The sequence below is a fragment of the Miniopterus natalensis genome, chromosome 3, assembly GCF_054644295.1.
Source record: "Miniopterus natalensis isolate mMinNat1 chromosome 3, mMinNat1.hap1, whole genome shotgun sequence".
NCBI classification, from domain to species: Eukaryota; Metazoa; Chordata; class Mammalia; order Chiroptera; family Miniopteridae; genus Miniopterus; species Miniopterus natalensis.
In genome coordinates, this window is record NC_142083.1 from 568558 (window position 1) to 640646 (window position 72089).

The 72089-nt window shown below is 43.7% G+C and overlaps 1 protein-coding gene across 3 annotated transcripts; it reads right to left on the minus strand.

Annotated features, from left to right (window-relative positions):
• Window positions 1–12223: 12223 nt before the first annotated feature.
• GPBP1 (GC-rich promoter binding protein 1) lies at window positions 12224–59369 on the minus strand. 3 transcript variants are annotated; one of them, XM_087815238.1, is made up of 13 exons: window positions 59282–59369; window positions 57566–58534; window positions 38022–38141; window positions 30565–30688; window positions 30211–30434; window positions 27695–27761; window positions 26592–26651; window positions 21487–21671; window positions 20728–20868; window positions 18981–19148; window positions 18416–18603; window positions 14864–14966; window positions 12224–12698 (listed from the first exon to the last, which is right to left on the minus strand). In XM_087815238.1, exons 3-13 carry the CDS (start codon window positions 38082–38084, stop codon window positions 12540–12542), a joined length of 1482 nt encoding a protein of 493 aa, XP_087671364.1. In that variant the 5' UTR covers window positions 38085–38141; window positions 57566–58534; window positions 59282–59369; the 3' UTR covers window positions 12224–12539. The 3 variants fall into 3 exon arrangements, with proteins under 3 accessions (XP_087671364.1, XP_087671363.1, XP_087671365.1); XM_087815237.1 differs by having other exon boundaries at window positions 57580–58534; window positions 59282–59365; XM_087815239.1 differs by lacking the exon at window positions 26592–26651 and having other exon boundaries at window positions 57580–58534; window positions 59282–59365.
• Window positions 59370–72089: the final 12720 nt, after the last annotated feature.

Genomic DNA, 72089 nt, shown 5'->3' on the forward strand with positions numbered 1-72089 from the left:
GGGCCCGAAAGGCACAGGGGTGAAAGGGGTCCTTGCTGCTTTTAGGTTTTGACAAAACAGTTTATTTTTACATCTAAACATTCCCCTGCTGTACTGTGAGCCTAACATTTTTGTATATTTTCACTAGAAAGAGAAACTAACCAGAAATAAAAATAATAAAGGGGTTGGCTTAATAGAGTCTCATTTTCCAAGGAAAACTACAGGCAAACTGCAGAAAAACAAAAACACAAGGCTGAAGCGTTGGCGGTTCCAACAGCTCTCACTCCGGAGTCCGGCAGGAGAGGCTGGTGCCGAGCGGGCCCAGCACCAGGCAGGGGCTCACGTCCTGCCCCTCCCCCGCTCGGCCACTGTCCAGCGGCCCCAACAGCCGCCAGCGAGGTCTCAGGTCCCTCACCAGGTGCCCGGGAAAAGCAGCCCAGGCAGCGGCCGCCTCCGAGCCGGGGCTGGGAGGACACTCCCACGGCACCTGCTTCACGGAGTAGGTGACGCCAGTAACGGCTGTACCGTTGGGAAGGCGGCGGCTTTTATAACATACCGGGCGCCCTGCACACGTGGTCTCATGGGCCCCTAACCTTCGCCCGGGCAGCAAACGGCAGAGGTCTGACAGGCCCCTGTGGAAGTCCCAGCAGCGAAGAGGAGGAACCTCGGGACACTGCCCGGATCCCACGGCCAGGGGTGGCCTCGGGCACTGCGGACCTCGGGTCCCCTTTATGCGGCTACTTGATGGATGCCACTCGATTCTGGGGCCCTGGGTCCCCGGGGGCTTCATTTTTGTCAACTACTATCAAGTTGCTGAGATTTGGAAAATAAATAATGATATCAGTGGGCCTAACCGAGTGCCCACCCACCGCTGCACAAATATCAGACCAGTGTGTGTCATTGTCCATAATCCTCTTGGCGGTTTTTACTGGACCTGAAATCAACAGGGACCCATGAAGACCTTTCATCAGCATCTGCTAATTCTGGGTGACCGACTGAGCACCTGTCCGTCAGGGGAACACCCTCAACGCTCTAGCCTGGTGGTGACACCCTGGGGAGTGAGCCTGCAGTGAACGGAGCTCCCCTTGTCCCCACCCCCATGACCCAAATACGCACTCCAGGGGCCCAGTCCAGGGTGGGGCCTGGGGACCTTCTTTATTTTGCAAATGAGGTCACGTGACCTGCTTGAGGCCACACAGGTCGTGGGAGAGCAACACCACCACCCTCCTAGTACCAGAACGTCACACGCACCAAGGCCCCTAGGAGTCCTCGCTGGAAGCTCCACTCGCCACGTGGGCGATCGAAGCACAGCACGTGGGCGCGTGGACGGCCTCCGGAAGGTTCTAGCGAGGAAGCTGCCCTGGGTTAGCAGAGGAAACAGACCCGGGAGAGTTAGAGTAAAATCTCTAGCCAAGCGCCACCACCTACTGGCCACACAGAATGTCCCTCAGGACAGAGCAGGGCCTGGGGTCATCTGTGAACATGCACCTGGCTCCGTCTCCCAGGGTCCTGTCACCTTGTGGGGTTCGGAGGACCCCAGGAGACCTCCAGCCCCTCAGCCCTCAAGACGCAGGAAACGAACCCGTCCAGTCCCTTCTTCAGAGGCCAGGAGGCTTCAGGGGCGGGGTGTGGTCTGCGAATGAGCTTCCCGGGAGGTCTAGGGCCGCTGGGACAGCAGGGGACCCGGGGAAACCACATTGTCATTCAGGAGCAGAGGCCGCCCTTTAGAAGACGCTTAGCAGACCTCGGGCCCTAAGGAAACAAAGCGGAGGTGTCTGCAGACCCCTCGGGACAGTGCTTTGCTGCCCCCTGGTGTTCATTTTCTTTTATTTAAAAAGTTGAACAAACCCCTTCCTGGAGTCTTTCTCTTTCCCTCCCGCTCGGTCCCGAGAAAAGCGTCCCTGCAGCAGAGCCATGAAGCCACGGCCAAGTTCAACCGAAGGCAAGGGCCTTCTCGTCACATACTCGACAAGTTCTCAGGACAGAAACACGTCCCTCCTGCCCTCATGAAGGACCACAAACCGGAACCAGTCACTGCAGCAGGGTCTGTTTAAGGACCAGGTAATTCTCCACCGGAGCGAAGCCACTAGCAACCCCGTGACCCCCAAAACAGGCTGAGCTTCTGGGGAGCAGTGTTTAAAAGGCAGTCCTGGGCCCCCAGCTGACCCCACTCCACTGTCAGGTGTGAGAACCGCTGAGCAAGGGCTGGTGGAGACAGAACAGGCCTGGGAGAGAGGATTTTTAAAAGTCAAGTCTCAGTGGCAGAAAGGGCAAGGAAGCCTCTGCTGGGTTCGGGATTGGGGAGCGGTGGGGCTCATGCTGTCTGCCCCCCGCTGGGCCAGGCCCAGGCTGGCACCCCCTCCTCCCTGCCAGCCCTGGTCACTCCCGGACCTGTTCCTCCTCAGGTCTCCCAGCCACCAAGTCCTGTGCTATTTTCCTTGTCACTCTCTAAAATGTGAGCCTTCCGTGTCTGCAGCTCCGTTTAATTCTGGCATGGAGGCAGGAGCAAGGTCAACACAGATGGGGCCTTTCCCAAAACACCCCCTTACAAAGCCATTCGCCTAAGGACGTCTGCTGGCTCCGTTTGGGGGGTCAGAGGAGTCCTCCCGCAGGTTTGCACAGTAACCCTCCTGAGAGGGATGGATGGAGACGACGCTGTCCCACGGCCACCGACCGGGAGTGATCAGGGTCCCTCTGTGGACAGGACACCGGGACAGGGACAGACACATAGAAGCTGCTGGGCTGTAGCCTAGGAGGCTGCCTGTGGTCGGTCGCCCTTAGCATCTTGCTTTCCTAAGCTTCAGGCATTTACAGGCTTAGACTTGGGTTTGCTTATGTCGGCCACCAGGCATTGGAGCCGCGGTTGCCCGATGGCCTCCTCGTTTAATTAATTTGGCACATGGGACCCAGGCAGGAGGAGAGGCACCAGGTAAAAGGGAGAAGGCAAGTTGGACGGGAGAGGTCTGTGCAGGCTCCGGGCACAAGCAGACCCACTCACGGCAAGCAGGCGAAGGTGTGATACGTTTAGAAACTGGGAAAAGTCTTTGGCGTTTAACGAATCTGTTAATGTGCACGGCAAATGGGCGGCAAGTGCACAAAAAGTGAAGCCCTTGGAAGAGGGAGGCAGTTAACTCCAGGAAAACCAAACATTATATAAGAAAATTCCTCCGTATTTAGCTCAGCAGTGAAGAGCACTGTCTACAAAATGATGCCAATATCGTGATTATTTCAGGAGGTTGGCGTACAAGAGGCAAACCCTCACCTGCCCTGAGACGGAGCCCGTGGCTGGAGCCTCAGGCCCATCGATGGAGAAACGGGGCTGGGCTTGCTGCCCCTGAGAGACAGGCGGGCAGGCCTTGCTCCGGGTTCGAGTGAACGTCTTGCTTTTATGGAATGAGTATATTGTTAAAGGCGCGGGAAGCGGAATCTCTGGCAGGCTAGTCAGTGGGCTGCCTACAGTGGCCACCAGGGAAGGGAACGGAGACGGGAGGCAGGTGGGAGGAAATGTTTTTCACCAAACCCGTCCGTCCCTTTTACATCATAGTTTGTTGTCAAACAGACACGTGACCTTCTTTCCCAGGGCAAAAAACAGGAGTTGAAAAGGTTGCCCCTGGAGAGCGTGAAGGGGAGGGGACGGCAGGGAGCTTTGGTATCAGTTTTTATACACAAAAAGCTTTCTTGTATCAATTTTGGGTATTATATTTTCAACAACATGCATATGTCATCCTATATGTAAATTAAAATTTAAGGAAAGCCAGGGACCCCGAGTTTAAACACGGTGCACACCGCCCCACCTGGCGCTCTTTGGCGCCCTCTGCTGGTGAGGGGCAGACACCCGGTAAGTATTCAGGTCTTAGCCAAGACCCTCCCGGAAGCCAACAAATTCACCAGCTGAGAAGTTTAATTTATGGTAAAAATCCCACCAAGCTCTCTGAGTACATTCTCCATTCACTGGCCATGGTAGGCGAGGAAACGTTTGCGTTCCAGACGTTTCTGTGAAAGATAAGAGATAACCCCCCCGGTCTGTCTGGAGGGTATGGAGTCAGGGAGCTTGGACTTTATTTCCAACTTCCTGCGTAACGCATGCTTGCTGAAAAGTCAGACAATTGTTTTATTTTTTTAAACTGGCACAGTATCTTTTAAAGGAAATTCTACAGAATCTATTGTATATGTGTTTTTAATTTCATACCCTATGACCCAGGAGCCTTACTACTTGGTGATTCTCCTAGAGAAATGGGATTGCAAGAGGGGCCACCGTGGCACTGCTTATATTGGCTAAAAAACAGGGACACTCTGAATAGATGGTCAATTACTTATGCCAGTGATCCGTAAGAATGTTTAAAACATGCAATACCTGACTATTTAGTCAGGGGCACTGGCCTCTTTCCCCTTAGGTTGTCGAATAAAAAAATGACAACAGCCAACACAACAGTAGCCGTCCAGCATGAGTGAATCAAAATTATTCCCTTTTTTCTTTTGTCAGATCATCAAAAAATATAATATCTTTTTGGTGTGCTGTGGGATTTTAATAATTAGCTTATGTGACATGAGAGGAAAAAGTTGGAAACCACTGCTTTATGCTATGGCATCCTACTCAGCAATTTAAAAGTAGAAGGTAGCCCCGCCGGCGTGGCTCAGCGACTGAGCGTCGACCTAGGATGCAGAAGATCGCAGTTTGATTGCCGGTCGGGGCTCATGCCCAGTTGTGGGCTCCATCCCCAGTCGGGGGCGTGCAGGAGGCAGCCGATCAATGACCCTCTCATTGTTGATGTTTCTCTCTCCCCCTCTCCCTTCCTCTCTCTGAAATCAATAGAAACATAATACAATAGTAATAATAAAATAAAGTTAGAAGGTAGTTTACATGAGCTAACATGGATATATACCCAAAAAGTACAGAGACATAGAAGCATGGAACAGGCTGACGAGTCTCAGAGGGAAGGTGAGGGGGGGTGGGGTGGGGAGAGATTAACCAAAGAACTTATATGCATATGTGCATAATCCATGGACACAGCCAATGGTGTGGAGAAGGCCTGGGGGGTGGATGCCAGGTGGAGGGGATCAGTGGGGGGTAAAGGGGAACATCTGTAATACTTTCAACAATAAACTTTTTTTAAAAAAATACCATGGAGTGAAAGAGTATATTGTAGAAAGATCCACATGGCATGATACCATGTATTGTTGAAATACTATAAATCTCTCCGTGCACATATATAACCTTGTAAATAGACAGAGTATCAGGAAGGCCACGTACTCAACAGGTCGCAAGGGAAGTGTGTCAAAAGTGATGTTCAGATGGGCCAGTTTACAAACATCTGGATTCGTTAATTACTTGAGAAATTAAAACTTAATGTGAAGATAATCCTCTCTCCCGCACCGCCCGCCTCCCAGAAGTCATCAACCTGAGTCCTTCCATGACTTTCTCAGCTGACCCTCAATCATTTCTCAAAGCAGGGGTCAGAGTTTCACCTCTTCGCAGAGGACTGTCCGGCGTTGTTCACGCACCATGTGTCTGCCCCCTCCCTGGAGGCCGAGCTTCGGAAGGACGGGCTCCCCGTCCATGTCTGTCCCAGAACCCGGCACCAGGCCCACAGGATTAGGCTTGCAAATGCTCGTTGAACAAATGAGTGAAACAAAATGTGTAAATAAATGTCCTCTGTGGATGCCCCCACCCCAGACTTTTCCCAGGGAAAGGATTTTTCTTCCAAACTTTCCTCACGATCACTTTGGTGAATCACCACAAAACAGTCTCTCCAGGTTCTCCACGTGGTGTGAGCCTGAACGGCAGCCCCAGGGCCGGCACCTCGAGATCTGAAAGCCTCGTGACAATGTGGGAGGTAAAAGGACTCAACACACCGAAGGCCCATCGGCAGATTGTCCTGATTCCATGACAACTGGGAAGAGCGTCCACATTTCCGTTTATCTGGGTTCCCTGGGAATCTGTCACCCTCACTCTTCCAGCTAGAAGTTCGGGAATCTACAAATTCACATTAAAAAACCTCACCTAGAAGCATCTGCAGTCTAGCTCCTGGCCTATGTCATCAGTTTAGCTCAAAAGAACTCTTACGATTTTTTAAAAACTCACCTATTTTGGAAGAGGCACAAGAAGGAAAAAATTAAACTAAATTTAAGCACAAGAAAATGCAAATATATGAAATATATGTCTGCTCGCAAAGGAAATGCAGATCGAGGAGGCGAGTGGTGAAGACTTGGCCTGAGGGAGCCGAGGAACCGGCCTGAGAACCCTGACTGCGGGGTGAGGGCCGCTCCGCTGTCTCCACAGACTGGTCAGCTCAACAACCAGCATCCACCCCGTGTCCACAGGCACAGGACGTGGGGGTGGGACATACCCCAGTAACTGGCTGGGATTTGCAGGGAAATCTGGAGAGGGCGGGAAGTCTTGTTAATGCACAGAAGCAGCAACCTGAACCCAAACAGGGCTTGAGATTTCTAAGTAACACCTGCGGCTTTCTCCAAGGTGCTTTGCAATGTCAGGCCACCTGGGGGCACCAAAGACTTAAAAGTCTTTTCACAATAGTTTCCGCTGAAATAAAAAGTTCCCCCGGTTTTTTGAGTGAACATTTATTGAGCCTTGTTGTGTTTTCCGGACAAGGAGCTGTAGTAAGGGCGCACAGGTGAACGACCGTGATCGCTGCCCCGCGGGGACAGTGCATGTTTGAACGAATCCCCGGCATCGGGTGTGCGCACCGGGATCCGCCCCACGGTGGCTCTGTGAGGAGGCCCAGCCTCCTGAGTTCCTGTGTTCTCATTATAACGGTGTTTTGTCATTTCAGGTTCTCAGGCGTGTACAGTGGGGCTTTTCGGAGACTGGGTGACATGCGACGATGCTCTGCTGACACAATCTGTGCTTGTGGGTTGTGCTTTTTAAGAAATTTCCGAGGTGGTTGGTGGAGTATAAAACGTGTTTCCGAGGTTGGCTCAATGCATTCTCTGTGCTCCCCTTGGCTCTCCGGTCCCACGTGTTGTGATCTCCGCAGGCCCCACACCCAGGGAGCCCGCAGTGATAACGGTAATTTCATCGAAAAACTGGGTTGCAAACCTGAAGCCTGAGATAACAGCTCATCTTCAAAACTGTGCTTACCTCACAAGTGGCTGGACCTCTTGGTACGTTACCTGCTATCAGCACCAGTTAGTGACTGAGGAGTATCACCTTTCTACGCAGGCCGACAAACAGGTGCGCGGACAGTCCAGCCCTGAGAACCTTTCTGAACCGCAGGCTACACAGAACAATCGTGGGAACTTTTCCCCTACCTGCCCCTGTAGTTTTAAGCAGTCGTAGGTATGAACCCTGATGCTGAAGGGACATTATAATATTGCTAAAGAGAAGAAACACGAGTCCGGAGCTCCAGGTGTACTATCCTCAGTGGCTCCTGCTGCTTGCAGGTAAAATCTGCGTGGCCAGCAGGGTGGGCGCCGTGGCTCCTGCTGCCCCGCCAGCCTCGCCTCCGGCTCCTCCTCCTGTCCTTCCACCAAACACAGAAGTCGGCAGCTGGTTCCCTTCACCCATGTGCGTAGAAAATCATTCCTCATCCATTAAACTGAGCCCTCGCCGCCCCTCCCCAGACCGGGCACCACACATGGAGAACTCGCCGCAGCACGGTCACCCTGCGAGGCCGTCCGGTTCCAGCTCAGGGTGTGTGACCTTCGCTCTTCCTCCAGCACAGGGTGGGCTTTACCGACCTCACTACTTGCCTTGGGAAGCTGCAGATACAAGAAACATTGACCATTAAGCCACTGATCACATTCAAATGTAAACCATCGGACGCTTTTCATGGGCACACTCACCCCATCCTGGCCCAGACCCCGTCCAGGGGCTGGCGGGCTGCAGCTGTCTGGGCCTGACGGTTCAGCCTGCCTCCAGCAGGTCTGGTGGTCTCGGTCCTCCTGCTTTCCTGCAGATTCAAGCTCACGCCACACCTCGCAAGGGCTTCGTTACAGGGCAGTGAGGAGCTAGGGAAATTCCAGGGCACGTGGAAGAGGGAAACTGAGACAGGAAAGTTAAAACCAGGCCACACAGTGAGGCAATGAGGAGCCAGCCTACAAATAACAAGCCATTATCTTCCCAGCCAAGGGCACTTGAGAGCAAAGGGTTAAACCCCCCCCAAGGAGAGGGTGCGGGAAAGGAGGGGAAGAGGGAAGGAAACCAGGGCGGTTTCACTCCCTAAGCAGAGAAGCCAGCAGACTGGGGCTGGGAAAGATGCAACTGCCAGGCGCTTCTCGTGAGTTCTGGGAAGGCCAAAGTAAAAAGGGACCTTGAGAATTAATCTGAACCAAACTACTCAGCAGAGGATTTGAGGCCTGTAGACAGGAGGGTCTGTAACGCCCAGGACCCCACCCACCTCACTCTGTCTGTGCTTCCTAAGCCAGGTGTGTAGATGGGCTTGCTTTGCTTTTTTAGTAAAGGTGCTTGTCCTAACTGCTTTACTAAAATGGCTTTTCACAAGGCAACCAGGGTCTCTCGTATGAATACACTTACATGGGAAGACAAAGATAGAGGCGGGACAGCCCTCTCCCTCCAGTAACGCCTCTGGGGTGGGTGAGGTGCCCCTAACAGCTTACCTGGCTCTGCTGCAGCATCATTCCCTGGGGAAGGTGTTCTACCTCCAGCTCCTGGGCTCGGATTCAATACCCTGACTTGCCTCCTTCCCCCTCATCAAGCATCAGACCCTCCCCACCCCACCCCAGGGAGGGCTTCAGTGCAGTTCCGTTAGCCTGAAGCATCACTATCGAGGTTTAATTTCATCACCTGCTCCTGCTCCCCAAGACATTACCTGGGCCTAGCCCCTCAGCATCCACTTGACTTCAAAGGCAGGCCCCCAAATCCTGACAGGAGCCTGGTGCCTGCAACACACCTGCTACACCAGCCCTCGGCCCGGGTCCCTGGCTCCTGTCCCACCGCACCCTTTCTGGTGAAGGGGTGCTTCGGGTCCTCAGCTTAGTTCAGGACAGAGGGTAACACACTCTGCCAAAAGCTTCACACCAGGTGCTCCCGTGGTACTGCCCATCCTCACGCTCGCTCCACAGACAGGTAAGATCTGGAGGCTGCGTACCTGGATTGGGTCTCAGCTGGCAGGGGTGAGCCAGGCTTCAATCCACCTCCCTGCACGTCAACACATTAGAATCAGCAGCAGCCCCGAGGGCTCAGGTACCAAGGGCGGGGTGCACAGGCCACGGTGCATCTGTCCTTCCAGCAGACCTAAGGACTTCACACGATACACCCGCTCCCGACACCAGACTAGGTTTCTACAAAACAAGTGTTACACAGGCGTGAGAGCAGCATCCACGGGACGAATTACACATCAAGAAGGGATGACCTGCACATCTCCCAGGCCAATGAGAAAAACTCACAGCCACCAAACCTTTAGCCGGTAATTCTGGATCATACATCCCTAGCCCCTCACTACAAACAAACATTCCAGGCCCATGTGTCCGTCGTGCCCAATTATATTAAAACACTCTCAGCTCCTCAAGCAGCCCTGTCGCCTCCGAGCTCCGGCACGCAGCCCTGCTGGGCAAGGAAGCCACAGTTCAGAGAAGCAGTCCCACAGCACGGGGCTCCGGGGGCTCTGCTGCTGCCTGAAGGCCCTGCCCACCCCTCCCCAGCAGCCACGTAACCATCCTACAGCAGCCCCAAAACATACCTGTTCCAAAGAAAACTAAGTCCACCATGTGAGCCAAAATACAGATCTCACTTTAAAGAAAAGTCTTCACAAGTGTGGGCCTTCCCTAATCCAGGAATCTAAACTCTAACAAACGCACATTTTAATAAAACTCTTTATAAAGCTTTTGAGTAGGAGACGAGCATGGAGCAGAATCTGATCGTGAGGTTAAACTTAAGTACATGGGGGGGCAGACACAAGTGACTCAGGACACATCCCTCAGTGGGTTTAAACTGTTTAAATGACCATGTTCCAAGTCTAACAGTACATACATACGCCATCAAAAGGCACACAATGTATTTGTTAAGCTCCAGGCCCTTCAACACACAGAATAAATATAAAGCTGATGTCATCAAATCCATGTGATTTTTAAGTTAACACATACTTATCTCAACTTTAATAGAAAGGTATTTATGAAAATATTCTAATCTGTAAACTTTTAATATAAAGCAAATAAAATACAACAAAGAAAAAAATGCAGGGGGGGAGTGGTAGTGAGAGGGAAGGACTGCGGAGGGGGGGACACCAAGCACCTTTCTGGGGTGAGACACATTCACTACCTTGAGTGCAGTGACCTTTCACAACGCTCATCAAATCATATGCTTGAAATGTGTATTTTGTGTCAATTCATACCTCAATAGAGTGGTTTGTATTAAAAAAACACAAAACTAACTTGCCACAAAAAAACTTCATTTAAAGTAGCAATCACCATGGCTCAGCAGTTGCGTGTTGAGCATCGACCTAGGATCCAAATCACGGTTTGATTGCCAGGCACATGCCAGGGTTGCAGGCTCAATCTCATCATTGATGTTTCTCTCTCCCCGCTCTTTGAAATCAATAAAGTTTTGTTTTTTAAGTAGCGATTACTTCCCCCCACATCTCCATGGCCTGTTTCTGAGTCTGTTTCCACGCCAGATGTGCAATTCAACCAGTTTCTGTGCTTGTGGGCTTCGTCTCCAACACGTGGCCTTTACAGCTGCCCACTACGCAGAAGGCAGGTCAGTCATGGTGAAGCTTTAGCGGATCCATCAGCACACCTGCCCCGCTCGCCCCCAGGAGCTGCCCTTGCTGCCGTCCTCCAACACGGAGGGTCACCAACCACTGCACTCACCACGCTGTGAACTCCAACCACGTCCCACAGCACCAGGCACAGCACACACCACTGGCCAGCTGAGAAGCGGGGAGGAAGGCAAGCAATTATCTGAATAAAAGGCAGAGGGCGCCATAAGTAAAATAAAAAATCGCAAAATCTTTTCTGAAAGCTATTTAGAAAACACAATAGGTAGATTTTAAACATAAGCCGCATCTCTCGGGTCCCTTCTGTGTTAGCAAATAGTCTGCATCTGGTAGGTTTCACCGATCTATTAGCCCAATCGTGCGTTCGAGCCACAGGCACGCGGTGCTCACCGATGCTGGCAAAGCCCCAGAGCCTGGCCAGCGCTACATTTAAGTTAGGTGACGGGACTGGCTGGTGGCACGTTACATAATACAGGCCTATTTCTAAATGAAAGCTTTAAGGTGTATCTCATACTTTGTTACCACTCTAACTCATAAATTCTGCAGGATGAAACTGTCATTTTTGTTTTAATTTCCCCACCACCGCCGCTCAGTGTGAACAAATAAATCTGGCTTCTGGTAAAAACTAGGGAGTCTAGGCAGGATACTGAGGTGAAAACAGCAAAAGCACAAAAGTCTTCTGAGAACACAATTTAAAAAAAAAAAACTCTGAGGATTAGCTCAATCTGACGAAACCTTGAGCATCTTCGCTGTAAGACTATGCTCTTTACAACTAAAATATATATAAACACAGGGGTGGGAAGAAAGGCAAATGCTAATGTGGGTCAACAAAACAGAAGAACCAAAATACAAAGGTACTCTTCCAGCCAGCAGCCAGAAACGATTCCAAAATTAACATGGAAATGAGAATAAAGTGGTTGTGTAACACTTATCCCATAACTGTGTTAGCTGTTGGTGGTGAAAGGCTCCTTTCCGGCCCTCTTTCCTCACCTCAGAAAGGGATCCCCACCAGCTTTAGCCAAGCGTAACTGTCTGGTAACTGAATAAAGCCGTGTGTGTGGAGACCGACACCGTGAACACTACGGAGAGCGACACGTTCTGAAAATCCAGTTTATTTCCATGTGTGGACAGAGCCAGTCAGTGTGATCAGTTTTCTGCACGTGTAATAATTTATCAAAATAGGTTTTCCCACAACAACTCTTTTCCATCAACTCTGAAAATCCTGGTCTGACAACATACCCAAATAAAGCTCTTGAAAATCACCTCGTAAAATTTGGAAGAAAGTGTGGCGAGTCTTTCCTGTAATAGTTACGGAACTACAAATGGCTAGAGAGCAAGTATGTTTTCAAAGGTGACTAGTACAACAGTTGAGCTCAGGAATTAATGTTTTAGTGCACTTTGCTCCAGTTTTAGCCGACATGCTACATTGTCCTTTGGGGGGCGGGGCGCAGAGTGGACGTGAGGGTTTCCACTGTACGAGAGAGAGGACTCTGCAAGCAAACAGTGTAAGCTGCCTTTTTCTTAAGACCTGGACATTTTAAGACAGAAGCTTTGCAAAACATTACACAATTTTTTATTATTAAATGAGAACATCTCATCTGTTACATCGTCACATTGCTAGTCAGAAATGCTGCAGTGATGGAGAGTCAATGCTGGGTCCACCAAAGTCCTCATTTCCACAACATCCATGACAAAGAAAATGTTCCACACAGCCCAACACAACATTCTTGGTTTTCTTCATATTGAAGTCCCCCCAAAAATCTTCTAATGGGGCCTTTTCCTACATAAATTACAGTTCTTCACCTGTACAGTCCACCCTGAACTGCGTGGGAGACGGGTCCCTAAGCCTCTGGCGCTGTCAGGACGTCACACGTCGTCATCGTCCGACGTGTCACTGCTGCTGGTCTCCGTGTCTTCGTTCTCGATCGTGGGTTGGAAAGTGCTGTTTTTCCAGGGTCCGAACTTGAAGTCACAGATCAGGCCGTTTTTCAAAACACCATTTTTCCTCAGACCATTCTTCTGCAGCTAAAAGGTCAAAAATAAGCAGTTAAATACTGGAATAAATTAGTTTCTATTTCTGAAAATGAGAAATTAGAACTAACAGGTTAATATGGTAGTAAGAATTGGGTCCAAAGGTCACCTGTGGAGGCAAGGGGTTGACCCAAATTAGAAACTACTTGAAGACATAAAGTTAAATTAATAATAATAATGTACATTCTACTAATTCCAGCCTTTCAAATTTCTTTCATAAAACTTTTGACATTCTGGTAATTTTCGTCAAACTCTCTAAACATTCTTTTACAAGACCAAATCCAGCTATATAAGAAGTTACTATCGGAAGTGCTGATGGGGGCCGTGCTCTAGAGGGTTTTGATGGTGACCAGGGTGAGAATCAAACCCAAGGAGCTGCTTCCATCACGGCAAATTCTGTTTCTCACAGACCCTGTGCACTAAAAATAAATTCTCTATTTTCTCCCATAGCAGATTTTCTTTCCTACCTAAATTACAAAATTTAAGCTACCTGCTTTCATTTTGAAAAAAACCTCACCGTCTTTATTGAGAAAAACAAAAGCCATGTAGCCACCTCTGGTGTCCTCCCTCAACCACTGTGATGCTTAAAAACACACCTTTGTCGCTCTTTTAAAGGTACATCTTTCCCATTCCCCAAAGTTCCCGTCCTGTTTCACGTGACCCACAGCCCAGCGCGACCTAATCTTTCCAAAGCTCGACATTTTGATAAAAATTCTGTGGAGGCAAGGGGTTGACCCAAATTAGAAACTACTTGAAGATATAAAGTTAAATTATAAAGATATAAAGTCTAAATTTTTATCTCTGATTTTTCTAGATGCCTGTATTATCCCCAAGAACTGGCCGTGATTTCTTGAATGACATCAACCGCACAGGCAACAGGAGAAAAATACACAAACTGGACTACAACAAAATTTAAAACTTCTTTGCATCCAAGGACACAACAGTGAAAAGGCAACCTACGCAATGGAGAAAATATTTACAAATCACTTATCTGATAAGAGATTAATATCCAGAATAGACAGAGATGTAACTCAACAAAAAAACATTAAAAAATGAGCAAAGGACGTGAATAGACACTTCTCCAAAGACGACACACAAATGGCCAAAAGGCACATGAAAAGATGCTCAACATCACTAACCAATGGGGAGATGGACAATGAACAGAAAACAGCAGCGAGATGCCATCTCATATCCGTCAGAACGTCCAAAAAGAGAAAACTCGAGCACCCACCACTGGTGGGAACGTGAACTGACACAGCTACTACAGAAAAACAGGATGGCGGTTCCTTGAAAAGTAAAAAACAGACGACCCTATGACCCAGCAACTCCACTTCCGGGGGTACCTCCAGAAGAACTGAAAACGGGCACTTGAGAGATCTGTAAACCCACATTCACAGCAGCATAACTCACAGCAGCCAGGCGGTGGAATAGGCCCCAGTGCGTCTGCCACAATAAACTGGATACACAAAATGTGGTATATGCACACAGCAGATTCTATTCAGCCTTAAAAGGAAAATCCCGGCGCATGCTCCATGGTGAACCTCGAGGGCACTTATGTTAAGTGGAATGAGCCCGTCACAGGAGGACATATACCACATGGTGCTACTCACATGAGGTGCCTAGAGCACTGAGAAAGTAGAGCACTGGGCTCCCAGGGTAGGGGAGCTGGGAATGAAAAGCTACGCTTCCATGAGGCGAGTGAGCTGGACGGTGGTGACGGCTACACAACATGAATGTACTTCATGCCGAGCTACACATTTAAAATGGCTAAATGGAAAACTTCACGTTACGTGCCACAAAATTTTTAAATGCTGTGAAAAAAATCAATATATTAAATTCAACCTTAAAATTTTTAAACTAGAATGCATCTGTAGAGAAAATCACTTCTGCATGACCATAACTATTAAAAACCATAATAAATTTGGAAAATCACTTCAACTTTCTGACACTGTCAAACATTTCCTGGTACTCTTTCAAAACGAAACTATGGAGACATGAAACAAAGGCAATACTGACCATAATGTGGTGTCCAATATGTTCCTAAATAAAACTGTGTAAGCCCCCCCCCCATTCCCCAAAAATGCTTTGTTTTAATCCACTGTTTTGACTGAGAAGGGACAGCTTACAGTGAACCTGCTGTGTGATTCGGGTCACCCTACCTGCTCACTAATAAGCTGGAATTCTCTCATCTCATCCTCTGTTAAGGGAGCACAGGTTTCATCATTTTCACTGTCTTCTTGCCAGCCCATCTCCTTTAACAATCTGGAAGAAAGGGAGGAAATTAATAAATTGAGAGCTGCACCCAAGTAGGATCATTCCACTTATGGTCAGTGCAAGGAAACATTGACCATTACGCAAAGCCCCCGGAACACAGACAAGGATTTGTGTTTATGCCGTGGGTGTCTTTCTGCAAATGAACAAACAGATAAGATTAAGCGCAATAAAACATCTTAGAGAGTAAGATGAGGGCAAACTGCTTCCTCGTTTTATTTCTGGGGTCAGAGGTTCTCCAGAGTGTAAACTTGCGGGCTAGAGACTTGCAATGCTACATTCGTGCACTGAAAGTAAAAGCAATGCCCCTTGGCTCTATTACTGTCACCACAATCCGTCCTACTCTACCTCACCATTAGGTTTCCTGCTTTGAAAAGAAAGGGTTGGGCTATCTCACCCTACTTTGCCATTTTATAATTTATTTATCCAGACACGGCCTCCTGTGCATGACAGTTGTCGTGTGAGTGGGCACTACGCTCCGTAACAACAAAGAAGACTGTTTTCAAAGCTCCCAACCGGATCTAAGCAAAACGACTGCTGTGGCTGTTCTCTTTCCCTCCCAGTTTTTAAAGAGAACACACCTCCTTCTCAAGCACCAGAGGGAGGAGGGCCAGCAGTGGCCCAGCCATTCTCTCCAGCTGCCAGCAGGAACCCCCGTCAGAGCCGCTGCATCTGACTCGGTGACGTCACCATTCCTTCTTCCATGTGAACAAATTTTATACTGATCTGACTACACTTTTTTAACTAGTATACACTGCGCCCGGCTGTCTCTGGGCCACAATGTCACAGCCGTAACTAACTACTGCTCCTCTTTCCTTTCCATCACTTCACATTTCTCTCCAGCGCACGGCACTGTCATCACTCTTGAACCCTGCCTCCCTGTGGCATGGTATTTCCATTCCCAATGCCATTCAGTTCAAAGTCTACAGGTTTAGAGTGGTAACTAATTGTTTCTGGAATAGCTGTCAAAACAGGCACTCTTGTGTAGTCTCCCTTTCCCCACAGTTAGGGATATATCTCAGCAGGGTCATCTCTAATTCCACTAAGGACTTCACACTCGTCAAGCTAGTCCATCCACTGCCCCTAAAATGAAGTATACGGTCAACTCTAAACACCCCTTCTTCCAAGTGACTGCCCAGCACCTTACCACACCAGTGCCTCACCCTCTAAGCACAGCTTCACAGAGCAGGCAGAAGAAGACTAGAACCGTAGCACCACTCATTCATTTAACAAATTTAAGCCCACAGTAAATGCCAGGTGCCAGACACAGTACTGAACAAAATGGACAAGATGTCTGTCCTCATGGAGCTTAGGTTCTTAATGAAAATAAAAGTGGAAGTAGGTATAACCCAGTTGCCTGCTGTCCTAGAATTCAATCACGTTGGAGGCGAACCGGCACTAAACCAAACAGAAAGTCAGGTCAATCCTCTGCTTTCACGAGTATCAACCCCACAATGAACCTGGTCCCCGGGGATGTAAGAATTTTTAGTGGAAAAACAATTCAGTTTATACAAAGCAATTATAGTTATGTAAATAGACAATATAAGTGCATAAGCTTTTAATTGGTTTAGTAGTTATATTTCTTCAGTTATTAAAAAGGAACTGAAACTAACAGATTTAAGAATTCTAATGTTGAAATAGTACACAGGTAGGTGTGTGTGGAGCAAAGCCTTTCAGAAATCAAAACTGTAGAAAACAAACAGAAATCTAAAGCAATCCTAGTAAGTGCAAAAGAGGAGGAAAGTTTGGTGCCATATTTCTCCCTCCGTGGTGGTATTTCTATACCACAATTTAGGCTTCAATAAAAGTTTGCTTAATTCAAAACAAACAAACAAGTAAAGCCAAAAGCCCTAAAATCCTTCCTGTAGTGATGCTGAACTATGTGGTTTATTTCAAGACCACAGGAAGGTAAACCATTTCTGCAAAATACCTGCTCTTAACTATAAAATCACAGGGGGAAAAACCACAGAAGTCTGCTCTACACTTGAACACACTTCAATTCTGAGACTAAGTCGCTTAAGAGTTCGCTATTTAAAAGATGTTTAAGATGATAGTATAGAAGCAGAAAGTGCTCTTGAAAGTTTACAATAAAAAATAAATTGCATCCTGGGACAACTGGGTGGATATCCACTGGAAAAGGGTGACTCTGGAACCTATCTCACCACACAGACGAAGCATCACACAGCAACAAGAATTATAAAATGACTTTGTGAAAATTAAGTTTTGTACTTCAAAAGGCACCATTTAGAAAGTGAAAAGACAACTCACAGAATAGGGGGAAAATCTGCAAGTTATATATATAAGATATATCCAAAATACATAAAGAACTCTTAGAGTCCAGTAAGACAAATAATGTGATTTTATTATTATTTTTCAAATATATCTTTATTGATTTCAGAGAGAGAAAGGGGGAGGGAGGGAGAGAGAAACATCAATGATGAGAGAGTCATTGAAAAGCTGCCTCCTGCACGCCCCTGACCAGGAACTGAACCATGATCTCCTGGATCCTAGGTCCACGTTCAACCACTGAGCCACACCCAGCCGAGCCAAATAATGTAATTTTAAAAAGGACAAAGAATTTCAACAGACATTTCTCCAAAGAAGATATACAAATGGCTAATAAATACACATGAAAAGATGCTCAACACTGTTGGCTATTATGCAAGGGCATATTAAAAACCACAAAAGAAACCATATCTATTAGGATGGCCACGCTGAGAGACACAGATGGTCACCAGTGTTTGCGAGTACCTGCAGAAACTGGTATCTTCCCACAGTGCCAATAAGAAAGTGAAGTATGCACACAAACGCGTAGAGTTTGGCAGTTTCTCAAAACGTAAGCCCGAGTCTCAGCAATTCCACTCCTAGGTATCTACCGAAAAATGTGCCGACACACAACATGCACACGAATGTTCACAGCAGCATTACCCACAGCATTCAAAAGTACCAACAGCCCAATACCCATGCGTTGGTGAACAGCAGAGCCACACATGCACAACAGGCAACAAAAAGGAACAAAGCAGTGAGTTTGCTGCGATGCCGACAGGCCTAGAAAATCCTGTGCGAAGAGAAAGCAGCCAGATGTAAAGGAAAAAATTCCACGACTCCACTTCCATGAAACACCAGGAAAAGCAGATCTATAGAGGGGGAGGTTGGGCTGCCTACAACACGGAGGAAAAATGAGGGCTGACTGCCAATGAGCAGGGGGTTTTCTTTGGGGTGCAATGGAACTGATCTGGAACTAGATTGTGATGACAGCTGCACAACTCTGAATATACTAAAAAAAAAAATCTGCGAACTGTACTTTTAAAATGTATGAAATTTATGGCCTATAAATTTTGTCAATAAAACTGTTAAAAAATAAATCACAGCCACAGCCATTTCTATCATATCAAAATCCTGGATACAAAAAATACAGGTAAGTAAGAACAAATACTAACCTGTGTTCTGCCTCAAGTGAACTTGAAAGAACGTCCGTTTGTGGGAAGGTTGAAGACCGAATGATCTGCTGGGAGATAACCGAGGCATTGCCGTTCTCTTGAGGAATTTCGTTTTCATCAAAGTTTCGGTTTATATCTCTGTCCTGGTGAGCACTATTGCTGTTATGCAAATTAAAGGAGTCGTCATCCTGGGTGTTGGGCAGTTAACAAAGAATGAGAGAAAACAGCAGTTACACACGCAGCAGATCCTGGTCAACTTCCACTGACAATATGTAACTGTGGTAATCATTAAATCTAGAGGCCATTCTCCCAAGATAAAATCTAAGCTTCGATGGACACACACAGCTTTCTAACTCTAGTCTTCACATCTACTCAACAAAGGCAAAACCCCCAAGGATGAAGGCGGGCGACTCAGAGAAAACAAGAACCATACAAACAGGATTTTTTCACGGGAACCACAGGATGAGGAAATGTCCTTGAGAGAGGAAGCCACTGAAGCTTATGCAAAGGTCCCAAGTGGTGTCTGCCCAGATCCTTCAATAACATGTCCCTCAAACCGAGTCACCTTCTCAGAGCCAGCTTGGCTTCCGTCCTCGTGCTCCTCCTCCACCCGGTCCCTCTTCAGGGCCTTCAGGAACTCGCTCTTCTTATCCGTGCGCATTCGCGTCAGCTTGGTTAGTCGGGGCTGCTGACTAAGTTTGTCAACAGGTGAAGAGGAATTCGAGCGGTTACACTAAGAAAAAAATTTAGAAATATTGATAAATATGTACACAGAGAACTAACGTCAACAGAAAGCTCATAACCACAACTTCCTTTCACCTTTATTCACAAAACAAACCTGGTTTTAAGGTCTATTTCAAAGACTACTTTCCTCTATCCTTTACGTCTTACCTGCCCCACTGGATGAATACACAAAAGAATTTTCTTACCCCAGAAACAATTACGGTCTGATAACACAAAGAACTAAGACTCTAAATTAGGAGTTTACTATTTTATAAAATAAATCCAGAAATTGGATTTATTTAAGCATTTCTAAATACATAGAAAAGCAGTGTTCTATTACCCTGTGCTCCACAGAGTTCTAAGGCTGGAGATCTAATAACAGCTTCAATGAGATCTATTTATATTTATTTACATGCAGGTACATATAGAGTTTATCAGGCAGGGTTTCACCAGGGAAAATGTTTGTGGAGGGGCAGGAGGGACAGGAAAAAGGATCATGTCCCGACACTTTTGTTTTCAGTGTTTTAATTTGACAGTGGGATACAGCAGGAAACAGAATGTGAGAACTCTGCATCAGAACTTTTTAACCATGGAAATAATGCTTAACTGTTGGAAATATGTCTGTAAGACTGTAATGAATCTAAGCCATAATTAACCAGCTAAGAATGCTGGTCCTCCCACCAGAGCTCTCAAGTTCTATGACTGAAAACTGGTATATGGGGACTCTGGTGTTCCCATACAGTGCCCAGAGCAATTTCAAGTATAATTACACAATCACAAGTGTCTTTTGACCCTGAACCTGTCAGAAAACCCCTGGTATCACAGGTCAGAAACCTGGTCAAATGACAGAGAAATGCTTGACTTACCAGGCATCTCAAGTAGGTACAATAATACACATATTTCCCTCTTCTTCCTCTCCATGTCCTCCCCTAAGTTATTAACACTAATAAAATTTCCATCAGCCCCTAAAGAAGATGGTATCATACAAATCCTCAATTTTAGCAAGGTTCAATCATATGCAAAGCATAACTCTAATCACAAATGTCAAAACTGTGGTTTTGCTAATTCTTTCCTTAAAAATTATTCTTCCTGGCCCGGCCAGCATGTCTCAGTGGTTGAGCATCGACCTAGGATCCAGGAGGTCGTGGTTCAATTCCTGGTCAGGGAACATGCCCGAGTTGCAGGCTCAAACCCCAGTCGGGGGTGTGCAGGAGGCAGCCGATCAATGACTCCCTCATCATTGATGTTTCCATCTCTCTCTCCCCCTCTCTCTTCTCTCTGAAATCAATATAGATGTATTTAAAAAATAAAAATTAAAATAAATTATTCCTTCTGGTCAGTGGGTATATGGTATTATCTTCTATACATTTTGAGATATTTGGAAATTTTCATTAAAATTTTTAAACCTTATTCCTACTTAATGTTCAAAAGTGTCGGCAAATAGAGGGGAAATATCTAAATAAAGTTTTGTAAAACAACTACAATGTCCCACACTTTAATGTCATTTAATGAATCTGTCTTCTGCTGTTAACAAAACCGTCATGACTACAACACGCTACATCCCTCAGGAATAGTTTTAAATGCCACACCTCTTTCACTGATGGTGTTGACGGACTGAAATTCTTGGTCGTTGATTTGAAAGTATTGAAGTTGCCAACACCGTATGCAGACTCATGAGAGAAAGAAGTCCCAACTTTATTTTCTTTAGTTTGGCTTTTCCATTGTGTAGGCTGAAGAAAAACACACAAACATTACTATGTATCAAAAACACAGACCACACTGAAGAGAGAAAAACAAAGGGGACAGTAGAGAACAAAGGTGCCTGCATGCAGCTCCTGAAAGCAATTCCTTTTGCGTCACATCTAACTGTCCCCAGGGCGCTCTTGCATCTTTTTCTACAAACAAAGTCAGAGCGTGGTCTTCAGAAAAATAATTCTGAGTGAATTATTTTTTCAAAATTTTATAAACTTAAAGTTAGATTTCTTTTACCTAATGTCAAGAAAACACTAGTGGGGGTTTCAAAAACCTAAACCAGTACACTGAGGAAACAGCACTATATATTATATATTACTATTACTAAGCAAGTATATCATAGATGTACCTAGAAAAACAGAAGTTTTACAGGTTTCACTTACTACTACTGAAACAAGAAAGCACACAGTGGACAAGCACACACGACATTAAAAGGGTAATTAAAATTAATGACACACAACAAGGCAGTCTTTCCACTCAGAAGTCTGCACCCCATAAAATAACCCAACAATTTGCTGTAAATTTTTTTAACACTCTTTTCCCAAAATAACTCCATTGACATCCACTTAAAACTTGAATTTTAATTCAGAACTTACTTTTGTGGGTGGAGCAGCAGGCTTAGGGACTAACCCTTTATAAACACTTGGACCAGTCCCGTTCTTAACTGGCTGTGACTGGAGAGCTCCACCTCCTGGGAACCCAGAGAGCTGCGGGTCTTTCGCGTTCCCTTTCTTAATGACCAGCATCCGTGGAGCTCTAGGGTTAGGGTTCGGAGGGTACTCTGCATAAATAGAGCGCGAGCAAGAGTTACACACAGTTTAACATAATATCAACCACCAGAAGAACAGTACACTCTACATCTTGACTGCACTTAAAAAATAACAGCTGCTCCCTGGGTAAAATAATTAAGCTAATTAAGTATGAGCTACACTCCTGCTTAAGAAATACAGCTAAAACATACCTAAACAGAACATAGGAAGAACTGAGCAACATCAAATAAAACAGATGAATTCAGCTAGACAGTGGCCCAGAGACGTTAACTCTGACCAAACCAAGATTAATCAGACTCTAACATAATCGTTAAATTTTTTTTAATTTCAATTTTCATCCTACGTACTCTTAACGCATTGTATACGGGAAACGTATTTATACGTTTTACATTGACTGGCAGTAGAGCGCGCAATAAAAACTACCCGCAAACAATGTGTTAAGCCTTGGAATATAAAGTATATTTTTCTCTTCTCCATTTTGAAAAGAGAATTTTCCTAATTCCTTTTCATTCTTTTTACTCTCGCTTATAAAGTTATTACCAATAAGCAAGGAACTACAGCCCCTCTATTTCTACTTCAGTTGACTAATGAAAGAAAGAGTTCTACTTTGATAATACCAATCAATTCATTCAAATATTTATTAATCATCTAACCTCACTGAAGGCATTTGTGAGTAGCAGGGTAACCAACTCAACCCTAGCTTCTGAAGGTAGTACTAGGAGTAACAGTTGCTAACTAAAAGCTTTTCTCAAGAGCACAGCAGTTGTTTAAACAGGAAAAACTCCTAGATTTTAATCCGTGCGTGTAATCAAACAAGTGTTGCATGCAAGCATGTTAGGCTTATGGCAATGAAAAATTCTGAAAGCATCGGTTTCCTAAAGAGTTCAGAACATCCCAGGAAATCTAAAGTTAGCTTTGCATATTAAACAAGACAGGACCCTGTGACACAGTAAGTTGCATAAAAGTGCTGTCAGGATGCTCTGCCTCAAACCAACCAAACCCAGCTTCCTACTGGGTCATCTGAGAAACTGCACTAAACAAGGACTCCTGGGGACACGGAAAGACTCGAAGTGCACCTGAGGCCTCAGATGCTGTCAAATACAGAGCTGGCACAGGGCTTCACTCAACCTGAAGGACAAAAGGACAAAAGGACAAGGACCTGGAGCAAACTAGGCGAAGGCTCATCTTTCCAAAAGTTTCACACACGTTATCTACAAGGGCAAACATTCCAACTTCTTGGCTGCCTAAAAAGGCCCAAGATAAAAATGCCAAGAAAGGCACCTTCGCACACACAACACAAAAATTTTATCGCCAGCCAGCATGGCTCAGCGGTTGGCTGAGCACCGACCTATGAACCAGGAGATCGTGGTTCGATTCCTGGTTGTGGCACATGCCCGGGGTGCGGTCTCGGTCCCCAGTGGGGGGCGTGCAGGAGGCAGCAACCAATTATGTCTCTCTCTCTCTCTCACACACATCGATGCCCAGCTCCCCTGTGCCTCTGTCTTCCCATCCCTCCTTTCCACTCTCTAAAAAGAATCAACAGGAAAAAATCCTCAGGTAAGGAATTAAAAAAATTCAAAAGTCAATGGTGAAGGGAGTGGCTCAACTCTTTGGAAGAAAAATGAAAATTAAAATACTGCCACGTGTAATAAATACAAAGTAAATGGGCCACATGCCTAATTCAGAGCTCACACTGCAATCTCTCAGCCCTTCTTTCACTATACTCTCTACAAAGCTGCCAGATTTTTTTCTGATTCAATCACTTACTACTTTATTCTTTGCTATATCACTTAGAACTTTTTTTCCTTTCAGCTTTTTGATAAATCTACTAGAATCTCCCTGGCTTATTGGATTTGAACAACATAACTAGGTAACACTTATTATTAAACACCTATAACATGACCAAAGATTTTGCATAGTAGACAAACATTAATAGTGCTTCTCTCACGAGGATGACTGTAATGATCCTCCTCTCACACACGAAATTCACTCCAAGAGAATAGTACAGCCTTCCCAAAGTCTAACCAACAAGACCTAAGTTAGGCCCCAGATCTTTCTGATCCCAAAGCCACTGTGTTACTACACATACAACTGAAGAACATGGAATTAAACTACTGCTAGCCAGATACTTTGAACTGTTCACCATTCCCAACTAAAAGTACTGAGTCTATTCCGAATGGTCAGAATACGGGGCTTATAAGTGTGCACTACCCAGTGACATCAGGGCCCACCTCTTCCTTCCCCATCATGCTGATGCAGTTTTAATTGAGTTTCCTCATTATCTTGACACAAGAAATAACTTTAACGTGGGAATGAAAACAAATAGCCAAGTGAAGGGTAAACAGTAATTGAATTAAGTTTTCACACTAATTTGGGGAGGAAACTTACACAAGACACAATATACCCATACTGAAAGAATCCGTACCATAGCAATTAAAACAAATTCCCACTGTTATACTATTTTTTAAAATCCTTACCCAAGGATATGCTTTTATTGATTTTTAGAGAGGGAGGGAGAAACATCAATTGGTTGTTTCCTATATGCACCCCAAAAGGGGATCCGCCTTGAAACCTAGAAATGTGCCGACAGGGAACTGAACCCGCAACCTGTATGGTTTATGGGACGACGCCCAACCGAGCCACCGGCCAGGGCACTGAGAACACTATTTTAACCAATAATCTGTTAAGATTATTTTTACATAGATTGATGCTATTTGAATTTTGTTGGGTTCTGAATTTTTTAATTTAATGTACAAATATTTTGTTTTCCAGTAGTATGAGTGTTAATCAAATGAGTTGCACGAACTTATAATTTATGCCATCAGCAGGGATATATTTTTCCTTTAACAAGGTCCCCTACATTACTCACAGGAAGGACAGGCTTAAAGAAATACACTTCTAAAATAAAAACAAATGATGAAAAGTAATACTTTTAACTCTGACCAAATAAAATTTATATGGGTTAAGTTGTCCAATCAAACCCCGTTATGTTCCCTTCTCAACCCTGATGATATGCTGTATGACCTTCTTCTTCCTTATGTAATAATTTTAACTGTTTCCATATAAAAAGGACATCAAAGAAAAGTGGGGTCATTTCAGTAACAACAATTTACTAACATAATGCTTTTACAAATAAATCTGATAAAGATCATTCCTGTCTCTTAACTCGACTTACAGAGCTCCTTTAAAAAAACCCAAAAACAGTAGTTTTCAACATGATCTAACTCATTTAATGAAACCATGTCTATATGCTTGTGGCTAATATCATTGGAATTCTCTAAAAAACAACCCATTGTTAAGAACTAGTCACAAACTTACTGTGATTGCGAAAGCTATGCAAACAAATTTCTTAAAAATGAACCTTGATGCTCTCAAGCAGTATATCAAGTATGAGCAAACATCAGAAAACTTCAAGTTAAAATGGAACAGACACAAATAGAAATACGGAGTTGAAACAAGACTAAGCTTTAAGTTCATTACTAATGACCGAAGTTCTCATGATTTAGTTTTTTAAGCACAACATGTTCATTAGGCTCTGCCAGTAATATACTGCTGGCATGTTGTGTCAACATACAAATAGCCAGTAGACTCCTGAAAACAAAAAAAGCAGTCGCTAATTATGTCTCAAATTGCAAACAAACACATAATATTAACACATATCATTTTATCTCTTCTTTCTCACCCCCCAAATCACAGAACTAAATTATTTTAAAATTCTCACAGGCACAATAAAGCACCCTGAATTTTGTTTTAGTTCCACATTATTAAGGACACAGAAATAAGATTAATTTAATAAGCATTAATCCTGTGCACCAAACAACAGTGGTCCTGGTTAAGATCACGGATACAAGCTGCACAAGGTGGTTTCCAGTAAATCTAATTTAGTTCTAAGTAGAAGTAAACTTATGTGACTATATGTAGCTTAATTACTTTCCCACAAGATATTTCTTAAATTGGTATATTATCTTTAGATTCTTGCAATTTCTGATCTATAGAAAAACAGTTTCAGGGGCAAACTGGTTTATTTTTAATACATATTACAATTCCATTATTAAATTTTTACTTACCTGGAAGGAAGTAGCACTAGAAAAGGCCTACTGAAGTTTTTCCTAAATTTCTCTCATGTCTTCCTCAGGAACCTAATAGCTATTTTAAATGTTGCAATGGGTAAAAAAAGCCCATGTGTGGTTCAGCAGTTGAGCATGGACCCAGGATCCAGGAGATCGAGGTTCGATTTCCGGTCAGGGCACATGCCCGGGTTTCGGGCTCAATCCTGTCAGGGGCGTGCAGGAGGCAGCCAATCAATGACTCTCATTATTGATGTTTTTCTCTCTCTCCCTTCCTCTCTCTGAAATCAATAAAGAGACATTAAAAAAGGTGGGGGAGGGGGGTAAAAAAAAAAATTTGGGAATCCAGGAGGGGGGAGTGAGAAAGGAATAATAAAGTGCAATACAATGAACGTTTCACTGTATTCCTATGGGAAGTACTGGGATTTACCGATTAACCAAGCCACAATTCACCATTTATCACCTAATGCAGACACACTTCTCAGTTTACCTAAGACACAGTAAAGAGTAAATCTTCCTTTTAAACATCTTTTCAACTAGTGCTCAAAATCCTTATTACACCAACCCTGAAACAGTAGAACCAAAAACCTTTATATTAATACACTGTATTCTCAATATTTTCAAAGATGTATTTGCCTTTAAGTAATTTCTAAAATTATTAACCAAGGATCAACACCAGTAATATCTATAGATAGTTTTATATGACAAATGCTCACTGACATTCTTGACTTTTTATTTACTTTCGTTCTAATCAAACTCAAATCATTCCTAATTTCTTAGAGATTCTATTTAACACCATACAGGTGGTTCTATATTCTATGCAATCAGCTGTTCCCAGAAAAACTGAATAATAAGGAAACATACCTAAGAGAGGAGCTTGGGAGATTTTTTTGGTTGGGTATGTGTGTGTCTGGGCGTGTAGGCCTGGGGAGAGTGGTAGAAATACTAATTTGCAATACAGAAAAAACAATGCCATTCACATGGTTCTAACAAGTGTCTGACCACCCCCCACCCCCGCCCTCAAAAAACCCTTAAATAAATCTGGAGATCAAACAAAAACAAAATAACTCCCCAGAGTATCGCCCCATAAATGCAATAAAGAACAGCACAGGAGGTGGCAAAGTTTAAAATAATGCCTTCGTGTCAGGACTAGTGCGCTGCCACAGCCACAATCCTGGTTTTGATACATTGTTGCTTTTCAATAGAAAATACAGATGAATGTGTACAAGTTCCAGAGTGAATACATCACCTTTGAATTTGGTATCAAATAATTAAATTTATTTTGCAGGTATCAAATCTTTGTATTACAAATTTTTTCCATTATTTTAAACTTCACTTGAATCTTTAAAAAGCTAATTTATACTAAGTGCAGTTTAATCTTTTGTAAGATGCTATCAAATTAAACTCTAAGCAGTTTTAAAGAAAAGGGAGTTATTTCCAGAAAAACTGTCATTAAGCTTGAAATCAAAAAGGCAAATAATTTCAAACACAGACTAGTTCCATAGGCAAATTTACACAATTATATGTAATACTCTCTATGTGTAACCATCTTTGTAGGTAAAACTATTAAACTTATGTCACACTATGATTAGAAGCACGTATCTTTCCAGTTAAGTTTTCAACTTTGAAAAACTAAAAATTAATTTAAAACTAAGTCTTTCCTTTAGATTATTGAACTGCTTTCAAAGGAATATCCATTCATTACATTAACTTACAACCGTTTTTTGAACATTCATGTGAGTACACTTAATGGCACAAACATGGGCAAATCAATTATTTCAACTCAATCTCTTCTTCTATCCCCAATATCTTGTTTTTAAAAGGTAAGTGCCACCTTTTTTGTAGCTTAGCACATCAAAACATATTTAAAAGATTTAATTCTAGCCTATTTATTTTTAAAAGCACAGAAAAGTGAAGCCTACAAACAAATCTTATTACCCATCAAAGATAGATCAAAAACTACTTACCCCATACACCTGCAGCTAAAGACTTATTCTGATTTGGTTCTCTCTCATATTCAGGATTTAAAGACGGCTGAAAGAAAATTGAAATAAAAACAATACAAAAAATGTTTAGACTGCTCACATTTTAAAAAAAGAAATCCTTTTAAAAGTAATCTCAAAATCACACTGAAAAACCTGATGACATAACTCAACAACTGAAGACTAATTTTAATCGTAACCCTAACTTTTTGCTCATCATTAAACCGGTTACTATCTATACTCGCTCCCAGTCGGACAAAACAAAGAAACTGTCTTCAAAGATCTTCCTCATCCCCAACTGCCTGAGGGGGAAGTGTCAAAAAAAACAAACAAAAAGAAACCCACAAGAGAATGTAGTCTTTGTATCAATCAGAGAAATGCCCTTTCTCAGCCTAAGATCTGAAGCAGGGAAGAGGGAAATCACAATGTCCCCTCACTGTTGTTTTCATCACTGGATGCTCTTTAACACAGTCACTCTTCAAAGCAAAGTGCAAATTCTTATTTTAACAAGTGATGCTCAGAATATTAAAAAGAAATGGAGTAGAAAACTGAACGTGTACTCTAAAGCTCATTTAGTAGATATGTTTACCCTCTAAATTCTTAATTGTCCATTAATTATATCAGATACGCTCCATGTTACCCAGTAACACAGCCTGGCACGTCATAAAGATGCTTAACGTGCTAAATAAAACGAATCCTCTACTGACATGACCAAAGAACCCACAGAGGGTGCAAACTAGAGGACTGAGAAGACTGTGGCGGAGGTTATCCGTGCTCTCTCAGAACTACACTAGGGTAAGACACTAGACTCCAGGGCTGTATGCCAGCTCTAGGACTGCAACAGCGGGTACTCGCCTCTAGGAAGTGGGGGTGGGGTATAATAATAATAGCAGCAACTAAGTTGTGTGTGTCAGGCACTGTTTTTTAAGTGATGGATTTATATCACTCATTTAACCCTCACAACACTATCAGAGCATACTATCATCATCTCTGCTTTGTTTATATTACAAAAATTCCATCTTATGGTAACTAGCAAGTAGAAACAGTGGGCTACAGGAATGGGAAGGCACAGTGATTCCAACGTTACCTGATTATAGGACCTAAGCTAATTCTTGGTCTTCTCTTTCCTTAACCCCTCGCCTGCCCTAAATCCAATCTGTCATATTCTTTCTCTCACTTCCACCCTCTAACCAACCTACCATCACACATCTCAAACCACACATCTTCACCTGCCACAGATCCTACTCAGTCAAGCATCGTTTTCTCCTGAACCATTGCTCTCCCTGCTCTCACTATGATCCATTCCAATTCTAACTACTGGAGTCGTCTTCAAAGAAACTAAAATCAACTCACATGACCTCTCCAGAGAGGCTTCCTGCTGCATTTGTAATTAAACTAAAATTCTTTACGTCACAAGTAAAAGTCCTCCTTAGTTAGAACCTTTCCTGCCTCTTTGACTTATGCTAATGCTATACTGCCTAATGCTACTTTTTACTTGCACTGGTCTGAATTGTTTTTTATCCCTTAAACAAGACAAGCTTGCTCCCATCTGAGGGCCATCCAACTAGCTCTTCCCCTTTCTCCCAGACTCTTAACAAAGCTCTCCTTAAAGTTCAGATTAAAAGACACTTCCCCAGAGAAGCCTCTCCTGCTCTGCCAAGCCAAAGTAGCCACTCAATCACTTCCTGTCTAAATTCTCTGCAAAATACTAATTATTTTTCCTTTTTATAGTACTAAAGTCCCCAACAGAATAGAAACTCAGTAACAGTAGGGACCTTGCCTGCCTCGTTCTCCTATGTATTCTGAGGCCAAGAACAGCTATCTCAGAGCCACTCAAATATATGCTGAATGAAGAATGAACATATACACAAAAATAAATCACCAGGAGTGAATCAATTTTTATAAAACTTGAGAAACATTGTGTTTAGATAAGCCAGCCACATGGTGAGATTTACCAAAAGGAAAAATTGAGAAAATTTTGTTTTTCATTAGTTCACACTTGTTTTTAGTGATGGAGTTACTATTCCTAATTGTATCTGACCCAGGCTAACAATTAGTTTGCCTTCCCTGACCACAAAGAAAATTCTGAATAGAGAAAGTAGCTCAAAGAAAGGAGAGCTGTCCTGAGATCGGCCTAAGAGTCATGCATAAATAACCAAGTGCTAAGAGAGAGAAGCTAAGTAAAATGTACTGGTAAAATATTCTTTCCAAAAATGTAAAGATAATTATGATGCACTTGCAAATAAGCCACTAAACTCAGCCGTTACTTCTGAGGGAAACGGTTTAAATTTCTCTAAGGAACAGAATGACACAAACTTACCAAGTTTTTAAGGACCACATGGTGAGCGAGACAGAGGAATGAGGAGAAGGGTGCGGAAGGGAAATTAGGAACAAAAGCCTTAAAAACTGGGCCTATCAAGGGCGACCTCAGTAGAAAGTCACCTTGTGCCACAATGGCACCTGCAAAAACCACATTTGTACTAAAATTACAAGAAACTTACAAAATCCTCGGCCTCAAACTGTTTGCGTTCTCTCTTGTCTTCTTTCCTCCCTGTTTCATTGTCAGGGATGTTGTTTTCGTGTAGTCCTTGGCTTTTTCCAGAATGGAAAATACTGCTACGAGAACGGGAACTGCCACCATGGTATCCCCCTCGATGATTTATGTTTTCAGTACCATTTCTGCCATGGGTACGCCATCCATTTTTTTCTTTCCTTCCAAAGTTACCTTTTTTGATAATGATAAAGTATTATAAATTCAAAGAGATGGTTATGCTTAAATACTGAATCACAATAAGCACACTCTTAAAAGAACATGAAAAAAGAGTCAAATTCTATCAGTCCTTAGCAAATTTTACCTCCATTGGAACGTCCAATACCACAATCAAAGCCATCTGAAGAGTTGTGTCGCCGACGATTCACATCATAACGACTCTCTGTCCATGAAAAGTTTTCAGAATGCTTCTCAAAATTCAGTGAGGACTGAAACAAATTATAAGCATGTAGGTAAATAAACATTTAAAACCTAAATGTAACTAATTCTCTCTGGCTTTATTTTCAAGAATGTTAAATGGTTAGGCAGATTTAGTAGTTATTTTCAATGTGTTTGGCAACTAGTAACTTATAAGGCGAATCCATTGTTGGTCTACTTTCTCCTACCTCATGAAAACGGGGCAGCATCCTAAAAGAGCTCAGACACTATAGCTACTCACCCCACTTGAAAGGTAAGATGGTGTAGCGAAGACACGGCAAAATATGGTGTTTTTCTTTTATAACTAAATGGAATGCTCTGTATCATACAGTACTTGACTTAATTAGTTCAAGGTTTTCTTCAATATTAGACAATTATGGCAAATGAAGTTAGTTCCATTTTAAGTGCTCTAGATTTATTTCCAAACTCCTCTTTTCCCCAAAACAAATGTTCAAAAAAGTTATCAAAAGAATATGTGAGCCCAGCCGGGTGTGGCTCAGTGGTTGAGCATCGACCTAGGATCCAGGAGATCAGGGTTCGATTCCCGGTCAGGGCACATGCCCGAGTTGCAGGCTCAATCCCCAGTCGGGGGTGTGCAGGAGGCAGCCAATCAATAACTCTCATTATTGATGTTTCTCTCTCTCTCCATTCCTCCCTTTGAAACCAATAAAGACTAAGAAAAAAAAAAAAAAAAAGTGTGAAAACCATTTTAAGAAATTAGAAGTGTATAAAAAAACCCAACTATTTATAAAAGCTGCTGGGTTCCCCCCCAACACTAACCCATTAATCTGATAAAATCACAACCAAAACTTGGAACTGTTTTGAATGCCCTGACCATTTCTCTGGGTTGTATTATGTAATGACCCCCCTTCAGGACAAGGAGCGGAGTTCCTCAGTTCAAATGGAAACCCACTATCTATACCCAGCTGGGCTGCTCCCTCTCACATTGCCCCATGAGACTTCTTGGTGCTGGCTCCCCTGCTACCTTAGGCCTCCTGCTGTTTGCTATGCCACGAAAGACACAGTCCTCAATTATCTCATGTCTTCTGCCAGCATCCACGTAACATTAACAGGCTTGCTAAGTCATGTATGGCAACTGAGGTTGCAACTAATGACAACACTGCCAATGTCTCTTAACCAAAGTGACATAACAGCAACCCAATCCAATTCAGGTTTAACCACAAATCCCACACTGAAGTGGTCTGTGTCCCGTTCAGGTGGCATGTTTACATATGGGAAAAAAGGGTTTTGGCCATCTACTGGCCCTATAATTACAGGTAATGACACCAAAAAATCAGGTCAGTTTATAATGCTTTGAGTGGATCTTAACAGATAAGAGTGGCCTTAGATCATATACTGGCTGGCTGGAAAACCCGTCTACTGGTCCCCCCTAAAACTTACTTACTGTTGGCTGAATCCTGGCCTCAACCTACTGCTTTGGGTTGTTGATTTATTAAGTTAATGCTATTTATTAAGATAAATTAAGTAATCCGGTTCTAGCCTCTGTTAGCTTAATCAGAGTGGCTGACAAGAGTGGTACAGTCATGTGAAAATTCAAGACTGGCCAAGAACATGTGAGGCTAATGAGCAGATTGTTGAAATAGGCAATCTACCACAAGCCCTGAGGATCCCCGAACATTCTTACTTGTGTGCCAAGAATACAAGGCCTTGACTGCTCTCTAAATGGCCTATTTCTAATGGTTATATTTGTAGCACACAACATTAAAAAACAGGTAATGTCCTTCTCTGGGACAAAGAGCAGGATTATCATAAATGTGGTAGACTCACCACTGAGTTTAAGGGTAGCATCCAGCTGGACTTCCATGTCAAACCCTAGAGGTCTTAGGGGGCATAAAGAACCATACTTATGTTGCTTGCTGTGCCGTAATAAAGTTTTTAAATAAACAAAGTTTCACAACTTCTACCAGCATCCAAGGCCAGCTTATTAGCTTGCAAGTAGGATAAAATCTCAGACCCTCACAGACTGATATAAAGCCAGCACAGTAAAATAGGAATAAGAAATACAGTAACAGGACTGAAAAGGTAAATTAAAAACTGACAGCATATGTGAACAAATATTTATCCATATTTAAAAATCCCAAAGACATTACAGACTAAAAATTAATTAAGGTATCTGCAACAAGGTATCTGCAACAAAGACTTAATAAAAAAGCCTTTTAAAATAGTGACAAGTAGCCTAGCCGGGCGTGGCTCAGAGGTTGAGCATCGACCTAGGATCCAGGCGATCAGGGTTCGATTCCCGGTCAGGGCATATGCCCGGTTGTGGGCTTGATCGATGACTCTCTCATCATTGATGTTTCTGTCTCTCTCTCTCCCTCCCTCTCCTTTCCTCTCTCTGAAATCAATAAAGATATATTTAAAAAAAAAAAAATAGTGACAAGTAGCCTTGGCCCACCAGTGTGGCTCAGGTGGCTAAGTGTCATCCTGTGTACCAACAGGTTACTGGTTTGATTCCCAGTCAGGGCAAATGCCCAAGCTGCAGGTTCGATCTGATCGAGGTGTGAGCACAAGGGAACCAATCGATGTTTCTATCTCATATCAATGTTTCTCTCTCTCTCTCCAACTATCTAAAATCAATTAACATATTTAAATAAGTAAAACAGCAACAAGTAATGTAAGGCACTTAAATACATCTAGCCAAATACATACAAGACTAAAAACAAAAAATGTAAGACATTAAAACTGGCATACACACACACACAAATGCTTATTTGCATATACTTCCTAAACCAGTATGAAAAGAAAGCAACCCAAAAGAAATAATAAACAAAGAATGAACAGGCAATTCACAGAAACATAGCCCAATGTCCAAGAACAGTGAAATGCTTTTTGTAACAAAGATTGCCACAAATGTTAACTCTGATAATCTGACAAAATTTTGGGAAAAGTGTAAAGTAAACAGTTGGGGCAGCGTAAAGGAGCATAGCTCAGTATACCACAGGGGAGAGGTTTTGGTAATATCTAATCAAGTCCAGGCAATTTTTCTTTTAACTATACGTTAGAGCCTTGCTATTTCAAGCTTGGTCCACAGACAAGCAAAATCAACATCACTCTGAAGAGTGTTACAACTAGGACCCTGTCCTGAGATCGACTGTAATCAGAACCTGCATTTTAACAAAATCCCCGGGGTTATCAATTATACATTAAAATTTAAGGAGCACTGGCCTAGAAAATTCTTACCCATGTATAAAGAGACATTACAAGAATATTCAATGCAGTGCTCTCTATAGTAGCCAAAAGTTATAAACAACCTGAACTTAAATGGAAAAATGAAATGTGGTATAGCAGCACAAAGTAAAATACTATACAGAGTGTTATACAATTACACTAAATCTGCAGATATCAACATGGAAAAAACTCAAAGGTAGAATTAATGCAAAAGCAAGATGCAGACATATAAATGATAAGTCATTTATATAAATTTCTGAAACATGCAAAACATGCTATTTATTGACATTCACATACGTAATAGGAATTAAGAACATGCACTGCGATAACCTCTGGGAGAAAAATGAAGACAAAAAGGGATTATAAAGAAGTAAACAGTGGACTTCAACTGTACACATCATGCTTTATTTCCAAGAGATCAAGCTAGTAAGACAAAAAAATTAAGATATGGCAACTGTGGGTGGTAAGTGTTCATTCAATTCTTTCTACACTTCTCTGTACATTTAAATATTTCACTAAAACCTACATTTCTTAAGAATTACCAAGACAAACAAGCTGTATAAAAACATATGCAATATTTACGGCAAACAAATACATCAGTATGGAAAGAGCGATTACAAATCACTAAGAAATAGCCAATATAAACAAGCAGTCTTAGAAACTGTTCCCAACACAAAATTATGCTCAATAAAGTACCACTTTTCATCCAATTTCACAAAGATTAAAAAATGTGAAAACATCCAGTATTGCCAAACAGGGAAGGGGAGGGGAGATACACCTTTATAATATTTTGATGGGATTATAAATTGGTGCAGCTTTTTCAGAAAGTACTACCAAATGTAAAAACCTTCTGATTCAGTGGAATTTACCGTACAAGTATATTCCTGCGGCTTAGTCCATTAATAAGTGCTAATTAAATAATCCATGCAGATCGACTCAATAAAAGATTATATAGCCACTGAAAAAAGTTACGTGCCCACGTACTGACTATAGAAAGGTATTAAAGATGCCATCCTTGAAGGGACAAAAAAAGTAATTTCATTTCTTTACTCAAACTAGGATACATGAAATACGCTCTGGTGTGTGCATAAAAGCACCCTGACATTTCACTTCTGAAAATTAGTCTACTACCTAATAATCAAGAAAAGAAAGTTATTTTAAAGTCAGGCACACATGGATTACTACCCCAACTCGAGAACTTTGGAGCAGGTTCCTGGTCTCTCTGAACCTCAGTTCCCTCATCTGTAAACGAGGAGGAAAAACAGAGTCTACCTCATACGACTCTGTCACAGTGTTGTACAAGACTACAAGAAACACCAGGTGTTGCAATGCAGGTATTACGAGGAAGAGACCATCTCTACCCCTTTCCTTCTTACACATTTAAATTTTTTCTGGGTTCATTAAAATACCTGAAACAGTAACAAAAAATCCTACACAGTAAACAGGAAGTGGCTACCAGTCTGACCAAATTCGTCATCCTCTGTTGGCCTAAAATTTAAACAGCACCTATGTTCCATGCAGTCTGACACCGCTTACACTACTGAAATGTACAATAGTGATCACTGTTTTTTAAATGTTACCATGAGAGAATCAATAAAGCACTACTGCTACACTCTAGCCATAGAAATAACTACAGGATAATAAATACAAATATGAAAATGTATTGAGTGTGGCAGAATAACATGTTTTTTATTGGTTTTTTTTTTTGGTTTAAAAAGAGAGAAAAAAATTTCCCTACTTTCTGTTTCTCTTCCTACCAGCCACGTACTGGCACTTTCCTTTTTCAAACAATTGCGACAATGAAAGGTTTCCTCAGCTGAATGACAGGAATCGTTCTACTGTCCTTCCTAAGGTAAGACAATGGGAAGGAAAGTAGCTATAACAAGACTTATCTAAAAAGATACCTAACTTTTTGAGGATCTACAACCATTTCATTTTAGTATTCCTTCAATAATAAAAATGTTACTTTTCAAACTGCAGGTCAGGATCTAGGAAAGGGTGATGAAATGGGTTCCGATTTGCATTTTTTAATGGAATAAAAAAGAAAAGACCGCAAGAAAAGGTATTAGTGCCCCACAGGTGTATGACTTTTTGGTTGCATCTAGGTGAATACAAAAACATTTAAGTGAAACTTAGGTCTTACTGGGTCCCAATAAGCACTTCAAAAGGCAATGCCCTGTGCCAGGTATTATCAATGCAATTTAAAATTCCACCACATGATGGGGCTAACATTCCACACACCTCAGAAAACTACTGAAGTTCAGTTCTGAAAATATTTTTACCCTTGAATTCAAGTCCTCATATCATCCCTTCAAACAAATAAATGAAAAGACTCCCATTAAGTTGAATCGGAGAAACCAACAGTAATTATTTGTTCCAGTTATTCAGCATAAGATTTAACAGGGCTCCGGCAGAACACAGCAGGTTAATTAGAGAATCTATAAATGGTGATTTTGAGATGAAAGGATAAGACAGAAGGTTATAAGAAGTCACATAAAAGTCATTACTAGAAGGTGTGTATTTTGTTTATCAAAACTACTTTGGGTAAAGTCTAAAGAAATAGTTCCAAATACTGCTAGTTAAGAGTTCGAATTTATACCATTTTCTGGAGGCAATTTAGAATGAGAATTTAGTACAAGCTAGCTATCCCAATTCTCAAAGTCATCACCATCAATTATGAGGGCTACATCCAGATCAAGGGTCAGGTTCCAGAGTGCAGGAAGGCTTTCACCATTCATAGAAGTCAGTCTCTGTAACCCTGGGTTAACATCTGAATGAAGAATTATTCTCAAACTTTTTCATGTTTTGCAACTCATGTTCCAGGTGCTGATAATTTTTATTGATCTGCTTAAAAATAAAAACAATTCTTATAATGAAGAGAAAAGGGAAATAAGAGGGAAACAGGAAATTAATATGCATCCAATTGCTGAAGTAAGCCTGGAAAAAAATGAACCCACTAAAAGGATAGATGAGAGCAGTGAGGGGAAAAAACTAAAAAGCAAACAGACACGTAAGACGAAAGGGAGTAAACAGAGCATCTGTAACTAAGACGTGGTCTCAGTGGCCAATCAGCAGAAATCTCCATCCTCTAACGAGCTCAAATCCCATTACACAGCATCTGAAATGGAATATTTAACCATTTACAGAATGCCAAAACTGAGTCCTATGGAAAGAGTACTGAATAGGAAAGGCATCCTGACTTCTAATCCAGACTCACACTAAATTACATGACAACAGGCAAGTCAACTAACCATCCAGATAATCAATCTGTATTAAAAAAGTCCCTTTATCTGACAACTGAGCTTCGTCTTCAAACATCACAATACTAGAGTCTAGGAATTGTCACTCCAATGCAGCTTTTCCAATATATTACAGGCCAACTTCACAACTTTATTATGATCTAACAAGTCCTCATGAGGGAACAACTTTCCAAATTATAAAATTGTTCCCAAAAGAGCTGTTTTTAATAGTTTTATAAAACTGCCTGTATCTGATAGAGTTTTATTAATAGGCAGATGACCAAAACCCTCTTGATTCTTTGCATTAAGGAAAAAAGAAGTGGAAAACAGCTATTAAGCCAAGCAGATTGACTCTGACAATTCCAAGGTCCCTCATGCAAACCAGGCTGGTTGGGTGTCTCAGTAAAAGAGCACAACTCTTACATTACTGAGTCCTGATCTTTAACAATGTTGCAAAGTCCTCAACACTCCTGAAATTTTAGTAATGTACCATTCAAAGTCTCACTGGTTCTATAAAAAGGAAGTTCTTCCGGTTAAAGGGAAAGACTTCAAAAACCTCCATTAAAAAACAACACTACTATCTATAGGAAAGTAAGGCAATTTATCAGAAAAATAATATAGAAAAAAGTAGGATGCAAAAGTTATGTTCAATGTATCTAACTGGCTTGAAATAGTGTGTGAAACTTTGATTAGTACAAAAGACAACTTTGAAGTAAATGGTTTCATGTATTGATGGCACACTGAAAACTGACTTTTTAAATAAAAACCAATAGATTAAATATAAGCTAACTTAGATGTTAATGCAAAAAGTATTTCTCTGCAAAAATATTAAGCTTTTACATTTTAACTACACTTGTGCAGAATGTGAACGAAAGAGGCAGACAGAAAGAGAGGAGAAAGATGCAGGAAAGAGTACCTTTGTTGATGATGGTGGAGTGGGAAAATTAAGCCAGGCTGGAGCAAAGTCATGCTGCGCCATTTAGGTCCAGTCTCTCCGACTCAATGAAACAAGGCTTCAACACCTCATGGCAAGTCCCTGTCATATAAAAATGGAAGGAATTAGACCTGCAGCTCCTAGCCAAAATTATCTTCTTTTCTGTATTATTTTAAATTAAAATCGTCTTACTATTTTAAGATTCCACTTATAATGAAATTCTAGAAAAGGCAAGTGATAGAAACTAGACCAGTGGAGTGGGTGGAGGGCCTGTGGGATGGGAGTGACTGCAAAGGGAAGGAGGGAATTTCCACGGTAATGGGGGTATTATCTAGGGTTGTGGTGATGGTTATATAAATGTACACATTTGTCAGAACCCATCAAATTGTACGCTTAAAATTGACTACTTTTATTGTAAAAGCATTGTCTCACTAACATTTTTTAAAATGATGATAGCCTTACCACAAACAGACTAGACATCCAGTGTCTCCTGATGTCATACAAGAGGATAAACAGAGAACCATCTACGATGTATTCTTGCCCCACCCCGATATGGAACATGAAATCTAATCTACCTACCCATTTGCAGGAAATTCAACTTAGAGAAACCAAGTTAAAGGACATCTGAGGGAAGTAATCCAATAAATCCAGATCACAGGATATTCTACAGGTCAAATTATCTGGTTTCTCCAGCAAATAAAAGGTTTTGAATAGGCAGATCGATCAAATACAATGTGTGAGCCTTATATATAGATCCTTACTCCAACCAACCCTTAAAAACTGAAAATTATGAAATAATCAAAAACGTGAACATGAAATGAATATTAAATGCCACTTTTAAAGGTATTAATCATTTTGGATGTCATAATGGTTAGTGTGATGATGGTATATTAAAAGGGATATATACTGAAGTCTTTACAATTAAAATTGATACAAATGGAATTTGCTTTAAAATAAACCAAGGAATGCTGAATAGGTTTCTATTTGAAACAAGGTTGTCCACATGTTTATAAATGTTGGTACAAGGACCTGTATAAAAACTCTTCTCTCTACTTACATTAACAGTTGAAAATTTCTTAAAGGTTTTTTTTACAATAATCACGATAGGTATCCTAAATATTTTAGCAACTACTACTCTTCTGCATTCTAAATTTAAGTTTTTGGAGGCCTCTCTCAATTGCATCATAGACTTTTCAAGTTGCCAGCCCAATCTAAACATAGTAAATTCAGTTTCTTTTTAAATAAGGCCAAGTGGGCAACTTTACTCATTTCATTATAAAGCTTACACTATTAGTCAATGAAGAAATGACATTTTATGAACATCAAAATGTCTTGTTTAATAAAAACAAATAATCTCAACAGTGAAAATTTTTTCTTTCAAATATAAGTGCTATACCCATAATTTTTTAAAGCCATATCAATTTCCTAAGAATGCTTTTTAAAAGATTCAAGATATTACAGAAATATTCTACATCTACTATCCCACAATGTACTGGTCTATTAAAATACAGGGTAAGAGTGGCCAGATACAAGAAAGAGATACAACTAATTAACTCACTATGGTAATAAAAATGTTTAAATGCTAAATGCTTATGAGAGCTGGGGATAAACAGTGATACATTCGGAAAACCTGACAATTCCATGAAAACACTTATGAAACAAATGTAAGACTTTTAAGAGCATGCCTACCTAATCAAAATGAACTATAAAAATTCAGGCATTCTAATTCTACTACATCTTAGGTTACTTTTTGAGGTCTTCTGAAATAAAAATGAAACCTAAAGAGTTTTAGGATGTATGAAGGATTTTTATTACCTATTTTGACATGAAGCTAAATACTAAGCTGCTTTGTGATGTTTGTGGTGGAATGTTACTTTTTCAATAACTTTTTGTTGAAACTCTTAAGCTTATAGTTCTAATAACTCAATAGGAATGACACATTATTTTTATAACTTGTACCAGATTCACAGGAAACTCCATAGAACTTAAATTAACCAATAATTTAAAGCTTATCATTTCAAACAGGGTCTCATCCAAAATTATGGTTGAGGAGTTGTATATGAAAACTATCCCTAAGAGACAACCATTAACATTACCTATTCATTTCCGCAATGTCTTCACAAATTTTTACTTAAATCTAGTTCTTAGAGAATAAAGTATGAATAGTTAATGGCAGAAGTTCACATGTTCTGAAAAAGGTAAAGAGCAAATACTATTAATATTATGGCATTTACACAACAAATGTTGACAAAACCATGATGTGCTACCCCACCTCTCCTCCTAGCACAAGTCAAGTCTTTAAGACCCAGTGTGGGCCCTGGTCTCAGCTCCAGTGTAAAGCTGAGTAGGCCTTATTCTGACAGAAGTATGTCTGTCTGTGTAAACCTGTCTGGGGGCTCAGGGGGGAATGACAAGAGGCACTTGCCTTTGCTTTGCCTAACACAGAAAGAAAAGCTACTATGCAGAGGGCATTCACCAAAATCCTGCAAGGCATGCACAAACCCCTGCCTGGCACAAAGGTTTACAAATGATTAAACAATCAGCACACCCAAAGCCTGAAAGGAAAGGCTAAGAGAGAATTTCTTTGGGAAATTATTCCATTGTCAAGAATTCCCATATACCAGGGACCTTAGAAAAACCACATAAATAGGACAAGATGCACACACAGGGGGGAAAACTGAAAACCCCAAGTTTTCACCTCTGGCTGATCTTTTAGGTTCAGCAAAAGCAGGAAGTGAAGGCTAAGACAGAGTTATAAAGGATGTGGCTAACCATTAAAGAAATGCCTTGCCCAGCCAACGCAGCTCAGCAGTTGAGCATCAACCTATGATCCAGGAGATCTAGGCTCGATTCCCAATCAGGGCACATGCCCGGGTTGTGGGCTGGATTCCCAGCAGAGGGCGTGCAGGAGGCAGTCGATCAATGGCTCTCTCATCATTGATGTTTCTCTCTCTCTCCCTCTCCCTTCCTCTCTCTGAAATCAATAAAAACATATTTTTTTAAAAAGAAAGAAAAAAATGCCCCAACAAAGACCCAATAGGCAAAGGCTGGGAGAGTTACTTTTTCTTTCACTTCTTTTATTCCTTTTTGGCTCCAAAAATGCATCTGCAATAGAACATGAACTGAAAGCAGTAAAGATGGCTCTTAGTCAAAGAACTGAGAACAGCAGTTCCATGGACAGCTGAAACACAACCGCTACTGCTTCCCACTGGAATCACTTTCTGTAACCACTGCAACCTGAGGGAATAGGAGAGATAAATGATGATGGAAGGAGACCTGACTTGGGGTGGTGAACACAAAAGATAACATACAGATGAAGTATTTAGAACTGTACACCTGAAACCTGTAATTATATTAGCCAATGTCACGTCACCCAAATAAATTCAGTGAAATGTAAAAAAATTAAAAAGGCTGCAACCTGTCTCAGCTGTGGGGATTTTCAAACTTTACACAATATACTGATCCTGATGTATTTAATTTTTGTTCATCACGAATTTCTTGTATTAATTTCTTTAAATTTTTTCGTTAAAATACAATTTTTCTTAAAAAAACAAAGCAGCTCTGGCCAGTGTGGCTCAGCTGGCTGAACATTTTCCTATGTACCAAGAGGTCGCTGGTTGAATTCCCAGTCAGGGCACATGCCAGGGTTTAGGGTTCTATCCCCAGTAGGGGATGGGTAGGAGGCAGTCGATCGATGCTTCTCTGTCATAGATGTTTCTCTCTTCCCCTCGCACAAATCAACAAAAACATATTTTTTAAAACAAACCAAAAAAAAACACTAGGTGACCACAAGCTATGGGTCAGAGACTACCCAAGCCAAAGAATACAGACTTTGCCTTGGCCAGTTTGTTGGACTGTCCTCCCATGCACCGAAAGGTGACAGGTTTGATTCCTGGTCAACGCACATACCCAGGTTTCAGGTTTGTCCCATCAGCGTGCATGAGGAAGGCAACAACCAATGCTTCTCTCTCACATCAGTTTCCCTCTCTCTCTATATATATATACCCTACTTTCTCTAAAATAAAAAAAAATTTGTTTTTAACTTTACAGAAATAGTTTATAAAAGTATCTGAATGAACACATAACTACAACCCATAGCAAGGATGGGGGGGATACTCAATTCCCAGAGTCTACAAATTATGATATTCACAATGTTCAGTTTTCTACAAAAAAAATAACAATAAAACATGCAAACAAATAAGAAAGCATGGCCGATTCACAGGAGAAAGAATTAGCAGACACTATTCCCTGATGAAGCACAGGCCTCGATTGTCTGAAATACAAAGAGCTGAAGGAAACGAGGAAAACGTCTCAACAAAGAGAACATCAATAAAGACACAACAGTTATAGAAAAGAGCCAAAGAAAGATTCTGGAGTCAAATAAAACAATAACTGAAATTAAAATTTCACTGAACAGTTTCAATAGCAGATTTGAGCCAGAAGAAGAATCAGAAAACTTGAAGAAAGGTCACTTAAAATCGTAAGTCTAAGGTGCAAGAAGTAAACAAAAAATCCAAGGGAACTGAGAAGACCTCTGGGACAGCAGACACATAATACAAGTTCCAGAAGGAGAAAAAGGCAGAGAGAGTTATCTAAGAAAATAAGGGCTAACCACTTATCAAATTAGATAAACAGCTTACCAAACCCCAAGAACAATAAACACAAAAAGATTAGCCTCTGACTGCCATCCTATGTCCTCAAGTGTGTGTGCTTACTGCCTGGCCCAGTTTCCTCTCCAACAAGACAAACTACCATGAACCAAACTGCAAGCACAGGTGCACGCTGGTACGAAAGAAACTGCCCACAGAAAGGAGGAGGTTCACAACTGCCATAGCAGGTAATGAAAAACTGCGGTCCTCCTTACAGAAGTCAGGGGAAAATAATACCCCTGGTACTGAAGAAGTGAATATATTCACAGACTAAGGAACAAGGATCCACTTTAACAAACATAAAGTCTGGGTATCTCTGGCAACCAGCACTTTCACCATCACTGCCATGACAACACACAGCAGCTGACGGAAATGCTACCGAGCATCTTAAAACCAGCGTGGGGCAGACAGTCTGACTAGTTTAAAGAGAATGACATGATCTTATACATAGAAAATTATACAGAATCCGCCAGCCGGGCGTGGCTCAGTGGTTGAGCATCGACATAGGATCCAGGTGATCAGGGTTCGATTCCCGGTCAGGGCACATGCCCGGGTTGCGGGCTAGGCAGCCGATCAATGATTCTCTCATCATTGATGTTTCTCTCTCTCTCTCTCCTTCTCCTTTCTTCTTTCTGAAATCAATAAAGATATGTTTAAAAAAAAGAAAGAAAAGAAAATTATACAGAATCCATGAAAAAAACTAGTGGAGCTAATAAATTCAGCAATGTTGCAGGATACAAGATCAACACAGAAAACTCAGTTGTACATCTTATACATTAGCAAGGAAAATTCAAAAAGAAAATTATAAAAATCCAATTCTATTCACAATAACATCAAAAGAATAAAATATCTAGCAATAAATTTAACCAAGAACGTATAAAACTTGTTCACTAAAAACTACTAAACGCTGCTGAAAGAAAATTTAGAAAACCAAATATATAGAAAGGAATCCCACATTCAAGGACTGGGAAACTTAATATTGTTAAGATAGCAATACTACCCAAAGTGATATACAGATCCAACATAATCCCTATTAAAATTCCAACAACCTTTCTGCAGAAACAGAAAAGTCATTCTCAAATTCCTCTGAAACTGCAAAGGACCCCAAATATCCAAAAGAATATTGAAAAAGTAGAATACAGTTATAGGACTCACAGTTCCCTACTTCAAAACTTGCTACAAAGCTACAGTGATCAAAACAGTGTTCTACTGACATAAGGATATATAAACCAATGAAATAAAACTGAGTTCAGAAATAGTCATACACAGATGGCCAACTGATTTTTGAAAAAAGTGCTAAGACCATTCTATGGGGGAAAGAATAGTCTTTTGAACAAATGGTGCTTCAACTACTGGGGCTCCAAGTCACACCAGACACAGAAATAAAGGCAAAAGTGAATCAAAGTTTTAACTAGAAAAGCTACAGCTATAAAACCATCAGAAAAAACAGAGGTAAAGTTTCATGACCTTGATTTTGGTAACGGATTTTTTTTTTAATATCTTTATTGATTTCAGAGAGAAGAAGGGAGAGAAATAAAAACAATGATGAGGGAGTCTTCCCTGATCAGCTGCCTCCTGCACCCCCCTCCCACTGGGGTCGAGCCCATGATTTCCTGGGTCCTGTGCTGAGGCACACCCGGGTGGGCTGGTAATGGATTTTTAGACATGACACAAAAATATAAGTAACAGAAAAAAGAAACTGAACTTCATAATAATTTACTCCTGGGCAAAGGATATTATCTACAAAGTGAAAAGAAAACTGACAGAATGGGAAAAAATATTTTCATATCAAACCTGATAAGGTCTAGAATCCAGAATATATGAAAAATTTTTTAAACTCAACAACAAAAAGACAACCCAATTAAAAAATGGACGAAGAACTTGAACAGACATACCCCACTCACCTCAAAAAAAGAGAAAAGGCAAAAAAGAACAAAAAACAGTAAAGAACAAATGTTGGCAAATATGTAGAGAAAATGGTGCTTATACATTGTTGGTAGGAAGGTAAACTGGTGCAAGCACTATGGAAAACACTTTAACAATTCCTCAAAAAATGTAACATATACCACATGACCCAGCAACACCATTACTCCACACACACACAGTGAGCGGGGGCAAAAGTAGGTTTACAGTTGTTTGTATGGAAAACACAATAATTCATAATGCAAGAATAAACTCGTGTTCTACATACTCACAACTGTAAACCTATGTTTGCCCACCGTGTATAGACGGACACACAAAATAACTGAAAACGGGTACTCAGGTACTTGCACACCAATGTTCACAGCAGATCTATTCACAGTAGCCAAGAGGTAGGAACATTCCAAATGTCCGTCAATAGATGCAGTAAACAAAGTGTAGCAGATCTTCCATGGAAGAAGGAATAAAATACTGGCATGTTATGAGGATTAACCTTGAAAACATGCTAAGTGAAAAAAGGCAAACACAAAAGATTTCATACTGTACAATTCCAATTATATGAATATTACAGAACAGGTAAACCCAGAGAGGACAAGCACACTGATGGTTGCCGGGAACTGCTAGGATAGAAGAGTGGGGAGTGACTGTTGAATGAACAGGTTTTTCTTTTGGGTGACGAAGACATTCTGGAACTCGACAGAGGTGTTGGTCTCACACCACTGTGAATGTACTAAATGCCCCTGAATTGTACACTTTAAAATGGTTAACTTCATTTGATATGACTACCATCTCAACAAAAATAAACAGTAAGAGCGCTATATAACCCCCTTGAATCAAATGCCAGGAATCCACAGAAATACAAACATATACACTGAAAAATCTGAGAAGAGGTTATTATACAATTTCTAATTTCTAAGTACCTCCAAAAAAATGCTCATTGCAGTTTTGCAATAACCTGGCATATAGCCTGGGAAATCCTTAATCAACAGACCAAAATGAACAGATTGAAGCTGTGTGCCAAATGAAAGAACACATAAGCAAGAACACAGCAGCACCTCACTCTGCGAAGGCTGGCCAGCGCTGCGTGACCTGGAAGAGCACAGCCTGTCTAAACAAAGAACAGCCAACTTGACAGACCTGATAGTAAAATAACTGGCCCATAATCATCAAGAGTCAAGTTATAAAAGTCAAAGAAAATCATTTCTGCCCGGCCAGGCGTAGCTCAGCGGTTGAGCATCGACCTAGAATCCAGATCGAGGTTTGATTCCGGGTTAGGGTACATGCCCAGGTTGCGGGCTCAATACCCAGTAGGGGACGTGCAGGGGTCAGCAAATCAATGACGACTCTCTCATCGATATTTCTCTCTCTCCCTCCCTTCCTCTCTCTGAGATCAATAAAGATATTTAAAAAACAAGAAAATCATTTCTAAAAAATGATCTGGCTGTGGCACATGTTCATTCTATATTTTTGAGTCATGTTTTTAACTTTTGAAAACTATACTCTGACATTTTACCCCACCAAATTTTATTTGCTTCACTGTTGTAATACCGTTAATAAGAAGGTATTTAGTAAACATCTACTAAGTGCTAACAGATTTTCAGACCTCCCTAATAAAAAGTAAAAGAGGCCCCTCCTCTGTAGATTATGATTTAATAGGTCTTAAACAAACAAAAGTGATGATCAATAATGGATACTGTAATAAATATTCAAGAAGAAAAAAATCCTTGCTTAAGGAACAAGATCTCTATAGGTAGCAAATATTCTGCTTGACTATATTTTTACAGTTTTGGTCATGAAACCGTATTCAATACCTTATTAGTTATAATTCTATTAAAAATAATAGATTAGACTCAAAAATATAAAATAGAATTAATTTCACAAGAAATCTAGAGTACTTGAAATTTCCATCCTTTAAAAGTTTCCTTTTAATGCTTCCTTGAACCTGACATTTTATTAGAGCCCACCTAAGCTGTTCAAGAATCTTTCTATGGCCCAGCTGGGCGTGGCTCAGCGGCTGAGCATCAACCCAGAGATCAGGGTTCAATTCTGGGTCAGGGCACATGCCCAGGTTGCAGACTCCATCCCCAACCAGGGGCGTGCAGGAGGCAGCCGATCACTCACTCTCTCATCATTGATGTTTCTCTCCCTCTCCCTTCCTCTCTCTGAAATCAATAAAGATAAATTTAAAAAAAAAAAAAAAAAAAAAAAAAAAAAAACCTTTCTATGCTTCACTTACATGAAAAAAATAAAAAATAAAACAGAAATATTATGAGATTGTTAATATTTGTTAAAATTGCTACATTCACCCCTCCATAAAAAATTTTGAGGAAAAAAAGTATTACGAGCAACAGGATGCTTTTAGTTATCAAAGTTTTTATACTATTAAAGCTGAATATATAAAACATTAAATGAAGAACTTCAAAACTTATAATGAACTGACCAAATTTTCATATACATTCACCACTACATGCCCAGCCAATGTGGCTAAGTGGCTGAGCGTCGATCCATGAACCAAGAGGTCACTGGCTCGATTCCCAGTCAGGGCACATGCCTCCCATTCAAGCTTGATCCTCAGGAGGAAATGTGCAGGAGGTAGCTGATCAATGCTTCTCTTTTATCGATGTTTCTCTCTACCCCCTCCCTTCCTCTCTCTCCAAAATCAATTTTTTAAAATTAAAATATACATATGAAAAAAATCTCAACCAACTTTGCCACAAGTTACTTATCAAAAACTTCAACATTTTACATATACATATATATACGCTATTCCATTAAATGGAATTAATCTTCCCATAAACATTTCTAATACGTTTGTTTTCTGAATGACATAATTATCAATAAACATTTATAGAACAGCTACTCCAAACAGTCTCCACAAGAATACATTCTATTGTGAAATGAACAAACAAGAGGGAGGGGGAAAGGGAAGGAGGGAGATAGCTCATTCTTCCTGGTACCAGAAGTAGCAATTAGATTTTAAAACATGCAATAATAGTAACGATCAGTAGATATATTAGAAAAGAACAGTAGAAATCTTGACTTTGAGGATTGAAAAAGTTAAGAGATGCAAAACTGACAAAAGTAAACATTACACAGAAGGGAAAGAGAATCCTCCTGAGCACCTATGTGCACACGCCGTTGATGCTTTACATATCTAAATTAATCCTCCTAATAGGAAAAGGTTCATTTTCAAATTTAAAAAACAACTTTAGCTGGAATAGGTTGTGCCCAAGGTATCATAGCTAATTTCTCATGTGTTTCAAATTTAAATTATGTCTTACTCTGGTCTTTTCATCTAAATTATGGCACAGAAATTTTTTTTTTACATATAGCTTTCCTAACTATTTACAACAAAATAGTGGGCTTGATAATTTGCATGTCAAAGGGAAATCAACCTTCTAAAATTAGGAAATCGTGCCTAGCCAGGCATAGCTCAGCAGTTGAGCATCCACCTGGCATCCAGGAGAACACAGTTCGATTCCCGGTCAGGGCACATGTCCAGGTTTTGGGCTCGATCCCCAGTCAGGGACATGGAGGAGGCAGCCGATCAATGACTCTCTCTCATCACTGATGTTTTTATCTCTCTCCCTTCCTCTCTCTGAAATCAATAAAAATATACTTTTTTTAATAAAATTAGGAAAGTGTAAATTAAACATTAAGAATAGTGTCCTAATTCCACAGATTAAATGACTTTTTAACACCCTTTTAATATAATTCCATTCTATTTTTTTATTTTTTTTTTTAAATAAATCTTTATTGATTTCAGAGAGAGGAAAGGAGAGGGAGAGACAGAAACATCAATGATGAGAGAGTCATTGATCGGCTAGCCCGCATGTGCCCTGACCAGGAATCGAACCCTGATAGCCTGGATCCTAGGTCGATGCTCAACCGCTGAGCTACGCCCGACTGGGCTATAATTCCACTTTAAAAGCTACAATGATTAAGACACCACAGCATTAATACACGAATAAAGAGAACGGAAAGTTCATACATCCAAATACATATCGGAACTTAGGATGTGAGAAAAGTTTGGGACAACTCTCCCTACCTCAGAGCTTATTCAAAATCATCATCAAATGGATAAAACAAAGACTTAGAGGAGAAAAAAGTCACTAGAGGGGGAAAACAAAAGGGAACATTTTAATGATCTCAGAAAGGGGAAGGAAGGTCTTTCTAAGTACGACACACAAAAAAAGGTGGTAAAAACATATTTATAGATTTAAGTATATGCACCAACACAAAAAGGATTCTACATGACAAAACACAACCAAGGTCAAAGGATGCAACATACTGGGGGGTGGGGAGGATACTCATCACATATAGCACATAAAATGTTCCTACAAATCTACAGAATATAAACAATTCACACAAAAATACTTAGTATATAAAAATTTTTCATTCTCATTAAAAAAAAATTTTTTTTAAAAGGGAAAAATGCCTAATAAAAAAGTCTGATACCCCACATTAGTGCTGGAAACGTAAGCTGGTATTCCTCTTTGGAAAGCAGTTTGGCAGAGCACTCAAAATCATACTCAGAAATTCCCCCTGAAGAAAAGTACTCCACATTTACAAGGACAATCACTACCATTGTTCATTCGAGTTCAAAATAAAAATTGTACAGCAAGATGTCTGGTTAAACAAACTACTTATGCAACCAATAAAATGAATGGGATAGCTTTGCATGTGTTAATATGGAATAACCTTCCAAGGCATTCCTTACGTAAAAAGGTTCTATAGCAGAGTGAACCTAATGCTACTACTTCAGTCGAGAAGAATAATTAACACGTTACATATAGAAGATCTCTCTAGAAAATACACATAAAAACTAACTGGTTTCTTGACATTAGAACTGCTACTGGGGAATAGGTGTGAGTGGGTGACTTTTCTCTATAAACCCTTGTACTTTTTGTAATTTGCACTGGGTGTATTAAAAATAATTTTAAATCCTCTTTAGTCTGACTCAACTTGATCATTACCTGAATCCTCAAACTCAACATAATCCACCTTTTTCTGGAGCCACATTAGGTTAAAGAGCAGCATCCCAAGAGCAGCAAACAAGTTTCAAGAGGTGAATTTTAAAATGAGCCTAAATGAACCCTATAAACAAGTCAGTTCACAAAGAGTGCTGAGACAGACAGGATCCTTGACATGAAATGGAAGATTTGGAAATTCAAGTACCTTAACAACAGACATAAATGGTTATAAAGACAATAACTAAAAAGATACACTGAATGCATGTGGGCAACCACACACACTTTCCCAGGCAATTTGCTTAGGGCTTTGTAAGTGTTCTCTCATTCAGGCCTCACTGCATCCCCCGGAGACTGATCTACTATCTTTTCTTCAAAACAAGAAAAACAGATGTGGGGTGGGTGTGTGTGTGTGTGTACATATATGAAGTGCAATTTTAAAGTTCCTAAGGTCACAGTACTAATCAGTGGCAAATCAAGTTCTTAAACACTATACACACATACACATACTATAAATAACCCAGGGTGCATTAGGTGGAGATCTTTCTTATCTTGCAAAATATTAGCTTTAAGGTCACGTATACTAAAGAAATTTCCTAAGTTCGGAGTTAGTCTTACAGCTACCTCCAACTACACAAAGTACAAATCTCAATCTCCAAGGCAGGTAAAAAAAACAAGTGGTCTGAGCTACCACTGCAGTCACAACTGACTTTCCATTAATCTAGCCAACTTGACTCTTGTACTCTCATCAAATTCAGTCCTTGAAGGATAATTTAAAGGACTACGGTGAAAACACTTTCACTCACGTTTCTCCACTTGAGCTTCTACAAAAGAAACTCATTAATGGAGAGGCCAGAGAGTAATTCACGTGAAATACCTGAAACTACCAGTTGAGCTATAGGAAAAAACTAAGGCAACTAAGCTTGCACTAGTTAAGTTCTTAAGACATCCTCCATCACGCAAACCCACTTTTCAAGTAGTTTTCAACATAGCTGGTATTCCATGAAACACTGATTTCATCACTCACCTGATGTTCCTCACTGGAACAGCTTCAAGTTCAGTCTTCTAGAGCTTTAGTAAATAAGGCCTCTGTAACATGCTCCAGGATTCAGAATTCAAGGACTCTACTTACTCTGTATTCAAAAAACTTCAGAGCAGACAAACTACAGGAATTTAGGATTCTTACATTTTTGCCTTGTTTGCTACTAAAAGCCCAGCACCAATGACAGTGCAGCAACTGGAGGCACTTAAACACCTGTTGAGGCGATGACCATCACTAACGAGACTAGCTCGAGAGGTAAGAATCCTATATCCACTGCTGAGTCAATGTTTCACAGTAAGCAAGCTGATACAGCTGTGGACCCTACTTTCTCATTCCAATACAGAAGTGCAGTAATTTACTTTCCAGTATGCTCAAGTATAAGTTAGACAATAGTAACATTTCAAGCCACTCAAGATGGCTCTATCAATTCAAAATGGCATTCTCTGCAACAGGTTTTTCTTCACATGCCCATAAAAACTATTTCCCCTTTTAATCCAAATTTCCTATACCAGGTTTTATAAAACTAAAGATGTCCATCAGGCTTTAAAATAAAGCAGAAAGAAAAAGTCAAAGGCTGTAACTTTTACTTCTCAACTGCTGCTCTCTAGAAATGACATGATACATATGTATCAATGAAGAGTCCACAAATAGTTCCACACAGACATGGTCAACTGATTGTCAATAGAGGTATTTCAAAGTCATTCAATGGAAAACAACGTCTTTTCAACAAATGAAACAGGGACAACTGGACACTTACATTCAAAAAAAAAAAAGAACCTCAACACTTTCCTCATACCACATGCAAAAAATCATTCAAAATGGACTATAGACTTATGAATGTGAGCTAAACTACAAATGTCTAAAAGAAAGCAGGAGAAAATCCTGTGATCTTGGGTTAGAAGATTTTCTAGGACACAATAAAGCACAAACCTTGAAACAAAAAATTAACCAATTTTACTTCAAAATTAAAAATGTCTATTCTTCAACACCCAGTTAAGAAAATGAAGACAAACCAGAGTGGGAGAAATTATCTGCAAAACATCTGTCTGATACACTTGTATCCAAAGTGCAGGGTGGGGCAAAAGTAGGTTTACAGATGTTCATAGGGAAAATACAATAACTAATAAATAGTAATACAAGAATAAACTCTGTTTCACATACTCAAAACTATGAACCTACTTTTGCTCCATCTGTATATAAAGAATTGCTTCAACTCAGTAAGACAACTGAATTTTTTAAATGGGCAAAAAGATCTGAACAAACACCTCAAAAAAGCACATGAAAAGATAGATGCTCAGTATCACTATTAGGGAAATACAAATTAAAACAATGCAAATTCAAACTATAAACCTACTAGAATGGTTAAATTAAATTCTATACCACTGACCTAGAGTTGTGCTGTCCATTATGGCAGCTAGTAGCCACGTTCATTTAAACTAAAATTAAATAAAACTTAAAATTCAGTTCATCTGCACTAGCCACATTTGGAATGCTTGATACTAGGGAGGGATCACCACAGTGAACAGTGTAGACACAAAATACTTCCATTATCTGACAACGTTGTAATGGACAGCACTGCTCCAAGACTTACAACACTGGGAAGTAATAACTCTGAAAGAATACAGATAAAACAATTCAAGGACTGGCTCCCTCACTTACTGAGGACCTTGAGCAAATATATTTAATCTCAGACTAAGTTTCTTAAAACCATTATATGGAAATAGCATTTATTTCACATGGTATTTGGGAAAACACTTTCTAAACTGAAATACTATATAAACATTAGTTATGAAGTGATCCAAAAGAAAAATATTTCTGAATGGGTGTATTTGAAGAAAGTCACAACTGTATTATAAGGAAAATAAAATTTAGTTGCTAAGACTGTTTTCTAAGTTCCTGAAACAGAACAGTATTTATTGTACTTTTTCCTCCTATCACCGCCTTAAAATCTGTAGCTATGAACCATAAAGGTTGGGAGTCTAGATATGGATATAGAATGCATGCGTCCAGAAATATCACTTACTGGTTGTGTGGCAAGTAACTTAAAATCTCCTGCCTTCATTTTCTCATCCGAGACATGAGGACAACAGGACCTTCCCACACTCAAGTGTGTATGAAGCTTAAATTAGTTAATATACTTAAAATGCTTAAAACACTGCCTGAAACAAAGTAAGCACTGATAGATTAGTTATTAAGATCCACTCATTATTATAGGTCTTGATATCCAGAATACAAAGAACTCTGTAACTCAGCAACAAAAACAATCTGATTTTAAAAATGGCCAAAGGCCTTGAATAAACATTTCTCCAAGGAAAGTATACAAATTGCCTAAGCACATGAAAAGACATCACTGATCATTAGGGAAACGCATCTAAAACCACAAGATACCACTTCAAACCCATTAGGATGGCTATTATCAAAAACACAGAGCCCCTGAATCAGAAGCTCAGTTGGTCAGTGTCGTCCAGATAAGCCAAGGTTGCAGGTTCAATCCCAGGTCAGGGCACACATAAGAATCAACAAATGAATACATAAAAACAAATGGAACAACAAATCAGTGTCTGTCTCTCACTCCCCCTTCTCCCCCTTTCTCGCTCTCTCTGTAAAAATCAACCAACCAATCAATCTTTCAAAAAACAAAAAAACAGCAAATGTTGGAAAAGAATGTGGAGAAATTGGAACCTTTGTGGACTGATATAAGAAATGGTGCAGCCACTATGAAAAACAATATGGTGATTCCTCAAAGAATTACACAGAATTACCCTAAGATGCGGCAAATTCACATCTGGGTATATAACCAAAAGAATTAAAAGCAGGGATTCAAACAGGTATCTGAAGACCCACGTCCACAGCAACACTGGAAGCAGCCCAAGTGTCCAAAAGATGAATGGATAAACTCAATGTGGTACCTAACATACAATGAATCATCCTGTTTTAAAAAGGAAGGAGATCTTAATGTGACGCCTGCTATAACATGAATGAACCTCAAGGACAGGATGCTGAGTAAAACAAGCCAGTCAGTCACTAAAGGACAGACAGTGCACAACTCCACTTGCATGATGGTCAGATTCATAGAAATACAAAGTAGAACAGTGACTGTCGGGGGCTGGGGAGAGAGAAAAAATGGGGAGTTAATGCTAATGGGGTACAATTCTGGAGATGGATGGTGGTGATGGCTGCAAAACACTGTGAATGTACTAGACTAGACACCACTGAACTGTATGCTTAAAAGTAGCTTAAATGGTAAATTTTATGTTTATTTCCCCTCATACACTGATTGGGAGATCAGTGTGAAGGCAGAGGGAAAGTTCCTCCATCTCATTCGATGCCTAGAAACGTAGAAGGATTTAAACCTTCTAAATTAATTTAAATTTAGAACACACTTTCTTCTCTAAACTTATAACAAGAATTCAACTTCCTATTTGTGGGGTGAAAACTGGCTAATTATGTTGACAACTGCAGGGTGTGAAGGATTACCTCCTATTGTGGTTTTTAATACGTCCACAAATTCTTTTGACAGAAGATGGAGTCTAACTCCACTCCCCCTGACTGCAGCCAAGATTTAATGAATTGCTTCTAGTGAAAAGAACGTGACTTCTGAGAATACATAGGCCAGAAGGCACTGGACCTCACCCCTCTCTTTTCTCAGATCACTTGCTCAGGGAGACACAGCTGCCATGCTGCAAAGAAACTCAAGCAGCTGAATGGAGAAGTCCAGACAGGGTAAGGAGCTCACTCCTCCAAACAGCAAGCATCAACCTGCCAGCCAATGAGACCACTTGAAAGAAGACCCTCTAGCCCATCAAGCCCTCCACTGACTGTAGCCCTGGTCAATGTCTTGAGATTTTATGAAAGACCTGGAGGAAACCAGAACCACTCAGCTAAACTGTTCCCAAATTTCTTACCCACTAAAACAATGTGAAATAAATATTCTTTAAAACTCAACTCATTAAAAAGATATGTATTTATGTTCACTGAAAAGCAAACTAATTTCTTTTACTAGTATGCATGTGTAAAGGCAACTATTCCTGACAATTTTTCATTTTTAGACTTTTTAAAAGTCTATGTGCAGCCCGGCCAGCTTGGCTCAGCAGTTGGGCATGGACAGAGGATCCAGGAAACTGAGGTTCGATTCCCAGTCAGGGCACATGCCCAGGTTGTGGGCTCATCCCCAACAGGGGGCGTGCAGGAGGCAGCCAATCAATGACTCTCATCATTGATGTCTCTCTCTCTCTCTCTCTCTCTCTCTCTCTCTCTCCCCCCCTCTCTGAAATCAATAAAATATATATTTTTAATTAAACAGAAAAGGTGTTGCATCAAAAGCAATTAGATAATCTGGACTGGGTTTAGCTTCTATCCTCACTGGCTAATTTTACTCTGAGACTAGAGATTCCCATCCTATTCCTTTCTCCTGTAACTCTCTAAATTTTATCTTCTTCTTTCTGTCCACTCCTGTTCCTTCCTTGTTACTTCCCATCACTCTTATTTTCCTACTCCTCCCTTCCTCAATTCTAAAGTGTCAGCAGCTTTAAGCACAAAAATCCTTGTGGAATCTCAATTCAAAATCAGACAAAAAGTAAAACAAACTTAACATGCATTTAGCTCCATACCTGTGCAGAGAGGCAACGGGTGCCTACGATTGCAATATAATCTGACAACACATTTTAACGTTTTGCTAACCCAAGTTACCACTCATAACAGCTACTAACAAACAGCAAAACCAGCAATTGTTTCTCTTCTATCGTTTAGCTTGTCTCCAAATAGTCATCAAAATTAACCAAAGAGAAGCGGTATATGAAAAGAAAAACAAAAATATCAAGGTAATGCACAAGTGAGTTTAATAAAGTGAAAGTCACAAAACAGTTAAGTCTGGAATAGTGATTAAGAGCATGCGGCTTGGAGATTTGGTCAAGATGCCAACCTATCCTTGGTCCTCACCAAGGTAACTTTTTCTCAGTCTCAGTCTTCCCAAATCTTAATTTTCTCACCTCTGCCACTGTCACAGTACTTCTCTTATGGACTACGGTAAGAATTAAGACATACCATGTAATGGACACAGCAAAGCACATGATACAATCATCATTTATAAATGTTAGTCATTGTGACTGTTATTTTTAGACCTATAGTTTAGGCACAGGAGGAAAAAAAAGGAAAACTTGGGAGAAGGGGAAACAAGGAGAAAAAGGGTACTTAAAGGGGATAAGCAGCAGCCCAGCCACTGTTCCAATTACTACTAATACTATATATTTCAATGCCAAGTAAACCTGTCCTTGAACAATGGCTGTAAGCCAAGTTCGCAAATATTCTATTCAAGGATTAAAGTTAATGGTTAAAAAACCCCGATTCTCTGGAATCATCTCTTTAACCTGATACTACTGCTTGGGGTAACATCAACAACAGAAGCAATATAAAGGAAAATAATCACAACTAATTAAATGTTGCCTGGTTCTTTTCTCTGAATAAAGGTCATTCATTTTCAATTCTTCTTAATCACATTTAAAATGCATATTCTTAGACAAGTAATTTGAATAGCCATTAAATTGAGGAATACATAAAACACAGGCTCTCCAAAGCAAGGGGCAGGGGAGAATGTTCTCATCGGTATTTTTGAAAGTCAAAGTAGAACCTCAATTAAAATTACTACACAGAGGTCTAACAGACAAAACACAAAATAACCTAGTCTATTTTAACAGAGAGTATTACTGAACTCTAATCTCAATTTCAGATCAGAAAACAAATGTTACACGTGCCTAGCTAAATACTTACATTCTTTTGGACCCTATTACCTCTTCTCCTGTTAAGTAAGCTAGCAGGATTCAACAGTATAGCAAAAAAAGTTGTTTCAAAATAAATGAGCAACTGACAAGTTATTGCCCATCTTGGAAAAGTGCTCAAAAATTAGTCTTTTATCTCAGAAAGATAATTAAGTGAAATACACTCTAATCTCAGCTACACTGATGTGTTCACTTACAGTATTTGCTTAAAAAAATTTTAGTGAGTTATTTAAAAACCAACGTTTGAATGCCTAAGAGTCACTGAAAAAAATGTAGTAACTAATGGTAACTAAAAATGCCATTCAATCCTGTAAAATAAATACTAAAAAATAATTCATGCCCTAGCCGGTAAAAGCATCATTCTGATACACCAAGGTTATGGGTTGAATTCCGGGTCAGGGCACACACAAGAAATCAACCAATGAATGCATGACTAAGTGGAACAACAAATCTATGTTTCTCTCTCTCCCCTGCCCTTCCTCTCTCTATAAAATAAATAAATTTTAAAAAATAAAAGATAATTCACTTTCAAAACAAATTTCTATTACGGCAATTAATATTCACTAACTTTTTAAAAAAAGCTTTATCAACTTAAACCAGCATAACCTTCCTAGGAGAAAAAAGTATAGTCATTTTTTAACTTATAACAAAAGTTCTTAATGCCTCTTGCTCAGTTTCTCTCAGCTTCTGTTCCTAGTAATGACTTGACTTTTTGGAACTGAGATCTTAAGGAATGTGAAATAAAACAAGTTGTTTCAAAAACTTAATTTCTATGACAGATTAAACTGTTAAGAACACTTAAGCCTTAAAACAAGCTACTTTATGAAATACATTAAAACCCAAGCCCTAATATTATAATGTTTTAAACAGGAATAATTTGTTGGGTTTGTCCTACCAATGTATGAATCCACAAAGCCTAAGGTGAATAATGATCATATGGGCTTTTCTACCTTAGGAGCACAAGAACTTAAAATTTGGACTGTTTGTGATCTGAAATATTCTTAAATCTTAACTCTCTCCGCATTTAAATTTACTTAACAGTTGTTTTCAGACTGTCCAGGAATCTGGAGCCAGAGCAATATTATTGTGAGAAATTGAAAGGCTTCCAAGAATAACAAAGGATAAGCTTGACCCTCCTTACATTTTACAAACGATCATTTGATTTGCTCACCATATAGTACTTACAAATTCCAACAGGACCGCACAGGAAGGTGTTGGGTTTTTCTCTGTTATCCTTGTGTTTTCCAGTTTGTTTTTTTATTTTGTATCCTCTGAAATAAAATCCAAGTTCTTTGAAGATACTTAACCTATGACTATTTGACATAGAGTTACTTCAAGTCAGCTACCCATACTTCAGTTTTAAAGTTTTCATATGGCTATCTCCAGAATTAGCCAAGTTCCTTGGGTTTAAGATTTTAAAGTCTTCTTTATTATTCCATGTACTTGTCAGTGTTGTACTTATCCACTCGAGATGAAATATCCAATTTATGAGCCAAAAAGCAAAAACAAAAAGAAAATTTCACATCTGAAGAGCATTCCTAAGCGTCAGCGTTTAGAGACAAAGCTATCTCAACACTACCATGCTGCTGGGAAACCGCAACATCTTAAATTTCCACGTAAATAAAAGATAACAGGAAAAAAACTGTACTCTTTCAATGTCTTCATTTAGGGAAGCTGTCCCATTGTGACATGAAAAGGGCTGAGGTCAAAAATTCCTAAAAGTTTTAGTAAGGGTAAAAATAAACTGCCACGGAACTTCAGCAATATTTAAACAGTAACTGGAAACTTCCGAAACTACCCGGCGCACAAATCCAGCGCGTCTCACGGTTTCGGCTGAAAACACCGCAGGGGAGGGTGGGGGAGGCAAAACAAAAAACAAAAAAAACACAGCAGCTGAAACACTTTAACCGGTTATATAATCCGTTTGAATCAAAATACTGACGACCGCCCGGGTTTCTGTTTGAGCAGCTTTGCAGAGCTGTTCGCTATCAATTCCCTTGAGATGATTCTCGCCAATTTTAATGTAACTTGGGGGCAAAATTACCCAAAAACACTGTAATTCCAAAATGGCCACTTGAAATATCCGGGGCCTTTTACGCAAAACCTAGAAGAGGATCTTCAATCTGGGTAATTCGATCACCTGTAAAGTTGTAAGAAAGAAAACAAACTTGAATTACACGCTCCGCGCGGCCGCGAGCTGGAACTGAACCCGCGGCGGCGCGGACGGCGGCGCGGGGCCCTTCGCGGGACGCGCTGGCCCGAGGCTGCCCCGAGGGCGGGGGGGCCCGGCACCGGGCGGGGCGCGGGCCGGGGCGCGGGGGCGCGTTATGTAAGGAGCCCCTCACTTTCCGCGCAGACGTTACAACCGCGAGAGGGGCTCACAATCGGGGGACCCCGTCCGCATGCTCCACCCCCGGCGCGGGGAGAAGGCGGGCAGGTGGGGCGCCCGCCTCCGTCCCCGCACTCGGGGAGCGCCCCCCGCGAGCCGCGGCGCCGAGACCGGGACCCCGGGCGACCCCTCCCGAGCCGCCCCGCGGGCGGAGTGCGGCGCCGGCCCCGAAGGCAGGAAGCGGCTCCCCCGACGCGGCCGCCGAGGAGGCCCCCGCGGACCACGGCGGGGCGGGCGGCGCGGGCAGCGGCGAAACCCCGGCGGAGGCCCGGCCCCCGCGCGGAGCCGAAGGGGCGGCAGCGCCGGAGAAGCCCGGCCCGGCCCCGCCAGGCCCGGCCTCGGCCGCCGCCCCGCCGCCGGGCCCACGCAGCCCCGCGAGGCCCCGCGCCCGGCTCCCGCACCCCGTCCGCGGGCACCGCGCGCCGCCAACGCCGCCCGACCCCGGCCCGACGCCCACACGCAGCCCGGACGCCGGCGCGGCAGCGAGCCCCGCGTTACCTGCTGCCACCCGCGGGTGCCCCGGCCAGGGGTGCCCGCGCTCGGTCCGGGACGAGGCGCTCGGTACTTTGAATAATCCCCTTTTGCCGCTTCTCCCTCCCCCACAACCAGTCTCCGTCCCAAAATGGCGCCGACCCGATCCGCAAGGTTCTGGGCCAAGTCTCGCGAGATGCGCGAAGGTGGCGAGGCGAGGAAGGAACTGGAGGCTGAGGGGAGGGCGGGGACGGGCGGGGCGCGGCCGGAGGAGGGAGACGGGGCGTGGAGGAAGCGCGGCGAACGGGGCCCGGCGGGGCGGGGCGGGCGGGGCGGGGCGGGCCGGGCCGCGGGAGGAGCGCCTCCGCCGCCGAACCTTCTGGCCGCGCCGCCGCGCACGCCCAGGCCGCGCACGCCCCGCCCCCGACGTCGGGCGGCTGGGGGAGGGGCGTGGGCGCGGCCGCGCCGGGGGCGGGGCTTCGAGGAGGCCCCGGAGGCGGGGGCGGGGCGCTGCGCGGTGACGTCGGCAGCAGCTGAGCCGGGGATTACCCCCTGCTGCTGACGTGCGCTCCCTGAACAATCGGGAACGTTCGGCGGAGGGGGATTCCCCGGGCTCCCGAGGGCCCCTCCTCCCGCCCCTGCCCCGCCCGGGCGCCCGCGGCCTAAGCGGTGGGGCTCCCCGCGGGCGAGACCAGCGCGCGCGCCTCCCGCTGGTCCGGCGCTCGGCTCCCCGCGGGCGGACGCGGTCACGTGCTCGCGGTGCGCGGCCCTGCGCGGGCGGAGCGCGGGAGGTGCGGGCCCCGCGGCCCGGCTCCGGTGTACACGCCCTTCGCGCGCGGGAGCCGGTGCCGCGGCCGCGAGCCGGTTCCGGGGGAGCCAGGCCCGCTCCGCAGGGATCGCGAGGGCTCCGGCCGGCCGCGTGCCAACCTGCGGACCCTGAGCGTCGCCGCCCGCCGCCCGCCGGCGGTATGGGCGTCACGGGGGCGCCTCGCTCCGCGGGGGGAAGCCCCTTGGACGCCCCGGCCGCAGCCCGCGGGAGGCGCAGAGCCGCTCTGCTGGGGGTGGGGCCGGGGAAACCCCGAAAACCACCCGCCGGCGCCTCGCCCGCCCAGCCGCGGAGGGCTCGTGCGGACACGTGACCGCCCGCGCGCATTGTGGGGCTTGTAGTCGCGCGGACGGCGGAGCGCTGCCCGGAGGCGGGGCTGCGCGTCGGTCTCAGACCGCGGCGCCCGCTCCCCTTGCAGCCCCCGGGGGCCGACGGGCGCCTCGGCAGCTAACGACGCCCCCGCGTGCAGGGGAACGTGGACGCTGCCGATCACCCCCCTCCTGCGGGGGAGGCCACCGGCCCGGGTTGGCGCGGGCGTCAGGCTGCACCGCCTGGAGGCCGGCGCCGCGGCTCGGCGGCACAAACCCGGGCCTGTCGGGACCTTCGGTTAGTACAAGACCTACTTGTATTTCTAAGCGAGACGGCCATTCAAGACACAAAGGAAATACTGGTAACTCGAGTGTGCACACAAATTGTGCTTTTCGTTTGGCAAAAGACAAAGTTGAAAAACAAGTGGTGAGCTAGAGAAATGGTTTTAACATGTTTGGCAATTTAATATTTAATTACATATATTCGGTTACTATTCCTTACATCTAGTGTTTGATTTGCATAACACATATATAAAGAGCTCTTACAAATCACTCAGGAAAAGATAACCAACTCTTTAAAAAGTAAAAGGATATGGTCCAGCCAGTGTTGCCCAGGGGTTTGAGCGCTGTCCCATGCGCCCACCTGCCTTGGCACAGGCTTGGGTTTCGGGCTGGATCCCCAGGAAGGGTGTGCAGGAGGTAGCCGATCCACGCTTCTATCTCTGCTTTCTCTCCCTTCCTCTCTCTAACGATCAATAGAAACAGCGGCCCAGCGTGGCTCAGCAGGTGAGCGCCCACCTCTGAGCCAGGAGAGGTGGATTCCTGGTCAGGGCGCTCGTGGGTTTCAGGCTCCATCCCCAGTGGGAGGCAGCCGACCAATGACTCTCCTCACTGATGTTTCTGTCTCGCTCCCGCTCCTTCCCTCCCTCTGAAAATAAAGACATACTTAAAAATAAAAGTCATTAAAAAAATCAATAAAAACATTTTTTTAAAAAAGTAAAAGGATATGACCAAGCTAGTCATATATGTGTCAGTAATTACATGGAAAAATGTTCTATCTCACTAAAAATCAGAAAAAAATTAAAACTATGTGAACCCTACAGAAGACAGCTGCTAAGAAGGGCTCCTGATAGCTGCCTGGGCTCAAACTTTAAAAAGCAGAGCCTCGCAGCCCCTCCCACACGGGGGCCCGTCCACGGGCTGCGCGCGGGGAGGAGCCCGCGGCACCTGCCTGCTCCCGCCCCGGCGGCCTCTGAGCGGCCCTTATAAGGCAGTTCCTGGAACCCTACTTCAGCCAATAGGGCCGGGGCTCCCGCACGCCAACCAATGGGAGCTGTGCAGCGCCAGCCAATCACAGGGCCCCGCTCTGACGAGCCGGGAGTAAACAGAAGGGTAACAATGTGGAGCCGCTTCTCCACCCGCCTCCCGACCGGGCGGCTCCCGAGCCTCGGGGTCTCCCGCGTTCAGTCCGCGGCTGCAGGGTCAGCCTCGCCCAGCAGTTGCTCCCTCTTGGTGAGTTTTTAAGCTGCAGACGGAACTAGCCGCCAGGGAACTGACCCCTTCTCCACCCCAACAGGCCGGCTGGCGGCCGTTCCGGGGGCTGCAGTTGGGGGTGCCCTGTCTCCCTAGCAGCCCAGCTCTGGGCGCCCCCCTCTACCGGGTGTGGAGGCGCCCTTGGCGCGGGCACAGCTGCCAGCAAACGCTTTTAAATGTCCTTCCCCTCGGTGGCTTGCAAAACACAGCCTCTTAAGTGGCATTTACAATGTACACCTACAGCAAACACGAGCGCGTACGCTGCGTGGGGAGGTGAGTTCCTCTGCAGCCTTCCACGAGGCCTGGGGTCCGCTTCCGAGGGGGCGCGCTCCCGTCTCTGCAGGAAGAACGCGGGGAGCCCTGGAGGCGCGGTCGCCCCGCCCGCCTTGTCACACCGGGTAAGGTGAGGGGACCCTGCGCCCCAGCTGGGCTCTTCCCTGCCTCTCGATTCCAGCCCCAGGAGACCCGAAGGGCGCTGCTTAGGAACGTGTCTGTGGCGGGACAGCCTGTCCTCTCAGGTTCCCAAGTTCATTTTGGGTAGCAGCGTCCACTCTTGACTCTGAATGCCCACTTTATGAGAGGAAGCCCATCATGGGGTTGGTTTGTTTTTTAATATATCTTTATTGATTTCAGAGAGAGGAAGGGAGAGAGAGAAACATCAATGATGAGAGAGTCATTGATCGGCTTCCTCCTACCCCCCCCCCCCCCCCACACACACACACTGGGCATGGAGCCTGCAACCAGGGCATGTGCCCTGACCAGGAATGGAACCAGGTTTCCTGGATCCGGGGTCGACGCGCAACCGCTGAGCCACACCAGCCAGGACCTCGTGGGCTTTAAGAGCATCACTGAATCGGTAGCTTTCCAGGGCAAGGCAGTGGCCACCCTCCCAAACCACTGTCCAAACGCCCGAATGCCTCTCAGCACTGAGCCTACCTGCCTGGTGGGCATTCGGGGCACATGCAGAAGCCAAGCGGCAGGACCAAGTGGTGGAAGGGCACCAGACGTGGACGTAAAGCTGAAGACTTCTCGCTTTGACACCTCATATTAAGCCTTTAAGTTTCAGAATCACGGTCATCATAGGTCACTTCAGCTTTACTGAGACTGGAAGCCGTGTTCACACTAACCGGCTTTTGTTAAAATTCATAGAAATTCAAATGGTAATAGTTTATGTTATGAGAGCATCTTTGATTATATTTCCACCTCTTTCTTCCTTTTTAATTATGAAAATAATAAAGCTTTTTATTAAAAATACAAACCATAGGAAAGTGTATAAATTAGAAGAAAGTCCTACCGTACCTCCAGAGTTAAGTGTGTGTGGGTTGTTATCCTGTAGATCTTTTCCTGTGCACGTGTCATACACACTTATGTATATTTTACTAAAATTGGTCTCCATATACTAGTCTGCAATTTGTTTTTTTTTCAGTTTAATACCATGCAGACACCCTTCCACATCAGTACACTTAGTGCTCAGGAATTGTGTACTAGTCCATTGGGAGCTCTTACCTTGTCTTACTTACCCGGTGCCTTCTGGAAGGACTTTGGGGTTGTATCTAATTTTTCCTCCTATAAACCATGAATATTTGTGAATGTAGGGAGTGTGTTTGGAAAGGAAGGGGAGGGGAGCGGTGGGAAAATTATGGCAATATGCCTGTGGGTGAATCATTGAGCCAAGGATAGCAGTTTAAAAGGAAGATCTGGCAAAATAACATTATTTATCGAGCAATTATAATGAACCAGGTACTAGTTAGATGTGATTCATGCTGCCACTTCTCTTACTAGTGTTACTATTTTTACTTTAATAGACTCAGGTTAATCTGGATTCCACACAGTAGTGGAAGGAGCAGAGGCTTTGGAGTTAGACCTGGGCTGGAAGACTAGCTCGGTGCAATTCAGATTTTCCTTGCACCGGGGGCTGCTGCTGGGCTGTCTGTTGAGGACACGGGAACGATTAAGGCACAGTCTGTCCTCCCCATTCTCACTTTATTTTGTTCACTGCTGCGTCCTCGGTGCCCAGACAGTGCCTGGCGATAGTAACCACCCAGTCGTTATCTAGTGACAGTAACCACTCGGTATTTCTGAGTCAGTATTTCTGAGTGACTGACTGTCAAGGTTGTGCTGAGCGCCGCCCCAGAGGCAGCACAGGGCGCCTGGCGGTCTTTCCAAGAAGCAGCCCGTGACCCCGAGGCTGATGAGTTGAACAGAACCCCAGGAGGGAAGGGCCTTCTCCTTAGACGCCACTGGACAACCAGAGGAGCAAGGATGGAAATAACCCAGAGCCAGGCATGTGGGAAGAAGCCACTGCCCCCCCAGGCTGCTGGGAACCGTGAGATGTGGCTGCAGAATGACCCAGAGACTGTCCCGGGGAGGTTAGGCCTTTGTCCTGACTGCTGCGGAGTCTTTTTGGGGGTGGGGCTGGATTCGTGCTTTACAAAGAGCCTTCTTGGGACCCTCTAGAGAAGAGATTAGGAAAATGAAACTCCGGGAAGAGACAAAGCTGAGAGGCTACTGCAGTGGTCCGGGTGAAAGACGATGGTGGCTGAGACCACACTGACCCTCTTTCAGTTTTTCCTACAAGACACGATTCTTCGCCATGATTTTTTTTTTTTAAATTGATTTTTAGGAAGAGAGGAAGGGAGAGGGACAGAGAGAGGAACATCGAAGTGAGAGCAGAGCACCCGTCGCTGCCTCCTGCACACCCCCAGCGGAGATGGAGCCAGCAGCCGGGCATGTGCCCTGACCAGGAATCAGGAATTGAACCCGCAACCTTTGGGTGCGCAGGACGATGCCAACCAACTGAGCCGCGCTGGCCAGGGCTGTCTTCCCTGATTCCAGCGCACCCCGGCTGTGTGAAGGACCGTCACATACCTGTTCCTTCCGCCTGGACCACCTGTGCCCTCCCACTTTCCGCCACCAGTTCCTACAAGCTGTCGGGCCTCAGCCTAAATGTCCCCTCCGGACTCCCCTGTGCTCCTTTATAGCTCTGGTCACAGCCATACGTTAAACGGTTGCCTATATGGTTATTTGTTTGGCGTGTGCCTCACCCGCTGGACTGGATTTCGTGAGGAACTGAGCGAGTAAGCGAGTGGCAGAGAGAGGTACCCGCAGACTCAGGAGCGGCACGGAGAGTGTGATGTTTAATGCCTGTGAAGATCAGGCAGCGAGAAGCCTGTGCAGACAGCTGGTTTCTGGGTTGGTCACGGGGGTGGGTGCTGGTGGCACTCCCCGAGTGAGGACGCGGGCGCAGGGACGAAGTCGGGGGAAGATGGAAATCCCGAGTGCAGTTCGGGATGTGCAGTGGGTAGGAATCTCAGGCCACAGATTCGAGTGGCCAGGAATAAAACTCGGCCGAGCTCGCATGAGGAGCCCTCTGTCCCCGCTGAGCCTCAGCCCCCCGGCCCCGGCCCCAGGGACAGCTGAGGCTGCCCACCGTCTCCGTCGGAGAGGCAGAGACACCCTTCCCTGATCTCAGCCCAGCAACACTCCCTGCGATGACAAGAAGCTGCCGCGAGGCCTGCTGTGCGTCTTCTCCTGAGCCGCTCCGCACACAGCTGTTCACACTTGTTTCTAGGGGATGCGGCGGGGCCCCGGTCATGTGACTTTACTGTCTGATTAAAACTTAAACCAAGAGAAGAGAAACTCTTGGAGTCACTTTGCACCTGTTCTCTCTGTTCACTGTGTCTTTCCCCCTCGGCGTCCTGTGGCTTTTCTTTCTCATTTTCTGTCTCTCCAGCCGTGAAGGCACCCAGGTTGGCATGGCTGCCCCACATCCTACCATTACCCCACAGAAGTCGGGTGCTGGGAAATCAGGGCTGGAATGATGCTCATTGAGAATAAAGGACCGTCTCTGACAGAAAGGAGCCCGTCTGCCCGGCCGGCGGGGCTCAGCGGCTGAGCAGCCACCTAAGATCGGGGAGGCCCCGGTTCGATTCCCGGTCAGGGCACAGGCCCGGGTTTCAGGCTCGATCCCCAACGGGAGGCATGCACGAAGCAGCCGATCCATGTTTCTCTCTCTCACCATTGATGTTTGTCTCTCTCTCTCCCTCTCCCTTCCTCTCTCTGAAATCAATAAAAATATATTAAGAAAGAAAAAAAGAAAGGAGCCTGTCAAACATTGGAATAGATAACGCAGTAGTTTGAGAGAGCGCCATCCTCAAATCCTCAAACTTGGAAGGAGTTTAACGTGAAGACTTTTTTTAACTGGCTGGAGGGACTGGCCGGCACTTTCTTCTTTCCCTCTCTCTCTCTGATAACAGAATGCTGGGCCCCGAGGGATCCGCTCTGTGTAGTATGAGGGGGACTAACCCCAGCCCATTACCTGTTCCTCCCCTGCCCCCAGTTCCGGGCGTGGTCCTGTGTCTGAGACCCGCCCGGCCGGGGTGCTATCCCCATGGCCACAGCCTTGACCTGGGGCACCCGGCTGAAGCCACAGCCGACAGAACCTTCTCGGGGGCTGTTCTGCAGTATCAGGCCGTGTTCTCTGTCTCCTGCAGTTACTAAAAGGAAAAAGGGTGTAAATCTGAACCGCCCAGTGGGAAAACTCCTAAATGTCCATCCTGCCACCACGCAGCTTTCAGAGACGGACACAGTCAGGGCTCTGACATCCTTTCAGTCCTTGGGCCTGGTCCTTCCGGAGGCAGTGGCCATGGCCGGACTTCACAGCAGTGAAAGGAAAGAACTTTCCTTCGTTGCTTTACCGGCTCGTGTTGGGTCTGTCACTTCCAGTCCAGGGAACACCCCTGACTCCAGGGTCTTCGCCCTGTAAGGCGACGGTCACCAGGCCATGTTTTCTTTCAGCCGTGACCTCCAGAGTCAACTGTGAAGGACCTTTGGCTTCTGCTGAAGGAGCTGCCGTCTCCAACCCCCGCGGGGTGGGTGCAGCGATTCCATGTTCTCTCTCTGCGTCAGCCCAAAGAGGAACCCAACTCACTTACTCTGCCTACAAAGAAGCTTCCCTTCGACGCAGGGCCCCTCTTGTGGAAACCAAATTGAAAAGGAAGTAATCCGTCCCCACCGGGCTGTCCCCCGTCATCGGGGCAGAAGCTCCTTCACTTCAGCAGGAGGAGGGGTCCGAGGAAGCCCGGGGAGTCTCACACCCGCAGCGCTCTTTTCTCTGCAAAGGATGAATTCGGCTAAACTTCTAGACGGGCACAATGAATAGGCCAAAGAAGGCGGTCACTTTGGGGGGAAAGTTGGGGACTCAAAGAGGGGGAGAAAAGAACTGAAACGAGAAAATAAAACTGGATACAGGGGACAGGAAACTGAAACAGAAAAATAACCGTCCGTACTTGCGATTTTCCGTGGTGGTCTTTGCTTTAACTTACAAGTGAAAATGTATCGACCAACCGCATAGTCATTCACTTATTTAAAGATTTAAATACGAAGCCTGCTCTGACCGGGCACCTGGCTGAATGCCGAGGCTGCAGAGAGGAGTAAGGCACCTGTGACTCCATCTGTATTTATCGAAGTAAAAGTCTGGTTGTAGGAAGGAAGAGAAGTGGGTATCGAACATCCACTACATTGTGGGCGATGGGCAAATACCACACAGAAATGGCGGGGGGAGCACAGGCCGCCCTTAAGGCTATGAAGAGGGACATTTACAAGGCACAGGATACCTGACCCAGGCCCCCCAAAGTCTCAAGGCTGTGAAGACCTTTTCAGATACCCAAGGTCAGGTGGGACAGAGGATGCAGGAGTGACCCCTGAGCCAGAGGTGGCCTTAAGGAAGGCAGCTCGACTTGACTGGGGAAGGACACCTGGGAGGTGTGGGGACTCCAGCAGAGGTGGGTCACTGGAAACCCTGGAAAGTGTCAAAGGTAAACAAGGCGGGACAGGGGTGGGAAGGACAGATGGCAGTCAGTGACGTCCTGTTCCAACAGGGAAGAGTCCAGTGTGGACCAGCTGAACGTCGATTTGAGCAGAGGTGACTGGGCGTCTTAAAGGGAGATGAGGGACTAGGGAAGGGACAGGGGGCTCAGTGGAGTTGTTACCCGAAGGGGACCTGGCCCTGACCGGATCTGCCTAGGGCCAGCCGGTAGGTGCGGGTTCTTGACTTCGTGCAGGAAAAATTTCGGGCCATGAGTCCCGGTGATTTTTAGAGGGTGTTTATTAAAGCTGGGGGCAGTGAAACAAGGCAGGCCTGGGGAAATGAGCCTCGGCTGGGCTGCTTTGGCTCAGTAAGAAGTCAGAGAAAAGGGGGCCTTGGGACAGGCTCCGGGGGGTTGCCTAGGATGAACTGCCACTGCCCATCGCACCCTGGTTGCAAGCCTTGTGGGGTCCCTTAGAGTTTAGGAGATGCATGCCTGTGGGGAAAGCGGGGGGGGGGGCACAGACGTGCCCCTGGGAGAGAGCACAGCTGGGCCTTCATTGTGAGGAGTTTTAAGGCTGGGTGTTTGGGGAGGACTTGGGGGGGTCAATAGAATTCACCCGCTTTAAGCTGATGCACAAAATGAGGTTTAGTCCCTCAGCTTCCTCTGTCCTTGGGTGGGGTCGGCAGATGGCACTCATTGGGTTTCTGCTGCCGGTCTCCCCGAGTAGGTGATTTAAGCTATTTACCCTCTGCCTGGGGAGAAGTGCAAACCACTTACCCTTAAGTGTCCCTGGTTTAGGGAAGATAGGATTTGCTGGGTGGCTGCAAACTGCTGTTTAATTCTCTGTCTCAGTTTCCCTCTTCTGCGTGTCCTGGCTTCCTGGCCTGGGTCAGAGTCAGGGAAACGGAAAACTACAACAATCCAGAAGGGGGTTGGCCATGGGAATCCCATCTGTGTGTGTCAACCGCCCTTATCAAAGTTAGACTCCTGCCTCCCACGGAGACTGGGGGACGACCTATCTATCTTCAGGTGCTGGCGGGGACAGTCCGTTCTCGTGGCCGCACTGATGTTCTCAGGCAGGCGCTGGGGTCATCCCGGGGACGCGGCCTTGAGCCCTCAGAAACAACGTCAGCGTTTGTTCACGTCTGTTGGCCGAGGTTGAGGCCTAGCCAGGAAAGGGCTCTGGGGCGCCTGGCTAGAGTTTGGTCAAGGAGACAATCTTTGTCAGAACCGGGGGCCAAGGGAGGGACGCATACAGGCAGTAGAGGAGCCAGCAGGAGCCTTCAGATACGGTTTTTAAGGTTAGACGTTTTCAGAGTGGGTTTATGAAGCACCTAGAAAAGCGCTCTGGACAGAACCACATCTGGACCCTGTCTGATCCAGAGGCACCGTATCTCATCACAACCGTGCAAGCCCCCTCCGCCCCTCACCCAAGCTTCCTCTCCCCACCCCCCTCTGAGTAATGCAGCCTCAAAACTGGGGCTGGGAGAGCAGAAAAGAGAGAAGACACTCACCTCACCCCTCCTCCCACCAAGGGTTTAAACCTGAAAAGAACTGAGCCTTAGGGAGGAGAGAGCTTGAATTGGTCAGAGCTTAGGACATAAATTTATTAGACTGGACTGGCCTTTTTAGTACCTGAAAGTAACAGTACAAATTCTATAGGACATGCCCAAGATGTTGTCCTGAGACAGAAAAAGTGATTCTGTAGAGAGAGGGTTTCCATGCACAGACTGGGGAGCAAGGGGGGGTGCTTTCTGTTTGCACCCTGCTGAGTCTAGTTCATTCACTAAACTATCCCTGCTCCCTCCTCCATTATTCATCTTCCAAATACCCCCTAACAGTGAGCCCATTTGCGTGTACTAAACACAGGGTGCTCCAGCAGATATTTGTGCTTCCGTGTGGACCGGAGCTCTCCTGGTTTTCATTATGTTCTGAAAGGGTCTATTGATCCCAACGTGAAAAGCTCTTATACTAGGACCAGTGGGTCCTGGCTCTACATATCTATACCCTCCTCCCTTTTTAAATAATAAATCTTTTGTGTTGCCCCTTTACTAAAATAAACTGCAGGTAATTTATAAGAAAACACACAGTTCAGTGTGTAAATGCTTAGTCCCTGGAATGCATACGGAATAGTCACATATCGGTACTGCTGGAAAACCAGACAATAGGCCCAAGAGGGACTTGCTTATGCTAAGCCCCAAGTGGCTCAAAGAAGGAGTAACTTTATTATGGTTCTGGCTTCCCCAGAAATGGAATCTTTTTTTTTTTTTTTTAAATATATCTTTATTGATTTCAGAGAGAGGACAGGAGAGGGAGAGAGAGAGAGATAGAAACATCAGTGATGAGAGAGTCATTGATTGAGCCCTCAACCCAGGCATGTGCCCTGACCGGGAATCGAACCCTGATCGCCTGGATCCTAGGTCGATGATCAACCGCTGAGCCACGCCCGGCCGGGCCAGAAATGGAATCTTAAGCCAGTCGGTCAGGAATCCCTTGATCAGCACTAGTGAGGCCACCTGGCTGACCCACCCTGCCATCCCCCACAGGAACGTGACCTTGAACAACCAACCCCCTTTTTAATCAGTGTCACTTCTTCGTTCCCACTCCCTCTGTCTACAAAGTCTCGTTGTGTACAGCTCCCCAGAGCAGCAGAATTAGCGGCTGCTGACTCTAATCAATTTTTGCTCAAATAAACTCTTAAAAATTTTATTGTGCTTTTATCTTTTAAGAGTTCCCATATGTGGAGCCACCGATTGCTAATGCTACAAATGCAGATGATTAACAAGTGTGTTATACTGATTTAAATAACATTAGCTGATGTGTTACAGTGTTATTTTGTAAAGTTCTAAATGTTACTTGGTACAGTTTTCCATAAAAGGAAGTACAGTTTTCCTTAGGTTTATTCAGGACTCGCTTTCCTTGCAAATTTAATGTACCTTAAAGCCAAGCAAAAAGCACCCTCTGTTTATCTTTTAGAAGAAGGTGGGTTGACGAAATGTAAACTTACTAAATGCTCTCTTTGTAAGGATCAAAACACCCTCACCATTCCCAGACCCCTTCAGGACAAGTCCACCTTGTGGCTGGCACAAGGTGGCCGGTCACCTCTCCCACTCTCCCTCAGGCCTGTGGTTCCTGCCCACCCGTCCCACGCCCCTCCTCCCTAAAGGGGAATTCCTGGACTGGGAGAAATCTCTTCCGGGCAGTTCCTCTTCAGAAATGCTAATGAGTCAGGGAGATCCCTTGATCTGATTATCTAAGAAAGCCAAACCTTGATTGAGGCTTGGATGCTCTAAAACTCCCCCAGTGACTCACCGTCTCCAGCATTCCTTGGCAGTGACCTTGTTTTCTGAGAAGCATCTCTCTACATTTGGGGGCTCTCCTGCAGAAAGTCCCAGGCCCATGCTGATGGGCCCCATTACAAAGTACAAGTCTCCAAGCTCAGGGATCTCTGACTTCTCAGGTCAGCTTCTCCCAGACCCCTCAGCACCAATGATCCCCAACCCTTACCCCTTTCTGTACGCCTTCTAACCAATCCGTCGCTGCAGCACAAAACTGAGTTCCTACCTCACTGAAATTGTTGGCGGCAGGGAAGGCACCAGGTATCTGACTGGCGGTCTGTTGCTAGGCACCTGGGGCTTTCCACCTTACTGACCTTCTGTACCTGGGCGTTGTCCGTGTTCTACTCGGGGCTATCTAACCACCTACCATAAAATCATTCAGTTGCACAATCCTGCTTCCTTGCCTCCATCACTGGTGAAAACAACTTTCTACAGTAGCAGCAGCCCAGCCCCACTTAAAGAGGAGAAACAGCCAAGACCAAGGTGGAAAGCTGAACGAAAGAGCTGTCCTGCCGGCTGGGGGGCCCAACTCGGCTGAGCCTGGCCTCCAGGGGATAAGTTTTGGGAAGAGAGAAAATGGAGAACTTTTTAAAAATATGTTTTTATTGATTTTAGAGTGAGGGATGGAGAGGGAGAGAGAAACATCAATGATGAGAGAGAGAGTAACTGGGGATTGAGCACCCAACTGGGGCATGTGTCCTGACTAGGAACGGAACCAGGATCTCCTGGGTCATAGGTCGATGCTCAACTGCTGAGCCATGCCGGCCGGGCTAGAGTAGTATTTTAAGGCCCCAAACCTATAAACTGTCTCCCTCCAGTATTAGGACAGAGTTGCTGTGAGCAAGCACTGGGCAGGCTGGAGGGGGCCTCTGCATTTGTGTGGCCCCTGCTTCAAGACCACCACATCCAGCCACCTTTGAAATGAAATGAAATGTCCAAACCTGTTGAATATTTTTATTTGAGCCAAACTGACCACACGCAGGAAAGCAAGATCTCAAATGCTCTGGACACGGACAATTT

Bases quoted from the DNA above. Each gene is read 5' to 3' on its own strand.
- GPBP1 (XM_087815238.1), bottom strand. From the start codon at position 38,084: ATGGCGCAGCATGACTTTGCTCCAGCCTGGCTTAATTTTCCCACTCCA. The intron at 30,689-38,021 runs GTACTCTTTCCT...AATTTGTTTCAG, and splicing joins CTCCACCATCATCAACAAAG to TCCTCACTGAATTTTGAGAA. The intron at 19,149-20,727 runs GTGTGGCATTTA...TTTTTTTCTTAG, and splicing joins CAACACCATCAGTGAAAGAG to TGTAACCGCTCGAATTCCTC.